General features: G+C 50.3%; 2 protein-coding genes across 6 annotated transcripts in view; both read left to right on the plus strand.

The window, feature by feature from the left end:
- LOC143827047 (dynein axonemal assembly factor 5-like) overlaps positions 1-7,090 on the plus strand; it is a 10,219-nt gene extending 3,129 nt beyond the window's left edge. Inside the window, exons 3-6 of the mRNA XM_077316221.1 lie at positions 24-174; positions 3,680-3,836; positions 4,342-4,530; positions 5,988-7,090. Coding sequence (XP_077172336.1) covers positions 24-174; positions 3,680-3,836; positions 4,342-4,530; positions 5,988-6,133 — 643 coding nt within the window. The 3' untranslated portion in view covers positions 6,134-7,090. The remainder of the gene's footprint in view (positions 1-23; positions 175-3,679; positions 3,837-4,341; positions 4,531-5,987) is intronic.
- A 3,055-nt stretch (positions 7,091-10,145) lies between these two features.
- On the plus strand, positions 10,146-42,643 carry LOC143826967 (SUN domain-containing protein 1-like). 5 transcript variants are annotated; one of them, XM_077316032.1, is made up of 19 exons: positions 10,146-14,868; positions 18,751-18,847; positions 21,203-21,364; positions 22,504-22,697; positions 24,655-24,681; positions 26,835-26,957; positions 28,437-28,520; positions 29,342-29,452; positions 34,553-34,646; positions 34,967-35,025; positions 35,691-35,836; positions 36,232-36,456; positions 37,119-37,196; positions 38,307-38,459; positions 39,402-39,486; positions 40,079-40,194; positions 40,674-40,841; positions 41,009-41,101; positions 41,902-42,643. In XM_077316032.1, the coding sequence occupies exons 2-19, from the start codon at positions 18,771-18,773 to the stop codon at positions 42,013-42,015; spliced, it is 2,109 nt and encodes a 702-aa protein (XP_077172147.1). In that variant the 5' UTR covers positions 10,146-14,868; positions 18,751-18,770; the 3' UTR covers positions 42,016-42,643. The 5 variants fall into 5 exon arrangements, with proteins under 5 accessions (XP_077172147.1, XP_077172144.1, XP_077172145.1 ...); XM_077316029.1 differs by lacking the exon at positions 10,146-14,868 and having other exon boundaries at positions 14,918-18,847; XM_077316030.1 differs by lacking the exons at positions 10,146-14,868; positions 29,342-29,452 and having other exon boundaries at positions 14,919-18,847.
- The last annotated feature ends 27,144 nt before the right edge of the window (positions 42,644-69,787 follow it).

Below are 69,787 nucleotides of genomic sequence, written 5' to 3' on the forward strand. Positions count from 1 at the left end.
TTTTCCTTTCTTTTTTGCTCCAGGCATTTCTGTAACTACCTCGAGATCATGATAAAAGACATCCTGGCTCCGAACCTTCAGTGGCAAGGGGGAAGAACAGCAGCTGCCATCCGCACCATGGCCGTCTCCTGCCTCTGGGCTCTGATTTACAGCGAGCTGCTCTCTCCGGAAGAGGTGCGTCTGCCCCCCTCCTGCCCGCCCCCCCTTCCCCTTCATCTGGACTTAAAACCCCAACCATAGAGCAGAGTTGTTCTCTCTTGCCCTGACCAGAACCAGTGGGATGAAATTAATTCAAAAGAAATTCTGTCTAAACCTTCGGAAGAAGTTCCTCACAGTCAGAGCGGTTCCTCAGTGGAACAGGCTTCCTCGGGAGGTGGTGGGTTCTCCATCTTTGGAGATTTTTAAGCAGAGGCTGGAGAGCCATCGGACAGAGAAGCTGATTCTGTGAAGGCTCAAGGGGGTGGCAGGTGACAGGGGATGAGCAAGAGGGCTGTGAGTGTCCTACACTGTGGGGGGGGGGTTGGACTAGATGACCCATGAGGTCCCTTCCAACTCTATGATTCTATGAAAGAGGGAGGTCTTTGCTTTGCTTTTAAGTACCAGCTCAAGCAGAAATACATGTCTAGGGAGACAGGGAACTTATAAATTGACAATAGATCAGACTTAATCGGCTTTTTTACCATTGAGAAACCCCCGAAATCTGAATCCAGCTTCGAGAAACCCCAGAAATGGCACCATCATGCAGAATACGGTTGGGAAGCATCGCTGTGGACACCCACCCAGGGCTCCTCCCCTTCCCACCCCTTCCAGGCCCATCACTGGCCATTTGGTGGGAGGGTTGATATGACCGTAGATGGTGACATCACCAATAAATGTTTAACATTTTTACATTTATATATATATATATATAAATCAATTAAAGAGCCTCTTGTGGCGCAGAGTGGCAAGGCAGTGACATGCTATCTGAAACTCTGCCCATGAGGCTGGGAGTTTGATCCCAGCAGCCAGCTCAAGGTTGACTCAGCCTTCCATCCTTCCGAGGTCGGTAAAATGAGGACCCAGCTTGCTGGGGGGTAAATGGTAATGACTGGGGAAGGGAATGGTATTGAGTCTGCCAAGAAAATGCTGGAGGGCGTCAACCCAAGGGTCAGACATGACCCGGTGCTTGCACAGGGGATACCTTTACCTTTACATCAATTAATTCCCACCTGTCCAAGAGACCCCAGGGTTTCATGAAACCCTGGCTGAGAAATCCTGCTGTAGGTAATCCTGCATTTGGACTGGGTGGTTCTTGGATGTGAAGAAGTCAAGTTCGGCAGATACACAAATCCAGTCCAAATGCCCTTCCTATCTACTGCAGGATTTCTCAACCAGGGTTTCATATTTGGTGCTGTGAAAATCAGATAAGGAACATCTGGAATCTCTTTTTCATTAGATCACAGTGCACTCCCGTAAGACAGCCGGAACATCAGCTCTTTCTGTGTTTTCACAAGAGCGGAAAGGTGCTGTTGGGTGTCCAGAAAGGAGTGGGCATTTTAGGCCAAGAGAAACGGCACGTTTGTAGCAGAGGAAACACCAGTGGGTCATTTCTGACCTGAGATCAGCTGCGGCAGCAACACCTATGTCATTCTCCTCCTTTTCTGTTGCCGGTGGTTTTGATGGGCTTTTATTTTTAACTCAAGGCAGTAGCTGCGGGGGGGGGGGGGAGAAGAGGAGAACAGGAAAGAAAACAGGAGAAAATCGGAGGACGGAAGAGGGGAGGAAGACAGTGGTGACAACAAAGGGTTAAAGCTGGGTTTCAGGCCTGAAAAGATTGGAGACTGACAAGATTCTAGTCCAATGGCACCTTATTCAAAAGACTTAATCAAATTTGGTTGTGCTACTTCAGACCAGCAGGTCTATCCACTTTAAGGTTGGAGATTGTTTGTCTAGGTAAGGGGCTTATATTTGAACATGAGCACCATCTTCTGGAATACTGAAGCAAAGCACGTTTTGCAGGGCAATTTTCATGTCAGGCGCTGAATTCAGAAATGTTTACCTCCTCCCTGCAGCAAAACCATGACCCGGAAACCGCCAGTTATCGGAAGGAGATCCATGTGCTCCAACGAGCGTCCAGTTTATATGGTCACAGATCAAAATGCAGATCATAGAATCATAGAAACACAAAGTTGGAAGGGATCTCCTGGGTCATCTAGTCCAACCCCCCGCACTATGCAGGACACTCACAACCCTCTCCCTCAGCCCCTGTAACCTGCCACCCCCTTGAACCTTCACAGAATCAGCCTCTCCGTCAGGAAGACCTCCCGAGAAAGCCTGTTCCACTGAGAAACCGCTCTGTCAGGAACTTCTTCCGGAGGTTTAGACATAATTTAGAATCTTAGAATAACAGAGTTGGAAGGGACCTCCTGGGTCATAGAGTCCAACCCCCCACACCATGCAGGACACTCCCAACCTCTCGCTCCTCCACTGTAACCTGCCACCCCATGAAGATAAATCTTTTAGACAATATAAAAAATTTAAATTTGCAGTAAAATTAGTTAAAAGGACATGGTGATGGCAGCTGTAAGCGCATGCACCATAATGCTTGTACCTTTTCATGGGAATGATTAAAGAAAAAGCAGATGTTCTCCTGTTTCCCAACCACTTTCTACACTTTTTTAAATCTCCAAAACCCAGCTGGGGTGGGGGGCATTTGAGGAAATGCAGGCGTTTGTCAAGAGCCATCCTCTGATTCCTGGCCAGTGAATCAACATACACATTTTCTTTCTTTCTTTACATTAGTTATTTCCATTTCTCACTGAAATCCAAGGCAGATTACACAGTGAGTCAGATACATATATGAGGCTGGGACATTCACTCAACTAGATATGGCCAAACTGTGGCTCTCCAGAGGTCCATGGACTACAATTCCCACGAGCCCCTGGGCCACCCCTGCACTAAAGAGTCACAGTGTTCAGATGGCAGAAAGCTGAAACTGGAGGCTTTAACATAGCACATTAAAAGGATGCAGGAATTACACAGGAGAATCATTCAGCAACAGACACTTGGTGCAGTTCCGTGGTCCACAATCTTAATTATTATCCACGTAAAATATTCCTCAGTCACCTTCATTTCCTTACAGCACAGCAGTCACGCCAAAGAGCTCTGGCCTGGATTCACCCCATCATCCGGAGGTCAACACAGAAGTAAACCCTTTAACGTTCGTTGGGACTTACACCCAGGAAAGGGTTGTTAGTTTTGCAGCCTGTGTGCCTCTTCTTGTGGGGCACACAGATGCTTTGGGCTGATCCTGTGTTGAGCAGGGGGTTGGACTAGATGGCCTGTATGGCCTCTTCCAACTCTATGATTCTATGATTCTCTGCAGCTCCTCCTCTCCCCTGGAGCCAACACCCCCCTCCTTCCACCTTAACCCACCCCCTCATTCCCCAACATGAATCTCAACCACCATCCTCCTCCAATTCTCCATCCCGAACTGCATCTAAAGGGAAATTGCAGCGAGAAAGAGCCCCAGAACTCACGCCCCGCTCCTGATTCCTCAACTCCCTCCCAGTGCCGAGCCCCATTTCGGACCTGCCCCAGGACTGGGCCTGGCTGCGTCCCGCTACCTTCTCGTTCAGCTGAGAGCGTGTCGGGGGGGGGGGGCTTCTCCTATGGCGGCCGTTCCTCTTCTTGCTTCCAGACCCTGAACGTGGAGCATCTGCTGCTGCCCGCGATCCTGGCCACGCTGGATGAGGATTGCAAAGTGACCCGCTCGCTCTCCTGCCAAATAATCACGGTTTTCCTGGAGACCAACGGGAAGCAGTTTCCGTCCAAGAAGCTTACCACCATTTATCCGGGTACGGCAGTGTGTCGCAGGCCCTCCTTATGGTCGTCAGGACCCTTTCGATTCTTTTCAACAACAACAACACCAACAATTGTTGTCGATTCTTTTCTTGTTTACTCCTCTGCCAGTGGAGGCTACATACTGGCCATTGGTGGCACAGGATGCTGTAAATATTTGCAGGTTTTTAAATAACTGTTTCTCAGTATTGTGTAGCTTAGAGTGGCCAGACTGTGGCTCTCTAGATGTCCATGGACTACAATTACCATGAGCCCCTGCCTGCTGGAGATTATCCAAGTTAACTGTTAATTCTAGGACACTTCCTACCCCTGCTTGGCATCCGAGATCTGCAGAGGGGTGACTAGCCTGGGCTTATCCGGGTTAGGGCAAAGAAAAACGGAGAGGTCTGCCATGTTTTTCCACTGCACGGAAATATTTTTGAGTGCCTCAGAGAGGGCAAGGAATGAATTGAATTGTCACATTCACAGGCGGCTGGTGTTGATCATGTTGTGTGTTTTCAGAGCTGCTGAAGTATTTGGACGATGCGTCTCACGACGTCCGCCTAGAAGCCGCGAAAGCCCTGGTCAGCTGGTTCCGGTGCGTCAACGATGACAAGAAGGCCTTGCTGAATGCCAACATCGAGTTCATCTACCAGGGGCTGCTGGTTGAGTTGGACGACCTCAACCAAAACATCCAGCTGGCCGTCTTTGGTATGCCTCGGCGGCTTCCGGAATTTGTTTCCACGAACCAGATCAATTGGCTGGTCTCTGGTTCCTCACAAGATGCCTCAACGAGAGTCAGAAAAGGCAGGATGTGCTGTAGGGCCTGCCAAACAGAGCTCTTCTGCTAGGCTTTCAGATGAGGCCAATGATGGGGACCGCCCTACAGCCGGCTCCCCTGCTGGGCAACCTTGACACTCAGCATGCCCCTATTATTGTTATCCCTTTTATACTGTTAACTAGTAATCAAGCCCGCTGCAACTAATACAGTGGGTGCTAGGTTAGGGAGCCCCCGGCAGTTGGGCGGAGCGCGACTGCCGGGGGCTCCCTGGGTCGGTGGCCTGACGCGTCGGTAGGCGCTTTGCGCCTCCCGATGCGTCAGGCTGCCGGCAAGGAAGCAACTGCGAGCCGCGCTCTGCGCGGCTCGCAGTTGCTTCCTTGTCAGAAGGGCGGGAATCGGCCGGGCCAATTGGAAGGCGCTTTGCGCCTGCCGATTGGCCCAGCTGATGGTCTGTCTGGAGGAAGGGGCCAATCAGGCCTCTTCCTCATCATGGACTAAGCCCGCCCTAACTCCTCCCACAAAGCGCTTAGCGCTTTATTTAGTCCGCGGCGCTTCTGGCGCCGCAGGCGTGTTAAGGATAGGGGCTAAGGGCGTTGCATTCAGGAATACAACGGGTGCTAGATGGGGGGGTGGGGTGGAAGAACTCTGTGGATGGCTCCCCGCCCTCCCCAAGTACCTGGAAAGTCTGCAGGCTGGAGGCCCCCAAGCAGGGAACTCACTAGCACGGGCAGCTCTCACACAGCAGGGATCTGCAGCCTCCGAGCCTCAGAGGAAAGTGGGAGGAGGAGGGAGTGCTCAGTTGTGGGGGGCGGAAGGCGATTGGCTGGCTGCTGGACAGACAGGCAAGCCGATTGGGGAAGGAGGCACTCAGGGACGGGACAGCCGCCCTGAGTGGGTAGTAAGCGCTGAGTGGCAGTTAAGCCATGAGACCAGCTCTTCCTCCAAGGCCTTACTAGAACTATTAAGTGGAACAGATGATTACCCAAATGTTGTTACTATAATGAGCTTTTGCTCGTTCATACCGCTCCAAATGTTTCTGTGGACCTTTCCACTCCCCACTGGTTCTATGTGCACCACCCCGACATAAATGCATAAATAAATTTACCTGGGCATCACCACATGGCAATCTCGGCCTAAGAGAGCATTGTAAAAGTATGCTTACAAGCACAGGTCACTGGTGGCTATTCCTGGACATCTATTAAAACATATATGACGAAATTGAGCAATGTCCCCAATTTTGTTTGGGACATTGGTGTCCTGGGTTTTCAGGAAAATTGCATGCCTTTTTGTGTCGTTTTGGAAATCGGGTGGGTTGTTTTTGGGAAATCAGCTGAAAGCAAAGCATCAACCAATTCCAGTCACTTCAAAACTTTCTCCTTGTTTGCAGATGTTTTGAAAGAAGGAGGAATTCTCTATCTAGACCTGCTGGCCAAGCAAATCAAAGCTGTCCTGCACAAACACCATTCGCCAACCTACCTAGACCAGTTGCTCTCACACACTGAATCTACTGGCTGGAGATACTCCAAATCCTAAATATTGCCTTAGAACCGTTGACCCTTCTGTAGATGGACCGTTTTAAGTTAGCAGTTATTTCTCAATAAGGACCTTGCAAGCACAAAACCAGCAAGCGCTTTTTTACAAGTGTTTGCAAGCAAGAATTCTCCGTTGGGTTTGTCCCACAATATTTATTGCTGCAGATTCCGAGTTAATAATATTTATGCCATAAAACTTAAGTGCCCAAGAGAACATGGCGGTCTGCTACCCAGCTGTGGTCCTTACAAATAACATAGAATCATAGAGTTGGAAGGGGCCATACAGGCCATCTAGTCTAACCCCCTGCTCAACGCCCTAAGCATCCTAAAGCACCCAAGAAAAGTGTGTATCCAACTTTTGCTTAAAGACTGCCAGTGAGGGGGAGCTCACCACCTCCTTAGGCAGCCTATTCCACTGCTGAACTACTCTGACTGTCAATTTTTTTTCCTGATATCTAGCCTATATCGTTGTACTTGTAGTTTAAACCCATTACTGCGTGTCCTCTCCTCTGCAGCCAACAGAAACAGCATCCTGCCCTCCTCCAAGTGACAACCTTTCACATACTTAAAGAGGGCTATCATGTCCCCTCTCAACCTCCTTTTCTCCAGGCTGGACATTCCCAAGTCCCTCAACCTATCTTCATAGGGCTTGGTCGCTTGGCCCCTGATCATCTTCGTCGCTCTCCTCTGTACCCTTTCAATTTTATCTACGTCCTTCTTGAAGTGAGGCCTCCAGAACTGCACACAGCACTCCAGGTGTGGTCTGACCAGTGCCGTATACAATGGGACTATGACATCTTGTGATTTTGATGTGACGCCTCTGTTGATACAGCCCAAAATGGCATTTGCCTTTTTTACCGCTGCATCACACTGCCTGTTCATGTTTAGTTTACAATCCACAAGTACCCCAAGGTCTCGTTCACACACAGTGCTACCTAGAAGCGTATCCCCCATCCAGTAGGCATGCTTTTCATTTTTCTGACCCAGATGCAGAACTTTACACTTATCTTTATTAAATTGCATCTTGTTCTCATTTGCCCATTTTTCCATTGTGTTCAGATCTCGTTGAACTCTGACTCTATCTTCCGGAGTATTTGTCACAACACAGCCGGACTTCCGGCACCTCACAGCAGCGATAACTCCAAAGGCACACTGAGAAAGAGAATATTTTGTCAACTTGGTAGACTCCTGGGCAAGCTATCAATTTTCTGATATAAAGACCTAATATCCTGACTGGGTATTACTTCAGATTGCAGGGGGTTGACTGGGCTCTTCACAGGCAACGTAGTTTGAGAAGCCTTCATCCAAAGGGATGGTGGCCGAGGAAGAATTGTTAGCAGTGCTTCTCTCTTTATACTGGACCTGATGATCTATGATATGATGCAATTGATAGTTTCAGTTGATCCAACATGGGGAATCTGTGCTGGAAATGAATGCTTTCCATGGAATGCAGCCACATCTTGCTTATCTTGATCCAGTTCAAGGTTCTGGTTTTGACCTTTAAGGCCATTTGCGGTCTGGGCCTAACGTATCTGAGGGGTTGTCCCTATACCGCAATGCAGAGCTCTTCGCTCTACAAATTCTATTATGTTGGTGGGCCCTAGCCTGTGGAAAGCTTGCCTGGCCAGGGCCTTTTTGGTCTTGGCCCCTACCTGGTGGAATGAGCTCCTGAAAGAGCTAAGGGCCCTGACAGAACAAACATGGTTCCGCAGGGTCTGCAAGATGGAGCTCTTCCACCATCTTGTAGGATCTTTAGCCCCTTCTCTAATATCCGCCAGGTAACACCTTTCTCTGGAAGCAATTCTGGATTGGGGGGGAGGGGGGGATGGGATTTGATGGTTATTACTGTTTGTTATGTTTTCAATATACTGCATTATTTTTATTGCTCACCACTGTGAGCTGGCCGGCTTAGGAGCCCTCAAAGACCCTCTGCCTATCGAAGTGGCTTGCACCCATCCTAGTCCGCTGCACCAAACAGCGGCCATGGGCGTTGGCAGGTGCGGCTACGCGGAGCAGGATTCGGAGGCAACTGGGCCGGCTGCCACGAGGGGAAAGACGCCCCAGACTCAGAACCGAGGGATGAGAGGGGATAGGGGCAGTCTCCACTGCACATCTGAACAGGAGGCAGCATGGTGGGCAGGTGGAAGACAGCAAGATCCCTTCTCCTCCTGTCACCTGTTCTCAGGAGCCCTCCCACTGTAGACTCACCAGCACCAAGAAGACAGCACCCTGGCCCTAGACACAGCTGCATCAATACCTTGGAGCTAAGAAGCACTGATAGACCCTGCCCCATAGGGTTCTCCAGGCCCCTCTTGAAGCCGGTTGTCCTTGCAGACGCCACCGCTTCCTGCAGCAAGGAATTCCACCCGTTAATGACTCTTTGGGGTGAGAAGGACTTCCTTTGATTGCTTCTAATGCTGAGGATGCCCCAAGAGCACCACCCCTTCTGAGCGATTGCATGCAGTGTGGCATGGGGAGGGTGCAGTGCCATGCCCCCTCCTCCTCCCCACGCCCCCTCCTCCTATTCCCTCACTGTGAAGATAAAAAGGCTGAGTTGGGAAGCCCCCTGGAGATTTGGGGGGCAGCGAAGACCTAGGGCTGAGCCAGGAAGAAGCATCAAGATACCGGCCTCCCTGCCGGAGAATCCACCCAGCAGCACGAGACCTTCCCAAGCGCAAATTATCACGGAGAGGCCGCTGGATCGTTCTTAATGCCGACTCTAAAATCTGTATGATTTTAAAGGTGGTTCTTACTTGCCCTGACCAGGGAAGGTCAAGATGGAAATAAAAAATGTAGTATATTATTTTAAAATGGGAGGGAAGGCAGGCTACAGTTTCAGAAACCTGTCACAGCAGCAGGCAAAGGTACAAGAAAACACACACACACACACACACACACACACACACACTATTATTGTGGTTGTTATAATAAAATGGAAGGGAAGGTGGGCTAAAACAAGCAAAAAAAGGCTCTGCCACAACAGCAGAGAAGGGTGCAAGGAAACACAACCCCCCCCCCGCACATCATCATCAGTATTATTATTATTATTATTATTAAAACTAAAATCCTAACAGATATTACCTCTGGAAAGCAGGGCCGTGAAAAGTGGCACTGAACAAGGTGGGGCGGGATAGATTATTTGTGTCTTGACCACTTGCTTGTTTTATTGTAAATTTGGTTTTTTTTAATGTTTTGTAATGCCTGGGAAATGCGGCGGTACATAAATCGAAGCCATAAATCAATAAATAAAACGCGGGAGGGAAGGTGGGCTAAAACAAGCACAAAAGACCAAAAAGGTGCAACACGCACTGATTCTTAATCATCCCCTTATTATACAATGGGAGGAAAAGTTGCAAAGCCACAATAATAACAACAACAACAATAATAATAATAATTATTATTAGCAGCCATCTAATTTGCGAAGGGCCAAAAGGTGCCTCTTCCCCCCCCCCCGCACACCTCGCCTCGCGACGAGGGGGCGTGGCCGCCCGCGCGGCCCGGCCACGCCCCCTCCTCGCCGCCGCCGGCCGTTTCCGCGTCTTAACCGCCGCGCGCCGCCCAACCGTCGTTCTGCCGACGGAGCTCCTTGGAGGTGGCGTCGCAGGACTCGCCGGGGAGAAAGAGAGCGAGCGAGCAGGGATTGGTGTGCGCCTGCGCCAGGTGAGGCCCCCGCCAGCCCGCCTCTCGCTCCTCCTTCGCCCTCTGCGCTTCCCGCCCAGGCTGGAGGAGGAGGCGCGAGGGAGGGAGGGAGGAGCCAAAGGGCAGCCCGCCTCTCGCCCTGTTTTGGGGGGGTTTGGCGCCTTGCAGCTCGCCCTTCCCTCGGGGCTCCAGGCGGGTAGCCCCAAGCAGGCATGCAAGCAGCCTTGGCAAGCCTGGGCGTCAAGTTCAGCCTGGGAGGAAGAAATTTGGGCTCCAGGGGCAACCTCCAGGCTGCCTGGGCTTCCTGCAGGGAGTGAGCTTCCCTGTGCAGGGGCACTCCTCCTGAGATGGAGATGGCCAGCGCAGCGGTAAACGGAAAGCCTGGGCGTGAAGTTCAGCCTGGGAGGAAGAAATTTGGGCTCCAGGGGCAACCTCCAGGCTGCCTGGGCTTCCTGCGAGGAGGCGTGAGCTTCCCTGTGCAGGGGCACTCCTCCTGAGATGGAGATGGCCAGCAGGACGGTGAAGCAGTGGTAAAAGGAGTCGATGGCGCCGTGAGAATCGCCAGCAAGAAATGGGCAGTGTGATAATGGGGTTGAGCCCGGTCCAGAGTCTTTGCTATGAGAGTGTCGGTCCTTTGGTTTGGGAAATATAGAGGAGGGGATAAAAACAGGAAGATTGGTGACTTGGGGGCTGATGCATTCCCGGTTGTTGAGCGGAGCGATTGCAGGGGAGCTGTTGCAAGCCCCGTCTGTCTCTGCTTGAGCGAGAAACCATGTCGACTTAGGTTCTCCTGTCTGATTCTCTGCCTAACCAGAGAATTGCATTCTAATATTCCTTTCTAAATTACAGGACAGACCTATTATTCACAGTAAAATGAAGAGGGGGTTGTGAGGAATGCAGATGTAAGAGCTGGATGTGGTGTGATGAGAAACCAATCTTCCTGTTGAGTCCTGGGTTTTTCCGTTGTGTTGAGCGTTGCAATAGTTTGCCACTCAGCAGTTTCCTTTTCCAGTTGGAAGGGGAGCATGGGAAGAAGCCTTTGATGATGATGTTGGGTTGTGTTGTTTGGTTGTGTTGTTTGGGTATATGTGACAGCAAAGTGGGCGTCTGGGTTTGTTGCAAGCTCTGGGACCAGTGCCCATGTTCAAATTAGATTGTTTTTGGCCTTAAAGGGGCTGACTCAAACTTTGTTTGGCTGCTGCAGACAACACGGCTACCCGCCTGAATCTTCTTAACTATAAAATATAATACAATCCAAAGCTAAATACCACTTAACTGGGTATTCAAAAAGAGGGATATTCAAAAAGGGATTTGTCATCAAGATCACTTGTTTGTAGCAATAACAGAACAGAGATTGCATCCAGTGGCACCTTTAAGACCGAGAGATTTAAATTCTGGGTAAAAGCTTTCATGGGCATGCGCACCTCGTCTTGTCATGATCATCAAATGGAGGGGGAGAAAGCATATGCTGCCTTTGTACCTCGCTCTTTCCAGCCTTGTAGGTTTGCTGGGAGCATAAAACAGTGGGGAAAGAACCTTTGAGCCTCAGCAGCTCTCAGCCTCCTGCTTACCTTGCAGGATTGCTGTGTGAATCAAATGGTAGAGAGAGAAACATGCCACCTACTGGCTCCCTTTGAGCTGCGTTGCTCTCTTTTAGCTGTGTCTACCTTGCAGGGTTGCTTGGAACATAACACAAGAGGGGGAGGAGAATTGTAAGCTTTACTTGTAAGGCTGGGCATGCTCCCTCAAGCTTGGAGGAAGAGTGGCTGCAGAAATATGGTCAATTAATAAATGTGTAGCTTTGCTCTAGCCTAGCTTCCCCCTTTTTATTGTCACTACAGCCCCACAAAGACAGATTAGACTGAGAGATAGATTCCCTACTGAGGGCTGGTCCAACTAGTGATTAGTATGTTGGACCAGGGTTCAAACCCCTGCTCTGATCTGGAAGCCTGCTGGGTGACTGTGGACTTGTCCCAGACCTGCAGATGAACCCACCTTATTAGGCTGTTGTTGGGGGATAGACTGGAATTAGGGACAGTGCTGCTTTTGGGTCTCAATTAGGGAGTAAAGTGGGGCATAAATGCAAAAGAAGCACAGAGGTTTAGGGCCGAGAGGAACTGCCTGGCAGATGAAACATGCATGCACACAAAAGCTGAAACCCCGAATGAAAGTTTGCCGTCCTTTGAGGAGCCCCTGGACTCCAACTTCCTGCTGTTGCTTGGCTTGCTCCCCACCTGAATCCGTTTTCTTACCTGCCCGCTTCTCGGCCGAAGCACGCCCCCTTCCAAATTGCTGTGTGAGATCGTAACCGGAAGCTGAGCAGTGTGTATAGCGTGGATTGTGTCCCGCCATTCAGGGAGTGTGAATAGAGTGTATCAACGGCCAGTAAAAACATCAGAAAAGCACCCCGTAGCCTCCTGGCTGGATGTGCTCCCCTTTCAGCCTGGGAGTGAATAGGCGCTTCAGAAAGCATTATTTACAGAGGCGTCTCCTTGCCCTTGTTGCCTCTTGTGGCGCAGAGTGGTAAGGCAGCCGCCTGAAAGCTTTGCTCATGAGGTTGGGAGTTCGATCCCAGCAGCCGGCTCAAGGTTGACTCAGCCTTCCATCCTTCCGAGGTGGGTAAAATGAGTACCCAGCTTGCTGCTGGGGGGTAAACGGTCATGACTGGGGAAGGCACTGGCAAACCACCCCGTATTGAGTCTGCCATGAAAACGCTAGAGGGCGTCACCCCAAGGGTCAGACATGACTCGGTGCTTGCACAGGGGATACCTTTACCTTTACCTTTACTCCTTGCCCAGGAATGTGTCACAGGCAGCCCCATAAGGATAATCCAAGCTCATCAGGATTTAATGAAGCTGTAGTTGGAACAGAGGCAGCTGCTGGTGCCGGCTGCCTCCTTGGCTGATGAATGCCCCGGCCACAAAGGAGCGACAAACAGCTCTCTGTGCCCACTCGGCTTCTGCCTTCTTGCGCCACAGGGGCCTGGGGTTTGCAATTGGCAGCTGGTCAACAAAGACCCATGCCCTTCAACTGGGCAGAAGTGCCTCTTGAATAAAGAGCCCCTTCTGGTAAAAACTGGCACCGTGGCCCAATGTTAACCTGGTGATGCAGGTGATTTCTTCTTTTAAGTCAAGAAGAATGGGTTTACAGGTTGTACAAGGAGCCTATGGTAACGTTTCCAATGCAGAATTCTGTGGTTGGCATCGTAACGCAGTTTGCAACAGTGGGGAGAAACCTGTAAGGATGAGTCAATGCGGTGTATTCCGGTCCCTTGTGCCAGTGGACATGCAGCTCCGAAATGGGTATCTTGCGTGGCCTCTGGAATTTGTGCTCCAGCACAGAGCTGTGAGCCATGTTGCAGATTGGGCCAAATAAATTATTGGTGCCTATAAAGAAGTGGGAAATGCAGAGCTGAGAAGGCTGTGAGGTGCCTTCAGGAACAAACAGAGCTCACCTGAGAAGGTTTTGACCATGCAGCTGTGGAGCTAGAGGGCAGCAATGTTGCATTACTGTCCCAGTGAGACAAGATTGGCCAATTTATTATGCTCCTCTCTCAGACTTGCCTCTGAACCTCAGTTAAGGCTCAAAGGAGAGCAAAGTCAACATTTAGACTCAAAGAGCTGCCTAAGAACCCGCTTCAGAAGCTGAAAAATATTTATAATTGTATGTATTAGATACCACCGGTTGACATGAAACAGGAATGATGCAAGTAACAATGACAGTAACATAGTAACAGACTTCTAGAATGGTGGGCTATTGTGCTAGAGCTCCGATTCCAGAGGCCGCGCATGATGCCCATTTTGGAATTGCATGTTCGCTGGCGCAAGGGACCGCATTGACTCATCCTTGCAGATCGAATTCTTTCCCCACTCGCAGTTCTCACTCTGATCCCCCAGCCTTCCCGTTACGGCCGCTCCCGGGCAGGTAGAGCTGCTCACGTGTGACTCGGAGGTCTGTCTTGCCACGGGCTCTGTTCCCGGCTCAGTGTGCATTTACCAGACAGCCCACAACAGAGGTTTGGTGGAGACTGTCGTTTGCGTTGCTGGGCAGGCAGCCTCCCAAGCAGCTGTCAAACTAGGCACGGATCCTGCTGCAGCTAGCAAATAGGGGGAAGGAGGAACGGCTTGCCAGAGCCCTACTGGCCTGTGGTGCCCATAAGATAAAACCTGGGACCAGGTGGGGTGGAGGAACTGGGCTTGCCAGGTGCCTGGCGCTCCAAGAATGTGAGCAAGGAGGGGCACCTGAGTCACCTATCAAAGGCCAGTTCCCACTTGCCGAGCGAACGGGTTTGATATTAAATTCGGGAGTCTTAAGTGGTGTTAAAAGGCTCCGCAGTACATTTGCATGGTCCGAGTTCTTCCGAGCTGTCGTTATTTCGCGTTCGGTGGGCAGCCTGCCTTGCTTGCCTTAGTTTTAAAAAACGAAGGCCACAGGGCTTGGGCAGAGCTGCAGGTCAAGGGTCTGGGAAGTGGAAGGGGGCAAGTGTGCATGAAGGAAAGCAGAGGGAAGCCCTGCCAATTCTTCCACTCCTTTACTTTTTCGGAAGGCGAGGCTTGCAGCTTGCCATGCTGCAGCGCCAAATGTAGCTCATCCTTACCGGAAAAGCTAATGAATAAGTTGAGAGTCCCAGTGCCATGGAAACCTGTAGCTATAAATAAAACCTTGGGAAGAAGGAGTGGGGTGTGTGTGTGTGTGTGTGGAGGAAGGTCTCAGCATGCTGTGCCTGTGTGGAGGGAAGGGGTTAAAAGTTGTGGGCTGGCGGAAGGAGCCGTGTCCAATAAATTCAAACTCTGCCTCTGAGTGACAATGGGAGCTTTGAGAGGCTGGATTACATTCGCCTGATCCTTCTGGCTTTGTTGAGGCCGGGAAGCCTTTTTGGGATTCCGCAGTGTGGGAGCAGGGGGAATGCGCTGTCAACTCTCAAACTTCTCCTGAATCGTCAGCCGGCGATCCCTGCCAGTCCTTAGGAGCGTGGTGCTGAAACGGAGGAGGGGGGCCTGCCACCCTTCTGTGCACGGCCAGCAGTGGGAGCTTTGGAAGAGATCCATCTTTGAAGGCGGACCCTCTGCTGCTGTTTGCTGATCTGCGGTGCATAAGGTCGGATGCTTTTTACCTGAACCGGTTTTGTGACCTGCAGTAAAGCCGGGGCATTGATTCTTGCTTCCCCCCCCCCTTTCTCTTCCCTTTAGAGAATCTTAGTTCGGAGAGTGTTTTTTGCAAACGGAGGGGGCTGATCCAAATTGTGCACACAGCAGGCTTGCTTCGAATTGCAAGCCTGTAGAGTGAAACAGGTCTTTCTGATCTGGAGCCTGCCTCGTAATGCTCAACTCCAGGGACGCAATTAACTGCGTTGTCCCTAGCTTTTTGTGCCGTGTTAAATGCAGGTTGAATTAGAAATGTTTAAATGCTTAGACAGCCCCCCCTGACCCCCGTAGCCGAGCCCTGTTATAATTAAAGTGTGTTCCGGATGCTATTTATATGTCAAAAAGCACGATTATTGTGTTTTGTATCTTGCTGTTGCAGAAGGTAATTATCGGCACGCTGCGGTGTGACTTATGTCCTACATTTTGTGTTTGCGTTGTTTTCTCCAAGCTCTTTGCTTATCGGCCTGTTCCAATGGGGACGTGTCGGACACTGCTGACGTTAGATACCCCTTACGAACTGACCCCAGTTGCACATTTTTGCAGGTACAAACTACTCAGCGGCTTTTAAAAAAATTAGCCTGGCTAACAAGACAGCTCTCGAAGCGGCCGTGAAGTTTTTTTAAAGTTAGCACACATTGGCCGTTCTGTCACTTGGATTTAGTTCAAGGAGGGGTGTGAGGGCAGAAATTACCCTGAAAAGTCATTTGGACAAGTAGGCCTTTAAAAAGCCACTTGGCAGTGTGGTTTTCTCAGGGCTGGGTTAGAGATAATTGTAATCCTAATTTGGAGGCTGGTTTTTTAAAACTCTGTCCTCCCTTCCGTGTCGCAGCATTCCTACACAGGGCGTTTCAGCTATGCCACTCTGAAAAGAATCTTGATTTTTTGTCACAGTCCAGAAGTTCCCCCCTCCCCACATGCCCCTTTACTTTCCCTTTAATCAAAAGTGAAAGTAAATTTGGGCTTTATCCTTTGGAGCGTATTCTTGGCCGCTGGCGCGGATGAGTGATTTCCCATTCTTTACGACAACCTGTGAACAGAGGGACACAAACGAAAAGGATGTCCATGGTTCTGAATTCATGTCAACTGTGGCCGGAAATGGGAGCATGACAAATTGGAGCTTTGCCACTTGGGCCTTGATAGGGGGGTGGGAGGATAACGTCATTCTGACCACTTCCACCTCAACACCCCCTCCCAGGAAATAAGAGGAAGGAAAAACAGAACTTGACCTTGGCACACGAGTTTTGGACAGTTTTCCACCCACGGGACGGCTGGTGATCGCCATGCAGGCATGAGCAATATGGAAAGGAAGTGTTTGTCCTGGGATTTTTCTCTTTAAAAAACACACACAGCTTTTTAGTCTCACTTGAATGGAAGGATAAGCAACTTTGAGACTCCTTCAGAAAGTCCAAAGCGGGGTATTAAAAAACCCAGCGCTTCCTCCCTAGATTTCCAACTGCAAGACTAGCTGGGCCGCTGCTAAAGACGCCTCCCCACTTTCTTGAGCCCACGAGCACTTCGGGAATTTGGAAACCAAGTGAATTGCTTGAATCCATTGGCCCCCATTTTGAGAGCTTGCAGGAAGAGAGAAGCCACGGGGCTTATTGAAGGCCTGCCTGTCCATAAAATCTTGTACTGGAGGTATTAGGTTGGATTCTATTTAAGTATTTCCGGTCACAGAGATCTTTCCCCTTAGTTTAATTCTATGCGTAGCAGGTGTGATTTCTCCTTTTAACTTAGCCCTCTCTTTGGCTTTTTGGGGTTTGACCCTCGGCAGCCCCAGGAAACGGCAGCTTCGAATTGCCTTCAGAACCTCTGAGTTTTCCACGCTTCCTTGATCATGCGTCCCCAAGAATTTGCCCTTTTCACAACAGGCACCGGTAAAATTAGCTCCCGGTGGGAGTTTTCGAGCCTGTTGTTCATTGCTTGACTGCGGCGGGGCCAGAATTGTCTTCAGAGGCAACAAATATATATATTTAGATTTCCATTGTTGGAATCTTGCCCGATGCACAACTGGGAGGCGAAAACTGCTCCTCTCCGGCTTGGGCAAAAGAGCGATGTGCCCAGTTGCAGCTTGTGTGTGTGCCTATTAAAGAACCTTTCCCTGGCAGGCTAGTGTTTCATGTGTGGGGGATCCGAGGGGTGATGACAGCTGTGGGGCAGCCAGATCAGAATTAGAGCTGTCAAGGCAACGTTGACGGCTGGGTCATGAGCGTCTCTTCGTCTGGGGGAAGAAACTGCGGGCCAATCCTGGCTTCTCCTTCAGCTGTACCCTGCAAAGGATTGTGCACATTGATAGCACTCTATAAATGAATAACGCTGCGGTGTTTCTGGAGATCTGTGGAAGTCGGTCTGCTGATTGGACTCAGAATTAATCCTTCCTGACTGCCAAATTGGTGACCCTTTTGGTGGTCCATCTTTTGACTTTGGAAATTTTTAAACAGAGGCTGGAGAGCCGTCTGACGGAGAGGCTGATTCTGTGAAGGCTCAAGGGGGTGGCAGGTGACAGTGGATGAGCGAGAGGGTTGTGAGTGTCCTGCACAGTGCAGGGGGTTGGACTAGATGACCCAGGAGGGACCTTCCAACTCTGATTTTATGATTCTATGATTGTGGAGGAGCCTCTTGGTCTGAGGAAAAGGGCTTGCACTCGAAAGCTCACGCCTTGAATAAATCTTTGTTGCTCTTAAAGGTGCTACCGGATCTGATTTTAAGAGTTCCTGCATATTTCTGCAGGACTGAGAAAAGCTAGAGTTGGATTTTTCTAAGCACATTATTTGTGGAAGGGTTGTGCAAGTCCAGTTCAAAAGGGCCTGCCTTTCGTCCACAGGCATGATGCTTTGAAGTGAGCTCTCTGCCCTGCCCATTCTCTCTGCCCATGAACCCAGGTGTTTTGGGGCGTTCCCCTACGTCAGCATCCTCTCTGTTTTTCTGCAGGCAATTGCCTAAGTATTTCACTCCGGGACCTGGGCTTTGCACTCGAGGGAGATTTACACGCTCTTTATGTACTCAGAGTGCCCTTAGCTTGCAGAACTGCCTCCTGTTTACCCAGGTCACATCGAGGAAGCTGCATTTCCCAATTAGCACCCTATGAGAAGGCTGGCCGGGTGGATGTTCCTTGTCCTCGCCATTGGGCCTTTCTGCTTTCCTTTGCACAGGGGTTGCACCCTTTCCCCTGCGAGGTGCTAACACTTTGCAATGACGGATGAGTCATGGTGCTTTTGGGATTGTCTTCTGGGGTGTGGACCGAAGGATCTCTTGCAGGCGATTGGGCGGCACCAATCCCACGGAAGGGGAACTGTTGCTTCGAAAACACATCCCGAGCCAAGCGCCCTCCCTTCCTCTCACACAAAGAGTCGCTCCAAAAAAACAAACACACAACTTGTCCTAACAAAAAAACCGCATCGCTTTTGAGGTGTCCGAGTTTGTGGCTGTCTTCTTGACACGCACAAGCATTTAAAAGCTCCGGATTCTGCTCCAGCGAACGGCTGGAGAGATTTGCTTGCGGGGATGGCGCGCTTTTTATAGTTTTTCGGCGCAGCGCCGTCTAACAGCAAAACATGCCGAATCGCTTGTAAAATACGGCAGGGCTTGGTCTTCTTAATAACGTTCCAGGGAACTGGGTGAATAGCAGACGCTGGATGCCGGAAGGCTCCCCGAAAGTCCTCTGCCGGAGGAAAGCTTTTGGTTTGTGAGACTCTTGATAAGGTGTATCTAATGGCAGCAGATACCGTCCCACCGAAGCTGCCGCTGCAGCGGACCCCCGGCCAGGCCAAAGCAAGCAAAGAGCTGTGGAGCATTTCCCGGATTGTCACCGTGCCTTATTTTCCCCTTCTTGCAGTATGGTTTGAGACGGTGAACATGGATTTTTCACACCTCCACACGTACGCTCCTCCCCAGTATGTGCCTGACAACACTGGCTATACTTACTCGCTCAGGTGAGCCTGTTTGTACCTGGCTGAGAGCTTGCCCGCGCTTGTTTGTGCCTTTGTGGTAGCTTTCCTGGCGAGTTGGGAAGCCAAGCAGGGGACTTTGGGCTGGCTTAATGTTTTTGGTCCGTTGCTTCCTGCATCTGCTTAAAGCCGGCAGGTGCTAAGCCAGGAAGGCAGGTGATTAAGACTGTGACTCATTAATCATCCTTCGCTGTAAATAAGACATTTCGGGGCCACGCCCAGATATGAATGTGTCAGGCTCTCTAGGGTGGGGGCACATGTGTAATTTCGCTAATCTTCCACGCTCTGCGGCATTGTGAGGAACGCTTGGTCATTTTTGTACCATTGCATACCTGTCTGCATACTATTTCGGCCTTCTTGTTGACTTCTGTGAGGGTGCAGTTGTTCTCGCAGTGTTTTGTTGGTCTCTGCAGGCAGTTCCTGGGGGGGAGAGATCTGCAACTGGGAACCATCCCCTCCCTCTTGCCCGGGGCATGTCATAGAGCGGAAAGTCCACGCTTCCAAACAGTGTGCATGCACAGAAATCGATGAATGGGCCCTGTAGATTGATTGTGGGTACCTGGAGTGTGGTGCCTTCTCCTCTTGTGCCTCCTTAGCGTCATCTTATGGCTTAAGCGCTTGAAAAGCATCCGCAGCTTCTCTGGACGGCTGGGGCTGGGTTGAAGAGGGAGGGGATTTGATTTGGAAGCTGCGGACGTCAGGCCCCGAGTGATTTTCACGGCGTCATATGATTGTGGCACTGTGAAGGCTGGAATGGGTGGAGCGCCAGTTCCCTGACAGTCTTCCCCAGGGCCCTGAGTCACCAGTCGGCCTGCCCTCGAGGAAACGGCCCCTCCTGCTTTTCATGAAGCCATCAGGAATGGACGGGCTTGCCCAGGCCTTGAACACATGTCACGAGGCAGCATGGCCCTCAGGCAAGCCCGGCAGGGAAGCTTTACCAAATTGGAAGAGGCCTGGTTGTTTTAGGCTCTTGATGTGCTGGACGTGGCTTAGGGAAAAGGTGTGCAGGTGGGCAGGCTGGTAAAAAATGGGCAGGCTTGTAAAGTTCTGAATGTCTTTGGCCTCTGAAGTGCGAGACCAAACTTTAATGCTGAACCAAGATCTCTTTGTAAGGCACCGAGGAGGGCTGGAGCTGCAAGGCCTCGTTCTGGCAGTGCCCATGCCATTCCCCTCTCTGGGTGTGCAGCCCTGGGATGTGATGCTGTGCCAAGCCGAAGGCAAATGCCCGGCGTCAGCTGTCCTTAGTGCCTGGCACTTGATTTGAATAGGCTGCTTGTCGGTATTACTGACGTATGGGAGGGGGTAAACAGCTGAACGATGGCAACTGTCAACCGTACATAAGGGAAGGCAGTATCCAAATAAATTATTGATGTCTGTGTCTCAAAAGGCAAGTAGTCTTGGCTTGGCTGGTGAAGAAGTCATTCCCGTAGAGCAGGGGTGGCCAGATGGTGACTCTCTATCCCCATGAGCACTTGCTGGCAGGGGCTTATGGGAATTGTAGTTTATGGACATCTGGACAGCCACGGTCTTGGCCATGCCTGCCAGGGTGCCCTGGTTGCTTCGCCCAGCTGACTGGGGCTGGAATTCAGCCTGCTCTGGGTGTGGGAGTGGTCCAATGGGAGGGACCATGAGTCTGTTTGCTAGAGCTTTTCAGACTCTTGGTGGAGGCTCAAAGGTCTGAATAGTTGCATCCATGTAGAAAGCTAGCATGTAAGGGAAGCTTGGGGCTCGTAAACTACGTTTCCAGAAGCTCTAAGCTTTGAAGCGTTTATTTGCGGCCTTTCGAGAGAGCTCCCAAGGAGGAATTGTTGTTATGTGCGAAGTCGTGTCCGACCCATCGCGACCCCATGGACAATGATCCTCCAGGCCTTCCTGTCCTCCACCATTCCCCGGAGTCCATTTAAGTTTGCACCCAAGGAGGAATACGAGCCATTAAATCTTGAAACGCAAAGTCCCACAGCTGTAAAATGTAATATTTTTACACATCCTGCAGACTAATTTGCTCTTGCGCAGAAGCGCAAATGATTAAAACGGATCTTTGCAGCAGTCCATGTCACAAACTTCGAGTTTCTCCCCTCGGAGGCGATGCTTGCCTCGGGCTGTCTGGAGCTCATTTCGGTGCTCGGGGCTCCCCCGGCAGCCGCTGAGTGACCTGGGAGAAGGGGGCTTGTGGGAGGGAAGTGTCCCTGCAGAGAGAAAGGACACGTGTGCAGGTCCAAGAGTGTGAAGCTGGGAAAGGTTACAGCCTGTGCCTTGAATGCGATTCCGAAGCCGAAAGGCGACCAGCTGCGTTCCTTCCCCGCCACACAAAATTTCCTTCCCTTTCTGTTCCAATTCTAGCTACTCCTCAGCTGCTCTGGATTTTGAGACGATCTACAATCTAGATCCGATTTTTGACTCTCCAAAGATGTCGCGCCGTAGCTTGCGCTTATCTGCTGCCGCGTACGGCTCACCGGAGGGTGGCTCGTATGCCAGGAAGATGCCGGAACCACAGTTGCCTAGGTATGTGCGCCTTCGGAGAGCCCCTTCATGGACATCCCCCACTGACCCGGTCCCAAGCCGTGCCAAGCCCATCCTAAGTTTCTCTCTGTGTTTTTGCATGTTGCGTGGAAAGAGGTCATGGTTTGAAAACTGTAGGAAAAGTATTTTCAGGCCCGAGAGAGAGACAGAGAGAGAGACAGAGAGAGAGGGCTCCTCTACCAGTCAAGGGCAGTTCACCCCAGCCGAGAAATACTTGCTGTTGCCCTTGGGGAAATGTTTAGACAGGCTTAACTCTCCCCATGAAGCCGGTGAAGCCCAAAATAACTGCCCTTTGGAGGGCTCTTGTCCTGATTTTCACGGGCTGTTTTCAAGTAAATCCAAATAAATTGGGCCGTTTAAACCTGGAGGGTTAGCATCTGCGGACCACCCTTCCCTTGAAAATTATAGTGCAGTGAGCCCTTCCGTTGTTTTGGGTCCTCTCCCAACAGCGGTGTAGAAAACAACCGTACGCCTTCCGGAGGGCATAATGTTTCACGTCAGTCGTTCACATCGGGCACAGGATTTGGAGAGGCTCGGAAGCGGCGAGAGATGCTTTGGGTGGGTGGGAGGGGGGGAAGGGGTCATATTCCCCACCGGGGGGGATCCTGAGGGCGAGTGATCCCCATCCATGCTTACTCCTGACATGAGAGCAGGGACTTCAGAGCAGGGACTTTGTACAATAAGAAACTGGTCAGCTGCCAGCTGGCCATATTCCCTTTTCTTCTGTGGGTACCTTCCTGGGTGCAGCCCATTACTTCTCCATGCATGCGCCACGCATTGATGACGCTTAAACCGCAGCCCGGCCCGTGGACAGAAAACCTGCTCCCTTTCTGTCACTGTCGCTAACTCTGAGCCGGCCCCCGCTGCCTCTACACCCTCCCCCGAATTTGAAATGAGTATCCGAGTTGGCCTGAAGGAGCACAATAAAATCAGAGTCCAGTAGCAGCTTTAAGACCAACCAAGATTTATTCCAGGCGGGAGCTTTCGAGTCTGAGGAAGGGTGCTTGCCCTCGAAAGCTCACGCCCTGAATAAATCCTTGCTGGCCTTCAAGGTGCCACCGGATGTCAGCGAATAAATCACACTCACTCCCTGCCTTTCCCCTTTGGTTTCCTTTCGAAAGAACTACTAGACAACGGAAAAACGTGGTCCAGCCATCGGAACCCTTGAGGCGGAGCCCAAGAAGGAGCAGTGCATCCAGCTCTTCGGTGTCCAGCCAAAGCAGCTTTAGCAGCCGCACCAGTAACACCTCGTATCTGACCGTTGTCTTGGACAAGACTTCGATTCAGGAGCAGACTGCTGTCAAGCACCTCTGGGGTAACGAACATGCTTTTCCTCCCCTGACCGTTCGGGATAGTTCCGCAGCTGCACAAATCTGGGTTTTAGTGGGAGGCGGTGCCATGCCTGATTTGGCAGAGCCCCAGAGCTGCCCTCGTGCCCCTGGGGGGGTCCGGCTGGGATCGAAAGAGCCGCTCGGGGCCCTGCAGTTTTTCAGTTCAATAGCCTCTCTAGTTCACGACGCAGCCGGATCTGGCCCATGCACCGGTTGGCAATCGCCAGGGCAGGAGGGAGGGAGGCCCCCAGACACCGCCCCGCCTTCAGGGGCTCTGCCAAACTGTTAGAGGCGCTCATAATACATGAGATGTGTCACCGGTCCTGCTGCAGAGCTCAAGAAGACTTTGTCGTCCTGCCCGCTTTGCCTTTTGCTGCCAATTGGACAGGTATTATCCAAAAAAGAGAGAGAGGGAGATTAGAGAGATTGTATATCCCAATCCAGTTCGTGGGCACGTGAGACACATGAAGATATGAAATACTAGGGAAATAAAGGCTTTAAAAAACACAGTCAGATGCCCGAGACATTAGAGAAGGGGGAGCAAACAGGCAAAGAAGATGGTTCTAAAGTTGCTAATATCTCCTCTCACAGGGGCAGGTGGGAGGGTGGGGCATGGCTGGAATTTGCTCTCTGGAAAGAGCTTTTGGGGAGGGGGAGCATCTGTAGCGTTCTGGACCCCAAAGGGTGGGGGGGAAGGGGGGAAATGTCTTGTCCTCGCTAAGCGACCATTTCTGGTTCACCTCTCACCATATTATTATTATTATTATTATTATTATTATTATTATTATTATTATTATTATTATTATTATTATTATTATTATTATTACGATTACGATTACGATTACGATTACTATTATTCGATTTATTGCCAGCCACTCCCTTGCGGCTCGTGACGGGTTACAACATCTTAAAACCCCATAAAATCCATTAAAACAACGCTATAGCTTCAACAATATTAGTTAGCTAACTATCATGGCAAGATTGGCTACTTCCCCTTCCTACTACTGTCAGGTGGAGAGGGGATCCAGATGGTACCAGTCTCAATCCCACTCCCAGATCCCGGGGGGCATAGATGTTAGCTTTGGCCTCAACCATAAACCTGGCGGAAGAGCTCCGTCTTGCAGGCCCTGCGGAACGATGGAAGATCCCGCAGGGCCCGCAGCTCTCCCGGGAGCTCATTCCACCAGGCAGGGGCCAGGACCGAAAAGGCCCTGGCCCTGGTCGAGGCCAGGCATGCTTCCCTGGGGCCGGGCTTATTCTTCCACTTATTCTGGGAGAAAGAAACACGGGACCGGCCCCTGCTGCAGGCATAGTTTTTAGCGGCTTAGCGACTTCCTTAGCTGGCTCATGGGACTCTCTTCCCCTCAGGGGGAAGGCAGTCATCCTAGGTTTTCGTTGAGCAGTTCAAGGGGTCACCTCTAACCGAGCAACAGGAATTCAGGGCTCGCCCACTACCTCTAGCCTCTAGCCTCCCCTCAGAAGCTATGTAGGAAAGGGGTTTTGTCCTGTGCATCAACCTTCTCCAAACAGTCCGGCCATTCGCTGCCTTGCTCAGATCTTGTAAACAGAGGGCCGTGGCCGTCTCCTGCTGAGTCTTCCCGTTTTCCTTCAACTTTCCCTAGCGTGGTCGTCTTTTCCAGCGACTCTCCTCTTAAGTAATCCCATTTCAGTCATTTGAGGCCCTAGGGAGCATTTGGGCTTCATTGGTTCTCAAAGCCAAATGCACAGGAGCCGTCAGACTGTCAGAGGCAAGTGATGCCTAACCAGGTAGAAGTTGGTGGCCCCCCAAAAAAGCAACTTCTCCACAGATTCAGAGCTGCCCATGTGCAGTCGACAGCTTCCGACTGTGCTTTCCGCTTGTGCTTCCGCCCTTTCTGGTCACTCAGCCTTCCACCCTTTGTATCTCTTACGAAGTCACATTGCGCATCCCTTTCCTTTTAGGTCTCGACGATGATGGGGATCTGAAAGGTAACTTGGACCCAGTGTGTTCTGTGTGTCTTGTAGCCCCCTCGGTTCCTTGAGCGGGAGGGTAACGTTTCAGACCCTTGCAACCCGACAGAAGGACAGACCACAGGCCAATGGGGACACGGCAGCTGCCCAGAGCCAATCGGCACTGAGCAACGGCTACACCGGGAATGACTCACCGCCTTCTCGGCAGCCCACATGCCGCCCACCAGAATTTACTCCAGGGACCGGAGCCAAAAACACAAGTACGGTAAGTAGAGGACTGTTCTGAGGGGGAAGTCTGAGAAGGAGGAATGGTCTGCAGACTCGCCATTGTTTCGGAAAAGATGTTTGACGGCTGCATGTTTGAAGATTGAATGTTTGAAGGCTGAATGTTTGATGGCTGCATGTTTGACGATTGAATGTTTGAAGGCTGGATCGTCTGTGAGAGATGCTGACCTGAACGTGTGGGGTTGTTTTGGTCCAGGAGCGTAGTCCACAAGGCTGGAGAGCCGAGACTTCCCCGTGTCCCTACGGCATTTTGATCCGTGACCGTCTCCTGCGCTGAAGGGGTTTGTGCGCACTGGCGGAGACAGAAGACCCTCTGCAGAAGCGGCAATTTCAACCTTTTTTTTTTAACCAGCCTTTTCCAACCTTTTGGAGCCCCTGAAATAATTTTTCAGACTTCAGAGAGCCCTGGAAGTGATGTCAGCTGGCCACGCCCCCAGAAGTGACAACACCACCCACGTCCTGAGCCTTCCTTTTGCTCCCTCCCCCCTGCTCTGCCTCGCAGAGGCTGGAAAGAAGAGGAGAAGCTGAGAAGCCAGCCTGGACCCCACCCCCAATACACCACACCACTTGAGGACTCCGGGGGTCCATGGACCCCTGGTTTGGAAGTCCGGCTCTGGACCTTAAAGCGAAGCATGAAGATTAGTTGCTTCTTCCAGATCTAGGTGCTTCGGACCACTTCTGTCACTGATCGCCTGGGGCTGTTCTCAGGCAGACCGCCGACCCTTAATCTGTTCCGAGAATTTTTGCAGCACCAGCTTGCTACATCCACAGGCCACTGAAACAAGGATTGCCTCAGAGTCGCACCAAAGAGAGCTACTAGGAGAAGTTTTTTTTCTCTTTGTAACTTAAGTACATAATGCGGAAGTTGGACCACAAGGAAGGCCGAGCGTCAAAGAATTGAGGATTTTGAACTCTGGTGCTGGAGAAGACTCTTGCGAGTCCCTTGGACTGCAAGGCGAACAAACCGGTTAGTCCTAGAGTATATCAGCCCTGCCTGCTCCTTAGAAGGCCACATCCTGAAGATGAAACTCAAATCCTTTGGCCACCTCAGGAGGAGGAAGGACTCCCTGGAGAAGAGCCTAATGCTGGGAGCGATCGAGGGCAAAAGAAGAAGGGGGCGACAGAGAATGAGGTGGATGGATGGTGCCACTGAAGCAGTAGGTGCAAACTTAAATGGACTCCGGGGAATGGTAGAGGACGGGAAGGCCTGGAGGATCATTGTCCATGGGGTCGCGATGGGTCAAACACGACTACGCAACTAACAACAACAACAACATAATGCAACTGGGCGATTCCAGAGCAGGTCTCGTCCAACGTGATATCCAGCACTTCTGCCACCTTGCCCAGTTCCAGTCCAATTCACTGAAGTTTCTTGTAGTTGATGGCAGACACCGTGAGAGTCATTTGACAAATGAACACTTTTTGGCCTTCCTGGGCCCTCTTCCAAGCCGCTGCATTGCCCACTGGTTTGCCGACGCTCTAAATGGGGTCCGGAACAAAACAAATTGGGAATCCGGCAGAGGCAGGGAGACAGACTCCGGTTCCCCCCTAACGGGATGTGAATGCTGGAGGAAGAGCTTGTTGGCAGGTGCTTGAGCCTTTTCACTAACCTCTAAGGAACGGACACTTTTTCCCTTGCAAAAGTCAGTTCTGCACCTGCTGGACAGTGGAGCAATTCCTCGTGCGGACTACGTAACGGGGCTCTTTTATAGCCAGTGATAAGGACTCTCCCCTGAACCGCGCAAGAGAATGTTTGTTGTTGTTTGGGTGAATGGTGATTCTCGTGTCCAGACTTGGACGACCACGACCGTCGAGGATGAAAATTGACTTCTTTCCTGGAACTCTGGCAGGGAAATGACGTTTGATCCCCGTGCCTTTTTTACTAGGGGGCCTCACTTTCTACACAAGTAAGATTCTGGAAGCGGCCAAGTCCTCCATGACGTCTGTCCCATCCCTTTTAGTGCAGCTCTTTCACGTGGTCTTGCTGCGGCTGGGCTATGAGTTGAAAGGTACTTCTCCTCTTAAGCAGCCACTCTCCCTCCATTGACGCCACACACCACCGCTGAAAGCTACAACCTGTGCCCTTGTGTGTCTGCGTGTGTGCGAGTGCGTGGGTGTGTGTGCACGGTCTCTCCCATCTTCCACTGAGCAGCTTGAGGGGGCCTTCCATTGCGACTTGGCTGGTTCCTTTCTCCCATTCACTTCTCCTCCATGGGCCACCTCTTTTCCCCCCATGGAAGCGCTTGGCATGCAGGAGCGAAGCTGCGGTGTGGGTCTCGTCCTTCCTGCCGTGGAATCCCAGCTTCACCGGGAGACTTCGGCCTTTCTGGCTTTCGCTTTTCATCTTTTCTCTGTTTCCTCCGTGTGCTACATGTGCCAGTGTTCCCTTTGCTTATGCTAGCCATTAAGAGTTCGTTGTAATTGGTTACAGCCTTGTGAATGCAGCTGGGTTGCCTGGGGGAAGAAGGAATGTGCATGTGTGCAAACTGTGCCACATTGCACAGGGGCAATGTATCTAAACTCAGGTGTCATCAGGAGGCCCACCAGTGGGGCCAGAAGCCCTCCCACTGCTGCCCCCCTCCCCAAGCACCAAGAAGGCAGAGCATCACTGCCCCAGACCTAAGAACATAAGAGAAGCCATGTTGCCTCAGGTAAATAGCCCATCCAGTCCAGCATTCTGAGTCACACAGTGGCCAAAACCCAGGGGCCATCAGGAGGTCCACCAGCAAGGACAGAACCCCACACAGACACTCTTTCCCACCCCCAAGCACACCCCAGAAGACAGCACACCACTGCCCTAGACCGATTGTTCCACCTATATAGCTGCTGGTGGACTTCCATTCTCTCTTTGTCTCCAGCAGGCCTCTGCTCCACAAGTAGCTTTTTGTATTGATTCATATCCTTCATAGTCTGCCTTTCTCAAGTGGGCTCAGGCAGATTACGCAGAGCGAGTCAACGAAATGGGAAGCATGCCCTGTATTCATGCTTGCCCTTCCCTTTCGGAGCCTTCTTGCTGGTCCCCATGGCCCGTCGCAAAGAAGAAAAGTCCCTGGGTCTTCCTAGCCTTTGGCTCGCGTAGAATGAAGTGTCAGAAGCGAAGGGGCAGAGCAGACATTAGAGCAGGCACATAATTCAAGAGCGGCCCTCTAGAAACGTAACAGAAAGAGTGGTGCCACTGCCCAAAGGCTTGGGAAGAGGCAGGGCACCCGTGCAGCTCATTAAAAACCTGTTTTCAGGTAAGTCTTCCACACCTGCCTTGCTTTTCGAGCACAACATTGTTCGTTCCACTCTCTGTTGTAGGCCAATGAGCTTTAGATGTGCACATTTCCCGGGGCTTCTGGGCTGCAGTCCATTGCTTCCCCCCCTCACTGTGGTGCTGTGTTCTTTCTCCTTCCCTGAGCTCTGCATAACAAGCGAAAGCAGCTCTCTGGGCTGGGCTTCCCGTCCTTCCCCCGGTGAAAACTTCTTTCTTCCTCCCCTTGCTACAGCTTCTTCCGATCCCTATGGAAGCACGGATGTCCAAGGAACCTTCAAGGAGGACTACCAGCTGGGCACAAATGGAGGGTACTTCTGTAAGTGTAGCTTGCTGGTTTTGGGTCGTTGTCATGGGAGGGGGGTGGACCGGCGTGTTCAGACTTCTGGGCGTTGCCGTGACAGTCTGTGGCTTTCTCGAGGCTGGAGGTGACATCTCGCAGTGGCGCGCGCATGCATCCCACTCCCGTCCTTACTCCTCCTGCCACAGAGAATCGGCCCTTTGCAAATTCAAATAAATTAGTCTGCGCTTGTTATACACCTAGCCCAGTTTCCAGAGAGTGCGATGACCTATAAATCAGTCTGCTGAAGTTTTCGGCTTATCGCACAACACAGGGCCAGTGAGGGCCACAGTGTGTCTTGCCTGTGGTCCAGTCCAGCACAGACTCCATCTCAGCCTTGCCCCACCGCCCCTCTGAGTTGCTGAGTGCTCCCTGGCTTGGTTGACAAGTGGCGAAGCCCCCCTCTCCTCCCACAGTAGGGAGACTGCTTCTGTAGCGCCCCAGTGAGGGGCTTCTTCCAAACTTTTAGCCCTGACCTGGCTCTCGGAAGCTAAGCAGGGCGGACCCTGGCTAATCTTTGTGATGAGAGATCTCCAAGGACTTGGGTGCTGGTTTCTCCAATGGCAAGCATCCCTTGTCTACCAGGCAAGCCTGGGCCCCCTGGCTGCAGTCAATAGATAACTATCCAGACTTTTAGCGGTTTTGTACCCCCGCCGACCTCACATGCTCATGGCCGCCACCTTTCTGAAATGATGCTTGGGCCACCCTTCTCCGGAACGTGCTCACAGTGCGTCTCTATCTGTTGCGGATCCGTGACAATGACTTGTCTTGGAATAAAGGATTGTTACCGTAACCAACAGGTGATGACTGTAAGGGGAAGAAACAGCTTGAGGTGCACACAGCAGCCAACATGCGCTCCTCACGGTCTAAAGGGGTCGCAAGGACCATTTGGCACATCTTTTCGTACACAGGTTGACATGTCCTCTCTCTCTCTCTCTCTCTCTCTCTCTCTCTCTCTCTATCTCTCTCTCTCTCTTGTGTGTGCGTTTTGATTTCTCTGATTTCCTGCACAAACCTCTCCCTCGTTGATCGCTCATATTTCCAGTTTTGCTTCCCAAGCTTCCTTGCAAAGGAGGTCAGGCTGAAATCGTCTCAGGACTTAGCACCTCTGCCCCCCCCCATCATTTGGCATCATTGCACATGGCACGCAAGGGTCCTCCAGGAGAGGCCATGGCTCAGTGGAAGAGCCTCACAGAAGGTTACAAGCAGGGATGCGCGCTTCGGCTCGGTTCGGCCAGCTTGGCGATCACCAAAGCCCAAGGCAGCCAGCAGTGCAGAGAGGAGGGGGGGTGGCGCACCAGATTGGTATCCTGCGTGCCGCTTCAGGCTTCGGCGATCGCCAAGGTGGCCGAACCGAGCCGAAGCGCACACCCCTACTCCCAAGTTCGATCCCCGGTCTCTCCAGTTTGAAAGGATCATAGAGGAGAGGATGCGGAAGACCCCTGGCCAAATCCGTGGAAAACTATGGCCAACATGAGTATCAATCAATCAAACTTTGTTGCAGTCGTTCCGACCAAGTTGTGTGAAGTTAATACACAAAAGAGCAAAAGAATGTGGTCTTTTAATATAACACAATTTGAAACTGACCATAAAACAGAACTTAAAATAATGCTGATCTGAGCAGAGCCTCCCGACCTTGTTGGCCTGACGGTTTGACTCAGCGGGAGGCACCTTCCCTCGTGTTTATGCGTGTTCAGATGACAGCAGCTGATGCAAAATGTAATTCACACAAATAGAGTCTTCCCGGGAAGCGTAGAACCGGCCCCTGCCATGGCAGCAGTAGATCTACATCCACCCCTCCTGTCTTCGGGAAGAGGCCAGAGGATTCTTTGTTGGCAGGGAGAGATGACAGTGGAGTGATGAAGATGCAGATCCGTTGCCAGGCAACGCTCCCCAAGCCATTCGGGACCGGGCTGGCGAGGGCTCTCCGGTGATCTAAACGGGGGAAGCACTTTAGGAATGGGCTGGGCTTGTCGGGGTGTCAAAGCTGCCGCGTTCCTGCATTTCCTGCAGTACAGGCTTTCCCTCAGAGGCATGCGCAGCACAGAGATGAAAAGCTGTGATTTAAGATGCCTCTAGATTCCTTGGCCATTGAGGGGCCCATGGCATCCCTCTCCCCACCTGTGTGATTTTCCAGTTAGGAAAACAAAAAGGCAGAGCATAGGTTGGATGGTCTTGGATGGTTCTCATCAGATCTCCAGCTAAGCTGGGTCGGCCCTTGGTATTGGGACAGGAGGTGGCCAAGGTAGTCCAGGGTGCTACCAGAGGGGACGGACATGCATTGGGGGTTTAGAAATGGGCAAGGATGCTCCCTTGAGGGTTGGGGTCATGCCTACAGCACTCTGCCGTGTATTCACTGGGTAGAAGCAGAGACACACCGTCAGCCGAAGAGGCATAGGCGGAAAGAAGCAGTTTTGAAGCTGGTGAGGGCGAAAACAATATAAGCAGGACAGATTCCAGAGTACAATCTCGTTTTCATATCTTCATGCAAACCCTTAGTATATAAAAATTATAAAATAAAATAATTATAACAATTTTAATATATATATATATATATATATATATATATATATATATATATATATATATATATATATATATATATATATATATATATATAAATTCTACCTTTATCAGTATTACGTTGTGTTTCTTTAAAGCGGATTTCTACAAAGATTGCTATCAAAAATAGTCTTCAGCAATCATCAACATACATATTTCACATCAAAATAGCAAATTATTACAGAACATATACCAAACATCTATCCCTTTGATTTAAGACATATATTCTTGAATCTCCAAATTCTCTTTTATATTTAGTATCTCTCAGAAATGGATCTAAATGGAAGAAAGATGTAAACACTTAACATCAAAACTTCCACGTTGGGTTTACAAATGATCTAAAGCCTTAAGGAAAGCATCCACAAGACTAATCATCCTGTTTTCGGTTTGTTCTGAACTTGACGTGAGCACGAGCCACTTCCGATCTTGCTGAAAGGAGCTTTGGTGAGATTCTACCCCCAAAGTGCCGCTTTTAGGGGCAGGGGGAGAGGAAAGGGGCGCGGATGCAGCCGAACTCCTCCGGAAGCGAAGTCAACCATAAACCCTGAACTCTAGATCTCTCCTCGGGCTCATTTCCCCTCTCCCGCCATCTCCACGATGCTGTCGCTTTGAGGTGGGCCTTAAAGCCCTTCTTGAAATAATTCTGTGGAGGGTCCTTGAGAAACTGACCTCAGATTTCCCGTCCTGGTGCGTCCGAGAAGGGGTGATCGCCGGGAGACGAGACGCTAGTTAGCGGTAGGGTTCCTCCGGCACTTGGCGTGTCCTCTCTGAACCCTTGGAAAAAATCATGTTAACAGACCTCTCCCGACTCCTGAGCCCTGCTGAATTGCGAAGTCCTTTCTCTGTAATATCCCCGCTTCTTCATTTCTTATTACGCCAGTGATCCGTGTGAATGTGCAGGTGCGGGAGAGAGAAAGAGAGCGAGAAATGCTTGTGAAATCCACATCTCGCTGGCTTTGATGGCCAGCCCTGCTGGCCGTGTTCGACGCCCTTCTTCCTTTGTGTCACCCTGGGTTCCTTTATGCTGTACGCCAGTGGTCCCCAACCTTTCCGAGGCTGGGGATCGGCAGGGCATTGGGCCGCGGCTGCACGGACCGGCCGCGCCCACGCATCGGGCTGCGCCCGCACGGGCCGCACATGCGCGATGCGCGGCCTGGCCCTGATTCCCTCTCCCCGCCCTCCCGCAGTAAGAAGCTTCCCGGGCCGCAAGCTTGCGGCCTGGGAAGTTTTTTACTGTGGGGGGGGCGAGGAGAGGGAGCCGTGGCCCGGCGCCATGGCCTTCGCGGCCCACAGGTTGGGGACCACTGCTGTACGCGTTGCAGAGCACGGGGACGGCAGGATGGCTTGCCTCCAAGAAGGTCCTGTCCCTCCTGTGGTTGGCTGTTGTGTCTCCAGGTTACTACTGACTCTGTCTCTGCCTGGTGCCGTTGGGTTTTTCTGCATGCCGTTTCTTGCTTCCGAGGGCAGATTGGCGTCTCCAGCCGCAGGGAGCCCTGGAGGAATATGAACAGGGAGCTCTGAGGATGCCGTTCATTCCCTGCACGGAAAGCACTCCCCGTGAAGGGCCGGTGGGACCCTTTGGCACAGCTGGCCAGGACAGTGGAGGGAAGGGGACAGTCGACTGCCAGGCCAATAGCAGGGGAAATATATATATCTTACCCTCCTTCCACAGAGCTCCTTTTTATGCTCGCTACAGTTGTGAGAAGAGAGAGAACCCGGTAGTTCTGTAAAAATTAACATTTGTGGTAGAGCGCGACCTTTTGTGCGTCACTGCTCACTTCTTCAGATGCAATTGTGAGAGGTGAAGCACGCTCCTGGACCGAGATCACACGGCAGGCATGTCTCCCCAATTCCACTGGGCAGACCACTCCTGTTAAGGGAATCAGATGGTTAGGGGGGATCCTCTGCCTTCCCCTTTCCTCCGGGCCGTCCCCAGCCCTTCCTGTTACTATTCCTCTGCTGGAACAGGAGAGGCACAGCCGCCTTCCTCCCAGTTCTCCTGCGGCAGGCTGATCCTGCCAGTCGGACGGCTCCTGACCGGTTAATCTTGCCTGCCTGGCCCTGCCAAGTCCTAAACGCTTGGCCACTTCCTCAAGAAGAAAGCCAAAAGCGTGAGAACGGGATGCACCACTTTCACCCGGCTCGGAAGTGCTTGTCGCGTGGGAAATGTGTTTCCGTTTGGAGCGACCTTCAGGCTCCCCCCCCTCCCCTGTTCATTAATTTGTGCTTCCTCCTCCTCCTTCTTTTGCTGAATGCTTAAAGTCTTGTGGGGATGTTTCTGCGTGTCAGACTCTCTAATAACACCGCGTACGTTATATAACTAGGCTCCTTCCGGTGTTTGAGGGGCAGGATTGCCTAGTGGCAAAAGCAAGGGGACAGCTCCCGGAGATTGGGAGGACTCCCTCCCCGTAATGCCATGTAAGCTTTGGGCCTCTTACTTTGTTCTCTCTCTGTCTCTCGTCGCTAGGGTTCCCATCAGCGCAATGCGTAACAGTTTGCGTGTGCCCCTTCAGAGCGCGTGATTCGTGTGCTGTTGTCAAATCCCCAGCTGCCGCTTTACTAAATTCCTTGCTGCATGATTTGTGTTTGTAGATTTATCTATCGATTTGCATGCCGCTAATCCGGAACAGCGCAACGTTATTACAACGTTATAGCGCAACATTATTACAAGCTGTTTTTTTTTTTTCATTTGCTCATTTCATTTTGTTTTGAGGCTGCATGTCTGTTGCCATTGGCCAGCATTCCTTCACAGACATGTGTCCTAAGGCGTTGCTTTGTGCTCGATCTGCCCCGTAAGCCAGTGGTTTTCAAACTTTGTTCCCAGAGAAGCTTGCCTTTTCCCTCCAGAGAAAAGCTCCAGAGCAGCAGATGAGCTTTCTTCAAAAACCCAGCCACCATTATGGATTGTTCCCTGCAGCAGTCTTAGCTGTGGCCTAGAGCAGTGGTCCCCAACCTTTCTGAGGGCTGCGCCCGTGGGCCGCGCCCGCGCATCGGGCCGCACCCGCATGGGCGCGGCCAGCCCTGATTCCCTCTCCCCGCCCTCCTGCAGTAAGAAGCTTCCCAGGCCGCAAGCTTGCGGCCTGGGACGTTTTTTACTGCGGGGGGGGGCGGGGAGAGGGAGCCGCGGCCCGGCGCCATGGCCTTCGCGGCCCGGTACCGGGCCGCAGCCCGCAGGTTGGGGACCACTGGCCTAGAGTGCCTTTTGGGAGCATGTGGGAGAAAATGAGGTCCAGCAGTCACGTGGGCATTCTTGAACGGTCCCCGGAATTGTCCGAGCTGCATTGAGTTTCCTTGGCAAGGATGGAGAGGTGGGAAAGTTCCCTTAGGGTCGAAAGTTTGAAAACGACTGTCCGAAGCAACTCTGCTTGAAGTCCCCAGTTGATTCCCTTGTCCGAAGCAACTCCGCTTGAAGTCCCCAGTTGATTCCCTTGTCTCCTTTCTTTTCCCAGGGAAGGCCATTTCTGGCATCATTTGGTGGCTTGGGACCGGCTGGTACCAACTTGTCACTGTGATCTCTTTGCTGAATGTATTTATTCTGACCAGGTTGGTAAACACTTGCTAGCAAGTATTTGATTCCCGCGCTCCGGAAGCCGGCTTGTAGGCCAGCCAGTCAATCACGGAGCACCCTTTAGAGCCCTGGGCTTCGGAAGCGGTCTGGTCCCACTAGCAAGCAGGGAGTCCACCGAGCCGGCTGCAGAGGGCCAGGCTCACTAGTACCTCCGTGGAAGCGTGATACACTTGGGAGGTGGATGGTGGCTGTAATGAGGCGTCTGGATCTCGCAGCGGGCAAACCATCTCCTTCTCCCGAGTAACCTGAGTGCTCTGGCTGGCTTTGGAGTGAAGGCCCTGCCTTTCTTTTCCAGATGCCTTCCAAAGCTGTTCAAGATGGTCTTGTACCTCATTCCTGTGTTCCTGCTGATAGGTAAGAGGAAACGCATCGTCAGCCTGGGCCGAGGGAGCTTCCTGGTTGAGGCGGCCTGTTTTATTCGGGTGAACGGCTGACCCAGGCCTCCTCCACTGCTGCCTGTGTTTACTGCCTCCAGGAAAGGGGCTTGTCTGGGGGGAGGACATCCCGTGAGGCCACTACGATGTGCGATGGGCACTTTTATAGGATTGTGCGTCTGAGCTGCAAATCTGGACTGTCAATCAGCTGTGCCTTTGATCTATACCTGCACGACCTCACATTTCACGGCTCATCCAGTGCTTCCGGCTGGCTCCGGAATTCGATTCCATGCTCAAAAATGGCATTCCTACAACCCCCACGACCTGACTAGTTCTGTTCGGCGCCCTTTGCCGTATCAGAGTCATCGGAAGGTTCCTCCAGTTTGGGGGACAGAGGTATTTTGATCAGCCCTGACCCCGACAAACCCATGTAGCTTCCCCGCAGCCCCGAAATTAAGACGGGAATTCTTAGATCTCATTTCCAAGGGGGCCAGCTGACTGTAACCCTCTTGGACACAGGTTCAGACTCAAGGGGCGACTAGATACAAACAAATGCTATTTGTTGAACTTAAGTTTTTAAAATACAGCTTTGGCCGAGATAATTTCTCCCCTCCCTGTTTTTCTTTTTTAATATTCTTGCTTCAGGTTTATGGTTTTGGGGCTCCGAAGCTTTCCTTTCATTCCTGCCTGTGCTCAATCTGTCAACAATCCTGAACTCTTGCCGCTGGGACTCTTCCGTGAAGTTCCCAGAACCAATTCAGAATTTGCCCAATGCTGCTCGTCTTGCCCAGGTAAGCTGCTTTTTGGGGTGTCCTTGCATAAAGGGGGGGGGGGAGTATTGCTTTCTATACCCCGCTTTTCACTGCCCAAAGGAGTCTCAAAGCATCTTACAATTGCCTCCTCTTCTTTTCCCCACAACAAACACCCTGGGAGGCAGGTGGAGCTGAGAGAGCTCTGCTAAGACTGTTCTGGGAGATCAGCCCTGTCAGGGCTGTGACTAGCCCAAGGTCACCCAGCTGGTTGCATGCGGAGGAGCGGGGAATCAAACCCAGCCCCCCAGGTTAGAAGCTATCGCTCTTAACCACAATGCCATACTGGCTACACAGAGAAGGCCTAGAGCCTACAGTGGCCATCTGGGAGTAACGGGGCTAAATCTGGGCCTTTCTTCCTTTCCCCACTGTCTTAGCCACCCACCGTACCCTTTGACTCAAATCGCATGGCCGATCTAGAGAAGAGAATGGCCCTCCTCACGGAGAAGTTTCAGAATCTCAACGGGGAATACGGCCGGATCCTCCACCGCCTTCAGAACTTTCAGGATCAGCTGAACGACAAAAACGAATTGGTGACAACGCTCCAGAACGTGGTGAACGAACTCCTGCGAGAACCCGTAAATCCCACACCCAGCGTGAAGGTGATTGGGAACTGCTGTTCGTCTCTGGGCAGTGGGCCGTGATCGTATCCTTGGGGAAGGGCCCTCTGTGTGGGCGGAAAGCGGAAAGCATTTCCCTCTTGCCGTGGGGGACTTGGCCAAGGATATTCTTTTGTCATCCGCGATCGAAACGATCCGTTACGGATCCGTTCGGCCAGCAGTGGGAGACGGCACATTAGAGCTGCACTCCTAACTAAAGGGATGGTGCATAGCCCCCCCCCCCAAGCCCAGCCCAGGTTCCTGTCAGGTGGTCTCTTTCTGTGCCCCCAGGACACCTCTCAGTGTCTCCCAAAAAAGCAGCCCCCCACTCTTGGAGCCCGGGCGGGGAGGGGTGTGGAGAGACCCTCCTTCCTCAAGCAACTCTTTTGGTCCCGCCAAATTCTGGCCACAGATGGGTTGTGCTGAAGGGGCAGGAGGTTCTCCTGAGAATGGGTTGGGGGAAACATCTTTGTCTTTTGTTGGGCTTGTCTCCAAACCAAAAGCCTCCTCTGGTCGAGAGAGGCTTCCCTGGGGTAGGGGAAGACTTGGGAGGGGGGGCATTTTAACATCGGTGTTGAAATGCAGAAGATGTCCAGGGAGGGGGGGGTCCACTCCAGCCTCAGGGTCAATGTAACGAAAATTGGCTTTTCCTCTTCCTTTCGAAGCCTGACTTTGAAGGTATTTTGGAGGATCACATGGACCGCATTCTGGCCATGGAGAACGCTCTCAGCCGGCTGACTGATGTAAGTGTGGCTGCGGCCCTCAGCATGCTCCAAAACCAGGGGTCCCTCAGTGAAAAAGGAGCATGACGGCTTTCTTCCCAGTGCCCGCCTGCCTCTTTAAAGCTTGCATTTGGCACACGGTGGCGCATGCAAAGGCATGCGCGCTTTAGGGGACATGATGCTGAGCTCCAAAAGCCAGGCCAGTGCTCTTTTGCTCCCCGGCATGATGCACCCTGGGAATCTTCTACCCAGTGCATGGCTTCTCTGCATGGCACTTACAGGTTCCTTGGAACAGGAGACATCTTGGAGCACTGGGAAGGCTTTTTCCTACTCCTTTGGCCGATTGAGGCAGTCACGTCATAGCGCCGACGGTTCTGCGTTTATGAACCCTTTCTCGGCTAGGAATTTCGCCAGGCGACCTTGGGGGTAACCTGGCCAGCCCCACAGGGCAGAGCCGGTCGCTTGGATGACATGGCCCCATGCTCAGCACCGCCGTTTTCAGGTTTGAAAAGCCCGAGCAGCTTTTCCGTGGCCTAGATCCCAGGTGGAAACATTCCGCTAACACACTGGACGCCAAAGGGAGGTGGATTGTACATAATCTGGGTTTCCTTCTGGCTTAACTGGCAAAGTCGGAAGAGGCCCCAGCGGAAATAAGATCCATTCCCATTGCAAGAGTCTTACTGGGGGACTCCGTATGTCCAGCGGAGAGGTTGCTCTGAATTACCTCCCCCCCCCACATAACCTTATGTTCCCTTAATTGTCCTTTGGCAAAGCCTGGATTATAATTAACAGCCACCAGGGAGGAGCTCAAGGAGGGCTCCCCCCCCCCCATTGGCATCCTGCCCCTGTTGTGCAGAGAGAGAAAGAGAGAGAGAATTCAAGCTCCCGTCAGGCACCAAACAGTCCCCACACAGGAGACTGAGGGTCGTCTCATTGTGTGGCAGGTCCAAATTTCTGTGGCTTGGCAATCTGGCATTTAGGCTGAGAGATTGTGTCACTGTGCCTTGGACTCTGTGTTGCTCCTCAATGCAAAGAGTTATTCCAGCAAAGGCAGAGCCTTCCAGGGGCTCACGGCCCCTGCGATGTTCTGTTTTGCGGCTTTGTTGGCTCACTAAATTCTCAATTCACTAGGAATTTGCCAGCAAGAGCACCGTGCAGATGCTGCTGCGCAACTTGGAGCAGAGAATCATGCGGAGAGTCAATTCCCACATAACCGAGATGAACACCCGGCCCCCGCCGGAGCTGGTGACGGTCATCATGAACGAGGCCGGAGTGACCGAGGAGGTACATGGAGAGGATCGGCGGTTTCTTGCTCGGGGGGAGGGGGGAGTCACTGTTGGCCTTACAAGAGCGCGAGCGTAATGTTTAATGTTGGCGCTCGGCTAATCATAAGACAAGGGACGGCTGTGCTAACCATTCCTCCCGAAAAAGCCGGCCCTGAAGGCTGAGATGCCTGCTAAGGATTGGCCGAAGCAAGCTTGGGTCGGGGGCCAGAACGATTGTGGAAAAGCCCCCTGCAGGGCCCTTTGCTGTATGGGCGATTTCAGCCTTGGCCCCTGCCTGGTAGAACGATCTCCCGGAAGAGTTAAGGGCCCTGACGGAGCTGTCTAAGTTCCGCAGGGCCTGCAAGACGGACCTCTTCCGCCGGGCATCTGGCTGAGGGCAGGAGGGGGTTGACTAGAGTTTGATCAGGGGTCCCACCTTGGCTGAGCATCTCTGTAATACAGCACAACCAATGCTGATAGTAAATTATGTGGGGTGACAGTTAGTTCCGCCACCTGGTGGGTTTCTGTGTGTATTGCTGGGGTTTTAAGGGGGGGGGGGTTATGGGGAAATAGTTGTGGTTTTAATTGTTAGCTGCCTCGAGGCGACAAAAGTCGTGAGAGGCTGGATATAAATCCAAGAAATGGGTGGGTGGGTGGATGGAGGGATGGAGGGATGGTTGAATGGGGTGGAAGGAAGGAAGGGAGGGAGGGAGGGAGGGAGGGAGGGGGAGGGAGGGAAGGAAGGAAGGAAGGAAGGAAGGAAGGAAGGAAGGAAGGAAGGAAGGAAGGAAGGAAGGAAGGAAGGAAGGAAGGAAGGAAGGAAGGAAGGATGGAAGAGATATGGGGGCAGCTGGCAGTCCGTGGACCCCGTAGGAGTCTCAGCCCACTTGGGAAAGGAAAGGCGAACGAGTCCCTCCGGCTTCTCCAGCTCCTGGTTTCTTCCCTCCCCCCCCCTTTGCAGCAAGCACACACGATTGTGGACAATGCCCTGAAGCTTAATTCAGAGGACAAGATCGGGATGGCAGACTTTGCACTGGAGTCTGCAGGTGAGAACTGCCGTGGGGAGGGGGGAGAGCTTTTCTCAGAGGCTCAATGCTTCAAAACCTAACCAACACGAACGTTTTAATGTCTGGCTGGGCTAGCCGGAGTAGCTCTCGGGTTCTCACGCCTCGGAGAAATAAGAGAGCAGGTGCCGCCAAATTCGGGAGCTGCAGGGCCATAAGGGATTGTTGCGCTAAGCCAGGCCTCCCCTCGGGCACCAATAATGTGGGCGGGTCTCTGGTTCAAGTGGGGAGGTGCTGAGCTTTGGCGTGCAGAAAGCCACACGCTCAGATCTCGGTTAGGAGTTGGCCAACGCGCTTCCATCTCTCCCTGTGGCAGGATCAGAGCATTGGCCCCCAAAACTGCACTGTTCCTCCTAGGCAGGGCAGCTCCGTGAAGGACGCCACAAGAGGGTGACCGGGCATGCTTGTCTGAACAATCCCCGAAAATGCAGGCGGGACCCGGGGGTGGTTTCCAGTAGCCGAGTCCGTGTAATGTAGGGCTCAGCAGCTTCTGGCAGGCTGAATCACCCAAAGGGTTTCTGGTGATGTGTCCTGTGAGTGGCGTGGGACGTGACCCCTGCCTTGTCTCCCCCAGGTGGTAGCATTCTCAGCACCCGCTGCTCTGAGACCTACAATACCCAAACAGCAGTCATCAGCCTTTTCGGGTTCCCCCTTTGGTACTTCTCCCAGTCTCCTCGTGCGGTGATTCAGGTAATTCAAGCGGAAGCCGCCGTATTGATCGCTGGGTTCGATTTGCGGGCCGACCCTCTCTCTGGCAGGCTCGGCAGGGAAAGGCAGCCGTTGGGTGGGCGTCCCAAGGAACAAGGGCCAGAAGGGCCGCTCAGAACCGCTCTAGAGGGGGCCGGTTTCCGCAGATGGGCCAGGACTGGACCAGGCAATTTCCATCCCTCTCAAGTCCCAGAGAGGAGAAAAAAAATATTCTGGGTGATGATGCCATTGCCAGTCGCTCTGCTTGAGGCTGCTTTTGAATCACCACCTCACACGTCTTGAACGATTTGTTCCCAAAAGGCCACCGTATGCCGGCAGGTCCTTCGTAGCCAAAGCGTTAGTTTTCACAGGGCAAAATGCTGTCAGGTGTGCCATTACCCCACCTGTGTGCCTGACCCAGAGCTTTCTCTGTTACTGAGCGTCCGACAGCAGTATTAACCCCCCTCTCCCCATCCATTCAGCCTGAGGTCTACCCGGGAAACTGCTGGGCGTTTAAAGGATCGGAGGGGCATTTGGCGATCCGGCTCTCCATGGATGTCCTTCCGATGGTTTTCACACTGGAGCATATTCCGAAATCGCTTTCGCCCAAAGGAAACATTGACAGTGCGCCAAAAGAATTTGCCGTATACGTGAGTGTCACCAGCAGCCAAGAGAGATGCTTTTGCTCAGGTTGAATGGCAGCTAACGGTGATTCAGAGGGTTTTGGTTCGTTCAGCCAGCTTGGTGCTGCGGTTAGGAGCACAGGCTTCTAATCCGGGAATCCGGGCTTGATTCCCCGCTCCTCCTCGCCATGCAGGGCCTTGCGGATGAATACGACGAAGAAGGCGTCCTGCTAGGACAGTACGTGTATGATCAGGATGAAGAAGCATTACAGATGTTCCCAGTTATGGTAGGTCGACCTCGCTAGGAAATGCAGTTGCCAGAGGCACTTGGGTTCTCTCTCAGTCTCCGTTTTGTCTTTGTGGTCTCGCTCTTTCCGCACCCGTGTGCATAAAGATCACAATGTGTCCCAGTGGAGAAGGCCATCTCAGTGTCACAAAACAATTGAACATGCTGCTTATTCTGGCTATGCAAATATGATTTAAATTTAAATTTCCATTGGATTCTCCCGTCGAGATGGGTTTTCAGCACATTGCAAGGGTATGCAGTGTACCTGAGGGACTGCCTCCCTGCTTATGCCCCTCAAAGAGCTTTACGCTCCACCACCACCAACCGGCTAATGGTCCCTGGCCCTAAAGAAGCCCGCCTGGCCTCAACCAGGGCCAGAGCTTTCTCTGTCCTGGCCCCCACCTGCTGGAATGAGCTCCCGGAGGAGATCAGGGCCCTGACGGATCTAAAACCCTTCCGCAGGGCCTGCAAAAGGGAGCTGTTCCGCCAGGCATTTGGTTGAGACCAGGCATAACCAACAGCGAATGAAGGGCCCCTGCTTTCTCCCTCCCTCCCAGAACTCCATCAGTGCACTCTGGACCTGTTTGCACTATTACACTGTTTTTGCATTGTTTGCAATTATCAGTTATTAGCATTAATGTTATGGTGATTTACATGTTCTGGATCATTTCTACGTTTCATGCAAACCGCCCTGAGCCTCCGGGGAGGGTGGCATATAAATATAATAAATAAATACATCTGTGGCCAACAACCTTAACATTTCCAAAAGTAAGCGAGGCTGTGCCTTTTCCTGTCTTGTAGGAGGTGGTGGACAAGGCGTTCCGGATTGTCGAATTAAAAGTGCTTTCCAACTGGGGAAATCCAGAATTCACCTGCCTGTACCGTTTCCGTGTGCACGGGAGGCTTCCCGAGTAAATGCGGCTACGTTTTACCTGCTAGGACAATCCCCCCCCCCCCCCCGTTATATATGTATATAAGTATAGAAAATCCCAACTTAAATTATATCCCTGTGGCTAATGGGGCTATATGGTTTGCCGAGATAGACAAAAAGCCCTCAAATATTTATTTATTTTTTAAAAAGTTACCTCTGGAGTTAAGCTAGAGATTTATTGAGTTAAGGTTAAGCTAGAGATAGAGCCAACGGCCTGTGGAGGATTTGCTAAATATGTACAGGCGTTTCATATACTGTAGGTTAAAGATATAAAATATATAAATATACTGATAGGTCTGTAGAAATCTAAATTGGGGAGCTGAGAGGGTGGGGGCTATTTTGAATAACTCTAACTTCATTGACTAACTTATTTTTAAAGAGCAAAAAAAAAAAAAGGAGGGAGGGAGGGAGGGGGGAAATAGGACTTTGTGCAATGTATTTTTGTAAGTGCTTTTTCCAGAATATTTGTCTCTGTTATCCTTTGCGGCCTTTCCAATTTGCTGCCTTTCCTATTAAAAATGTTTTAAGAGTTTTGATTCCCCACCCCCCTCTGCCCTATAAGTGCATGTAGTATTTCAAAGTAAGTAATAAAGTTTCTTTATTTGTTTGGAACGTGTGGTGAATGGTTCAAAATCTCTCAGGGAACGAGCGCTCCTCGAGAACCAGTCGGATCGCAAACACCCTTGCGTAGCCACAAATGTTTGCGTGTGGCACCAACTCCCCTTAGAATTTGTGATCGCCTCACAGCAGGCAGTTCACTGGGAAAGCAACACACAAAAATTTGAGCAACAACCTGGTTGACGTTCAGAAAGATTAGCCAACTTGTCATTGCTAACTCTGTCTCTGTCTCTGTGTCTCTTTCTCTCTCTGTTTGTCTCTGTCTCTGTGTCCCCCTGTCTCTGTCTCTCTGTCTCTCTCTTTGTCTCTCTCTCTGGCTGTTAGCTGCAATGGCAAAATAGGATCCTGGGCTGGCATGAAACTGGTTGGATATTAGGCATGTAGTTATTTGTGGAGAAGGATGGAACACCTGGTGTGGGCGGTTTTGGGGTAGGGTCACCAGTCCCAGGCTGAGAAACTCATGGAGATTTGTAGAGGGTGGAGCTTGCAGAGGACAGAGACCTCCAGCGCTCTCCAGGCCACACTCCGGAGCAGCCATTCTCTCCGGGGGAACAGATCTTTGTAGTCTGGATGTGTAATTCGGGGAGTTCTCCAGGTCGATCTATGGTGTGCCCTGTGGTGTCCCTATGTGTCATGAAGATTGGCTAGGGAGCCCCATAGATGAGGGAGGTATGTCTGTGAATGGGGTGGGAATTAGAACTGGAGGCAATTAGGGCTCGATGCCTGGCTAATCTTTGTCTCGGCTGGGGTTGGGAAGACCGTCCACCCACTTCAGCCTTGGTGCAGAGCTGGGGGAGGACGGGCTCAAATCTCCTTTTTTCAAGTGTGGTGTAATCACTAGCCATACTGGGCATCTGTCTCACTGGAGGAGGGTTTGGGGTGCCCAGTGGAGTAAGTTGTGAGGGTGAAGTGAAGGAAGGGCGATCCACGAGGGAAAGGTTGCAGTACGATGTACTAAAGCAAGCTGGGGATTGGAGCAGTGTTGGTCAACCTTTTGACCTTGGAAGAACCCCTGAACTCTTTTTCAGGCTTCAGGGAACCCTAGAAGTAGGGACACGCCCCTTCAGAGAAGGAGGCACGGAAGTAAAATGCAGGAGCCATCTGATCGATTGAGCAATTGATCATTTATCATTTCCACTGTGGCCTGTAGAGCAACAGGGGAAATGCGCTCCAGTGACATCTATGGATGTCAGTGGCCATACCAACTTCTGGGAAAGGTCGTGTAACTCTGCTGAAGCTCTTGTGTGACCCCAAGATTCCCCGGCACCCTGGTTGGTAATCCCCGGACTGGAAAGTAAAATTAAGCAGAAATATATACATATTTTAATTTGCTTCTGTTTTAATGATTGCCTGACTTCCAATCTCCCCTAGAAGAGAACCACATAGAGTGCCACCACAAATAAACTCACGCTGAAATAAAAGTTGTCAATCTCTCACAGGCCCCGAGCTGTTGTGTGGTGGTGTGTGATAGTCGCCCAAGAGCACTGGTTGCAAACTCTAGGTAGGGAGATTCCCTGAGATTTGGTGGGGGCCATGAACAGAGGCTGGATAGCCCTCTGACAGAGAGGCTGATTCTGTGAAGGCTCAAGGGGGCAGCAGGTGACAGTGGACCACCAGGAAACCCAACAAAACCCAGTTATCCAAAAGGGGAAAAAATCTCTATTTTGCTACACGGGAGTGTAAAGATACAGTCACTGAAGAGCAAGAACAGTAATCTGTTGGGGATTTTGAAAAACGCCCTTGCAAAGGAGGGATTGTATTTTTTTAAATCACTCTTAAAAAGTATTGATCAATTTGTACAATGCCCCTCTTGGACCTCAGTGTCTAAGCCTCCAACTGCTTTGCAGCTAACCCTTAGCTGAGAAAAACAGAACCTTTCCAAGCCAATTGGTACAATAAATTTTATATGTCAATAATTCTTTTAAGGAACAACCAAAACGGTTTCTAGATATACTCTGTTTTCACAATTTTTCTTCAGTGGTTGATTCCTTATACTCTTACCAAGCAATTTTTATATATATAAATAGGCCACTGGCTCTGTAAAGTATTGTGGGGAATGTCAAGTCAAAAAACATTCCATCAGCTCTCATTGACAAGCTATTAGGGAGAGGCTGAACCTGGCCTGTCCATCACCCCTGCATTTGGGGGGAAGCCCCCAAGGACACACTTTCGGCTCTGCAACGGAGTCACCTGCAAAACATCAAAATAGAACTTGGGGAATTTCAGCACAGCCACCAGAGTTGTACTCCTCTGGAGAAGGGTGGCCGCTGCTTAAGTGATCAGCACATCCTTGTGGGTCTGGATCCTTTTCGAATTACAGCAGCACTCTTAAGACTCCTGTTGGGAAAAAGTTCTTCAAACTGATAACATGCAAAAATACATTACACTCATGTATTACACAATGGAGTGCCGTGTCTTCCACAAGAGTCTTCAATGTGTTTTTTTAAGTTCTTTCTGGAGGAATGCCTTATTTTGTTCCATTAAAGATCAGCTGGAGATGATACTATCTATTTTCTTAACTTTTTATACCGCCCTTCCATACGGCTCAGGGTGGTTTACATATAACGTTTTGGGGTAATACATGGAATGGCCATTAGTCTAATGGACTGTTGACTAGTGTTTGATAAGTATATATAGTAGAAAAGAGCAAAAGTTCAGTAGTGAAAGTGTTGAATCTGACAGAAGTTGTCAGGTTACAAGCTTTTGGGAGTCACTGTAAACTACTTCAGATACAGCTAGAACATGAGTCTATCAGTCCTCAATACTGGACAGCAGATGAATGATAGAATTAGGTGTGATACACATTAGGGTAAGAGGCAGGGAGAATCAGCAGTGGTAATGAGACAAGAAACCTAGATCCCGGTTCACTCCAGGAGGCGGCTTTGTCTTCGGCTTCATTCTCAGCACTCAATCAATCAAACTTTATTACAATCCTTCAGACCAAGTTGTATGAAGTCAATACATAAAAGTCCAAAATAATACGGTCATTCAATGTAATACAATTTAAAACAGATCACAAAATAGAACTTAAAATTATACTACTTGAGAGCGGCACCAAACGTAGCCAGCTTCATTCTCTAGTCTTTAAAGATCGCCTCAAAAGCCAGTAAGATTTTTTTTCCTGTCAATGCAACACAGGTGAGCTCTTTGTGATGTTATCTCAGTATGTCTCCAGTGTCTCTCTGTAGTTTGGCCCCTTTACTGACTCCTAGACTGTTTAAGGATCGCCTCAAAAGACAGTAAGAGTTTTTTTTCTTCTCAATTAAACACAGGTGAGGTCTTTGTGATGTCATGTCAGTAGGCATCCAGTGTCTCTGGCCCTTTTATGACTCCTAGACTGTTTAAGTATCGCCTCAAAAGCCAGTAAGCATTTTTTTCTTTTCTATTAAACACAGGTGAGCTCTTTGTGATGTCATGTCAGTAGGTCTCTAGTGTCTCTCTGGAGTTTGGCCCCCTTTCTGACTCCTAGACTGTTTAAGGATCGCCTCAAAGCCAGTAAGAGGTTTTTTCCTTGACAATTAAACACAGGTGAGGTCTTTGTGATGTCACTGAGAGCCAGTTTGGTGTAGTGGTTAGGAGTGCGGACTTCTAATCTGGCATGCCAGGTTCGATTCTGCGCTCCCCCACATGAAACCAGCGGGGTGACCTTGGGCTCGCCACGGCACTGATAAAACTACTCTGACCGGGCAGCAATATCAGGGCTCTCTCAGCCTCACCCTCCCCACAGGATGTCAGTTTGGGGAGAGGAATGGGAAGGAGACTGTAAGCTGCTTTGGGCTTCCTTCGGGTAGGGAAAAGCGGCATATAAGAACCAACTCTTCTTCTTCTTGTTCTTGTCAGTAGGTATCCAGTGTCTCTGGCCCTTTTACGAATTTTAGACTGTTTAAAGATCGCCCCAAAAGCCAGTAAGAGGTTTTTGTCTTCTCAGTTATACAGAGGTGAGCTCTTTGTGATGTCATGTCAGTAGGTCTCCAGTGTCTCTCTGGAGTTTGGCCCTCTTTTTGACTCCTAGGCTGTTCAAGGATCCCCCCAAAAGCCAGTAAGAAGTTTTTTTTACTGTCAAGGCAACACAGGTGTGAGCTCTTTGTGATGTCATGTCAGTAGGTCTCCAGTGTCTCTCTGGAGTTTGGCCCCTTTTCTTACTTTTAGTCTGTTAAAGATAGCCACAAAACCCAGTAAGAGGTTGTTTTCTTGTCAAGGCAACACAGATGAGAACTTTGTGATGTCATCTCAGGAGGTCCCTAGTGTCTTTCTGCAGTTTGGCCCCTTTTCTTACTTTTAGTCTGTTGAAGATCGCCCCGAAAGCCAGTAAGAGCTTTTTTTCTTCTCAATTAAACACAGGTGACAGAGTCTTTGTTATGTTGCTAGGTGTCCAGTGTCTCTGGCCCTTTTCTGACTTTTAGTCTGTTTAAAGATCCCCCCAAAAGCCAGTAAGAGTTTTTTATCTTCTCAGTAAAACACAGGTGAGGTCGTTGTGATGTCATGTCAATAGGTATCCAGTGTCTCTGGCCCTTTTCTTACTTTGAGTCTGTTTAAAGATCGCCCCAAAATCCAGTAAGAGGTTTTTTTCTTCTCAATTAAACACAGATGAGGTCTTTGTGATATCATGTCAGTAGGCATCCAGTGTCTCTGACCCTTTTATGAATTTTAGACTGTTTAAAGATCGCCCCAAAAGCCAATAATACTTTTTTTCCTGTCAAGGCAACACAGGTAAGCTCTTTGTGATGTCATCTCAGAAGTTCTCCAGTTTCTCTCTGTAGTTTGGCCCCTTTTCTGACTCCTAGACTGTTTAAGGATCGCCTCAAAAGACAGCAAGAGGTTTTTTTCTTCTCAATTAAACACAGGTGAGGTCTTTGTGATGTCATGTCAGTAGGTATCTAGTGTCTCTGGCCCTTTTCTTACTTTTAGTCCGTTTAAAGATCGCCTCAAAAGACAGTAAGAGGTTTTTTTCTTCTCAATTAAACACAGGTGAGGTCTTTGTGATGTCATGTCAGCAGGTCTCCAGTGTCTTTCTGGAGTTTTGCCCATTTTCTGACAGTTTGTTTAGAGATCACCCCGAAAGCCAGTAAGGGTTTTTTCTTCTTCTGTCACTCTGGAGTTTGGCCCGTTTTCTTAATTTTAGTCTGTTAAAGATCGCCCCATAAGCCAGTAAGAGGTTTTTTTCTTCTCAATTATAGACAGGTGAGGTCTTTGTGATGTCATGTCAATAGGCATCCAGTGTCTCTGTCCCTTTTCTAACTTTTAGTCTGTTTAAAGATCGCCCCAAAAGTCAGTAAGAGGTTTTTGTCTTCTCAATTAAACACAGATGAGGTCTTTGTGATGTCATGTCAGTAGGCATCCAGTGTCTTTGGCCCTTTTATGAATTTTAGACTGTTTAAAGATCGCCCCAAAAGCCAATAATACTTTTTTTCCTGTCAAGGCAACACAGGTAAGCTCTTTGTGATGTCATCTCAGAAGTTCTCCAGTTTCTCTCTGTAGTTTGGCCCCTTTTCTGACTCCTAGACTGTTTAAGGATCGCCTCAAAAGACAGCAAGAGGTTTTTTTCTTCTCAATTAAACACAGGTGAGGTCTTTGTGATGTCATGTCAGTAGGTATCTAGTGTCTCTGGCCCTTTTCTTACTTTTAGTCCGTTTAAAGATCGCCTCAAAAGACAGTAAGAGGTTTTTTTCTTCTCAATTAAACACAGGTGAGGTCTTTGTGATGTCATGTCAGCAGGTCTCCAGTGTCTTTCTGGAGTTTTGCCCATTTTCTGACAGTTTGTTTAGAGATCACCCCGAAAGCTAGTAAGGGTTTTTTCTTCTTCTGTCACTCTGGAGTTTGGCCCGTTTTCTTAATTTTAGAGGTTTTTTTCTTCTCAATTAAACACAGGTGAGCTCTTTGCGATGTCATGTCAGGAGGTCTCTAGTGTCTCTCTGGAGTTTGGTCCCGTTTCTGACTCCTAGACTGTTTAAATATCGCCTCAAAAGCCAGTAAGAGGTTTTTATCTTCTCAATTAAACACAGATGAGGTCTTTGTGATGTCATCTCAGTAGGTCTTCTGTGTCTCTCTGGAGTTTGGCCCCTTTTCTTACTTTTAGTCTGTTAAAGATCGCTCCATAAGCCAATAAGAGGTTTGTTTCTTCTCAATTAAACACAGATGAGGTATTTGTGATGTCATGTAAGAAGGCATCCAGTGTCTCTGGCCCTTTTATGAATTTTATACTGTTTAAAGATCGCCCCAAAAGACAGTAAGAGGTTTTTTTCTTATCAAGGGAACACAGGTGAGCTCTTTGTGATGTCATCTTACAAGTTCTCCAGTTTCTCTCTGTAGTTTGTTCCCTTTTCTGTCTCCTAGACTGTTTAAGGATTGCCTCAAAAGACAGTAAGAGGTTTTTTTCTTCTCAGTTAAACACAGATGAGGTCTTTGTGATGTCATCTTGCTAGGTCTCCAGCGTCTCTGGCCCTTGTCTGTCTTTTAGTCTGTTTAAAGACCGCCCCAAAAGCCAGTAAGAGGTTTTTATCTTCTCAATGAAACACAGGTGAGGTCGTTGTGCTGTCATGTCAGTAGGTATCCAGTGTCTGTGGTCGTTTTCTTACTTTTAGTCTGTTTAAAGATCGCCCCAAAAGCCAATAAGAGGTTTTTTTCTTCTCAATTAAACACAGGTGAGGTCTTTGTTATGTCATGTCAGTAGATATGCAGTGTCTCTGGCCCTTTTCTGACGTTTAGTCTGTTTAAGGATCTCCCTAAAAGCCAGTAAGAGGTTTTTTTCTTCTCAATTAATCACAGATGAGGTATTTGTGATGTCATGTCAGGAGGTCTCTAGTGTCTCTTTGGAGTTTGGCCCCTTTTCTGACTAGTCTGTTTCTGACTCCAAGCCCTCTGAGCAGAGAGCAGCAGGAAGACATTTCCCTAGAGGAAGGCATGGGAAGGGAGGGGAAGCAGAACAGGATTGCATATCAAAAGGCAAGACTCTTCAGAGGGAAAGAGGGAGGAGGAAGGTGGGAAGAAAAGGGGGGAAAATCCGGCTCAAAACGGGAGGCGTGAGGGGAGGAAAGGAGAAAAAGCCACTACAGAAACACCACTCTCGGCTTATATGCGAGTCAATAAATTTTCATTTTTGGGGGGGATATTCGGTGTCTCGGGTTATATGCGTGTCGGCTTATATGCGAGTATATACGGTAACTATATCCCTGGTGGAAAGTATCCAGAGCTTTTTTATTTGAGAGTAGCATTTTCTTGGCATGAAGAAGGGCCCAGGTTCCCTCTTGGACCTCTCCAGTTCTTGTATCGGGCAACGGGGGATGGGAAAGGCCTCAGCCTGAAACTCTGGACAACCACTGCCCATCGGAGGCGACACCCCCGCCCTGCCCTGAGGGAGACTGATGGTCTGGTCTGGTCCCTGGCAAATGGTCCCTATTTCTGAGTAAAGGGCTCCTGTGCTGGGAGGTCCCTGTCGGAGCCCCTCCATGCAGGTGGGGAATATCAGGGTATCGCTGAATGTTTCCAGCTTGCCTCCCCACCCCCGCCCCCAGGGCTTTTGGGTGGCTGGGTGCAAGCCCCACCCCTTCCTCCGCTCAAACCTGACCTAGATTCAAAGAGAGGCTGAAAGGGATTTGCCCAATTTGTAGCAAATTCTAAGGACCTTTCGTTTTCTTAATTTTAGAGGTTTTTTTCTTCTCAATTAAACACAGGTGAGCTCTTTGCGATGTCATGTCAGGAGGTCTCTAGTGTCTCTCTGGAGTTTGGTCCCGTTTCTGACTCCTAGACTGTTTAAATATCGCCTCAAAAGCCAGTAAGAGGTTTTTATCTTCTCAATTAAACACAGATGAGGTCTTTGTGATGTCATCTCAGTAGGTCTTCTGTGTCTCTCTGGAGTTTGGCCCCTTTTCTTACTTTTAGTCTGTTAAAGATCGCTCCATAAGCCAATAAGAGGTTTGTTTCTTCTCAATTAAACACAGATGAGGTATTTGTGATGTCATGTAAGAAGGCATCCAGTGTCTCTGGCCCTTTTATGAATTTTATACTGTTTAAAGATCGCCCCAAAAGACAGTAAGAGGTTTTTTTCTTATCAAGGGAACACAGGTGAGCTCTTTGTGATGTCATCTTACAAGTTCTCCAGTTTCTCTCTGTAGTTTGTTCCCTTTTCTGTCTCCTAGACTGTTTAAGGATTGCCTCAAAAGACAGTAAGAGGTTTTTTTCTTCTCAGTTAAACACAGATGAGGTCTTTGTGATGTCATCTTGCTAGGTCTCCAGCGTCTCTGGCCCTTGTCTGTCTTTTAGTCTGTTTAAAGACCGCCCCAAAAGCCAGTAAGAGGTTTTTATCTTCTCAATGAAACACAGGTGAGGTCGTTGTGCTGTCATGTCAGTAGGTATCCAGTGTCTGTGGTCGTTTTCTTACTTTTAGTCTGTTTAAAGATCGCCCCAAAAGCCAATAAGAGGTTTTTTTCTTCTCAATTAAACACAGGTGAGGTCTTTGTTATGTCATGTCAGTAGATATGCAGTGTCTCTGGCCCTTTTCTGACGTTTAGTCTGTTTAAGGATCTCCCTAAAAGCCAGTAAGAGGTTTTTTTCTTCTCAATTAATCACAGATGAGGTATTTGTGATGTCATGTCAGGAGGTCTCTAGTGTCTCTTTGGAGTTTGGCCCCTTTTCTGACTAGTCTGTTTCTGACTCCAAGCCCTCTGAGCAGAGAGCAGCAGGAAGACATTTCCCTAGAGGAAGGCATGGGAAGGGAGGGGAAGCAGAACAGGATTGCATATCAAAAGGCAAGACTCTTCAGAGGGAAAGAGGGAGGAGGAAGGTGGGAAGAAAAGGGGGGAAAATCCGGCTCAAAACGGGAGGCGTGAGGGGAGGAAAGGAGAAAAAGCCACTACAGAAACACCACTCTCGGCTTATATGCGAGTCAATAAATTTTCATTTTTGGGGGGGATATTCGGTGTCTCGGGTTATATGCGTGTCGGCTTATATGCGAGTATATACGGTAACTATATCCCTGGTGGAAAGTATCCAGAGCTTTTTTATTTGAGAGTAGCATTTTCTTGGCATGAAGAAGGGCCCAGGTTCCCTCTTGGACCTCTCCAGTTCTTGTATCGGGCAACGGGGGATGGGAAAGGCCTCAGCCTGAAACTCTGGACAACCACTGCCCATCGGAGGCGACACCCCCGCCCTGCCCTGAGGGAGACTGATGGTCTGGTCTGGTCCCTGGCAAATGGTCCCTATTTCTGAGTAAAGGGCTCCTGTGCTGGGAGGTCCCTGTCGGAGCCCCTCCATGCAGGTGGGGAATATCAGGGTATCGCTGAATGTTTCCAGCTTGCCTCCCCACCCCCGCCCCCAGGGCTTTTGGGTGGCTGGGTGCAAGCCCCACCCCTTCCTCCGCTCAAACCTGACCTAGATTCAAAGAGAGGCTGAAAGGGATTTGCCCAATTTGTAGCAAATTCTAAGGACCTTTCAGTGTGGGGCCTCTGGTTTGTGTTGGTGGTGAGATGGTCTCTGAAGGCCAGTCCCCACATTCCTCTCGCCTCCTCCTCCAAGGGCTGGGTGATGAGTTCTTTGGAAATCGTTAAGGTCCATTTAATGCAGTTGAAAATAGGCATGAGATAAATTTGGTCAAATAAGCAGGTTTTGCCACCACCCCCACCCCAAGATCCTTGCTAAAGAGGCCCTGTTGTTACATTGCCTGGTTCTGATGCCCTGGTTTGTTAAGGGCACTTTTGGGTTTTACTTTGAATGCCTTTATTGATTTTTATTTATTAATTTAACTTCTGTGCCGCCCTCCCAGCAAGCTCGCTCAGGGAGATGTACACCAATATTCCATAGCATATAATAAGTTAAAACAATTAATTAAAAGTTAAAAATGAAAAGCAATTAAGACAAAATGAGCAAGAATACCTGCAACCAGCAGTCCCAGTCATAGAGGGCATTTAGTTTTTCTGTAGCTAGAATACAGTCTGGGGCGTCTTACAAATATGGAGGGATCCCATGGGTGGTCATGATTTCACTGGTCCCAACCAAAAGCCTGGCGGAAGAGTTCCCGTTTTCAGGCCCCCGAGGAACTGTTTTGGCTCTGCCAGGGCCAGGATCTGTTCCAGGGGCTCATCCCACCATTTTGAACAGCTCAGACCGTGGCCATGTCAGGGCAGGGCTGCCTAGGGCGACGCAGGGAGGTACAGGATCCCTGCCAGCTTCCCCCCCCCCCCGAAAAGGCCCTTTGGGGAGCCGCGGGGAGGGGGGCTCAGCTGTCCTGCCCAGGGCAGGGAAGGGGGGCTAGTGCCCACTGCATTCCTGGCTGCAACAGGCTTTGCCCCTAGTTTGTTAATATTAGTGACCAGGAACAAAGCATTCAGTGTTGTTTGATTTTTATTCATTTATTTTACCCTGTTTTGTTATTTTTATCCTATTTTATTATTCTGTTACTTATTATTTTATCCTTTTAAATTCAAAATTCAAGTGACACATTTCTGTACCAGCTGCCATTTGATTTTGAAGTGGTTGTCGTCAATACAGTATTCAGCATTCAATTTATTGAACGGCCATAGGCCATTTCAGTCCAATGTAAAATGCACCCAATCAAGATTTGAAGATAAAACACAGGGAATCATAAGGAGGATAGAGGTGTAAGCATTGTCTAATACATTCCGACATGGGCCAATACAGTGTTTAATCTGATGTGAAACATCTCCTCTTTGTGGTAAGAAGTAATCTGTTTACTTTGCTGAGGAAATTTAGCTGAGGATTCCAGGGCAATTTCCACACATCAGCAAAAATAGCGTTAGGCCAGCTGTATGGCAAAGCGCTAAATTTTATCATACCTCCCAGCCCCTCTTCAACTGTCTCACACTTGTCTGCCTTCTTTTCACATGTCTTACCCTCCGCATCTGGAAATGGCGAAGAGAGCAATGCGCCTTATATGCGTCACGCTTCTGCCTGTCAATTAATCCAGGCAACGAAATCCTCTCTCCATGTTTTAAAGGTCCCGCGATACCCGCTAATTTTTTTTTTTAATCATACTTCTCCGTTGCAATGCCTGTGCGAAAAATCATAGATGCACAATGCTTTCTGAACGCCAACCCTTATGGGATCATGAGTCTTTTAAAAATTAATCTTGTTTCTGACTTTGGTGGAGGAGGGATTTTGGAGAGGCATGCTTTGTGTTACAACTTCGGGGAAATATTCTTTTATTCTGACCATGCCGAGGATTAAGGATTTTTCTAAGGAGTCTGATCGCACGATGTGTCCAAAGTAAGTGAGCTTTAGCCGTGATATCTTGCCTTCTGATGACAAAGTTGTTTTGCTCCTCTCTAAAACTATCTTGTTGGTAACTTTGGCTGTCCATCAGTTGTTGTGATTCCCAAACTCGCACTTTAAAACAGAGGATGGAGTGAGCCGGTCTCTGCCCAGATGCTGGATGTGGGTGACGTCACATGGAGGGGCCGGAATATCGCGACTTCTGTTGGCAAACATTCAATGGGTGTGGAAATGTCCTAGTTAGTCTATTTAATACTCTGGCGTTAGGATTTTCTCATTGTTTCCCCCTATGCCTTTAGGTGGCACTACTGGCGAAAGCATTTCAGGTGAGTCGCTGTATTAGTCTGTAGCAGCTGCACAACATTTGGGTGCTGTGGCTTTGAACATGATAGCTTATGGGTGGCTCTGTAAGGTGCTGCTGCACTTGAATGTTGTTCTTATGAACATAATTGTTACCCAGGTTGCCTGAATAAGACTGGCTGTAGAATATGGGGGCAGCAGGGCTCAGCCCCATTTCCCTCCCTCCTGGTATGTCTGGTGGGGTGAATGCTCCTCCTTGGGCTGTGCAGGAGCATCTGGGAAGTGCTCAGGCTGTCAGATTCACAACTGTGGTTTGTCTTTGTAGCCATTTAACAAGTTCCTAAGAGGAGCTGGGCTGGTGTTTGTTGGTTTGGAGTCAAGATGAGAGGCAGAGGAGATCTTCGGTGGAGACTACCATCTGTGAGGAGACAACACAGAGAGCAGGGGAGAGAGAAGGGAAAGCTCAACCCAATTAGCAGTCAGAAGGCCTCAGTGGTGAAACTGGAGAATACATGTCCTGAGGCTTGCAGCACAAACTTTGAAGCATGCACAACTAGATTCAAATCTATCTTAGGGACAAACATGATTCTTGGGTGTAAGGTTTCGGGAGTTATAGCCCTATTAATTGGTATCTGATTCTCAAAATTGGACACCCGCCAAATAGTGTTAGTCTTGGAGGTTCTCCAGGACATGCATCCAGCTTTTTTTTTTTTTTTGCATCCAGCTGTAGGCCGGTAGGACTGCCCTCTGAAACCATCTGATGTAAGTAATGGACCAAGAGAATTATGGGTTGTTTTCACTGATGGGATCCTAATATTGGTATTTTCACCTTGTCCTGGGCTGGTAACCCTGCCTTAGAGAAAGAAAGGTTTATGGTTGAGGCCGGGGCCGATAATATAGATCTAGCCCCCCCCGGGGACTCGGGATTCGGACCCGAAGTAAACATCATCAGGACCTCCTCTCCACCCGCTAGTAGTGGGAGGGGGGGAAGTTGAGTTGCCGTTTTCTGCCATGCCGGTAATATTGGTAATGCTATTATTTTTAATGGGGTTTTAATGGGGATTCTGTGACCCGCCACAAGCCGCAAGGGAGTGGTGGGAAATAAATATAATAAATATAATAAATATAATAAATATAATAATAATAATAATAATAAAAAGGTTCTGCCAGTGTGACTTCTAATCTGGCAAGCAATTCACTGCTCCTCCACGTGCAGCCACCTGAGTGCCCTTGGTCACAGTTCTCTTAGAGTTGATCTTGAAGAGCAGTTCTCTCAGAGTTCTCTCAGCCCCACCTCACAGGGTGTCTGTTGTGGGGAGAGGAAGGGAAGGCAATTGTAAGCTTCTTTGAGACTTCAGTGAAAAGTGGAGTATAAAAAACGACTCTTAGCTTTGTGGGTGAGGGAGTATTATGAAGGACCCCCCTCCTGCTCAGGTGTGCCCTGCCTGCTCCTGGCTGCATTTGCCTTGGCTGCTGTGTCAGGAGCCTTGCTTTGGAGAGAGTGTGGTCACTCTCCCTCCAGGCTATGCCCCTAAGTGGCCAAAACCTTGGTTAGGGGACAGATTTGCTGATGGGACATAGGCCTGCCTACACCTGGCCACGGGGGTTAGCAGAACCAACCACCAACCAGCTTTCCCCTTTTCTTTGTTCTTTTTTTTAAGTTTGGGGAGACCCAGGTTCAAATCCCCACGTAGCCGTATTGTGATGTGGGCAGTCACCTCTCCCCCGCAGACTGGCACACCTGAGCCAAGTCTAGGGTTGTGCGATTCAGCCGCCAAAGCAGCCAGCACTGGGGGGGGGGGGGGCGAGGCGCAGAATCCGGCATGCAGGTTGACACACACACACACACAGGCGCACTGCAAGCGGGTTGGGGAAGCCTAGCTCCAAGTCCTGCTTGAGAGCAAGAAGTGGGTTTTAGTGGCTCTCCCATGATGCAAGGCTCTTCACACCTCCCACTCTAGTTACCTCACAGTTCAAACCCACCTATCAGGTACTCATAATATCAGAGACCAATCATCAGTCACGTACCTCCTAGTGGGCAGTCCCTGGGGGTGGCCCAGGAATTTCAAACACTATATCAAGCCTTGCACACACCCCAGTGTGTGTGTGTTGTTGTTGTCCACATCCGGCATCCTGTCCACCCCCTGATGTCGTCAATCCTGTGTCTGGGCTGCTTGGATCCAAGAAAGGTGCAGTATATTGTCCCCCTGTAGAACTTAGTGGAACTTGCCCCCCCTGTAGAACTTAGTGTATGCATGTTTTTGCTTATGTGTGTGTTTTGAATGTACACTGATATTTTCCCCAAATAAATCCCCTGAGTGTAAGCTTAATTGTCTTCTTCATTTAAGAAAGGTTTCTTCCAGGGAAATTGGTAGTAAAGATCCTGCGTTACCCAGCCTCTTGCTATATTCATAATTCCCCAGCAATCTGGGTAACAGCACAGTGAGGTGAATGGGCCAGAGGGAAGGAGGGAAGACTCCAAGGAAAAGGCCCTCCGGGGGGCAGCCAGACCTTGCTGGGCTCCAGAGAGGGCTGGCTGAGAACTGAGACAAAACAGAAGTGGCCAAGGACAATGTGGAGGAACACCCAGGAACACAGCGGTCCTTTTCCGAGGAAGTGGAGGTCCTAGGAACAAATGTCACAGGGAATCCTTGCGGAAGAGCAGGGGCAGATCATCCCAAGCGCAGGATGGCCGAAAGGGCAAACTGGCTGCCGGGAGGAGCCCCCATAGACCTCTGCCCCATGCGCTGTCAGAGTGCGCAATCCTGTAGTCTCCTCTCCTCTGGCTGGCAGCAGCTTGCTGGGGTCTGGGTCGGAGGGTCTTTTGGGGGAGGTCACCTGAACGGAAGCTTCTGTGCCCCACCAGTGAATGAGGGGACCTCCCCGAAATCCATTGTGCTTTTTAGAGTCACGTGCCTGGCCTGACTCTTAGCTTTAGCTGAGCATCATGTCAATTCACTGTAGCTGTTCACTGCTTCATTGGATTTCTTGAGGTGGAGATTGAGCTGGGGGCCTTCGGCATGCAAGTCGCACCCGACCGGCCACCAAATACCCACTGCAGAACCAGATTAGCCTCTGGGATTGCTTCTGCACAGTCAGACCAGTTCCTGCCATTGGTTCTCCTGGGTCACGGAAAGAGAAACGTTTCTCCCAAGAACAGAGATCCTTGAAAGCAGAGAGGCCAGGGACGGAATCGGGGACCTTCTGCATAGCCTCCTGGTGCTGAACCCAGCCCAGCCCTCAGACACCCCTCCTGTCAGTGGCCGCAAGGAGGCCGAGAGGGTCAGGAATCCGCTCCCCAGCTTCTTTTCCTCCCTTTAGCCCTCCAGAAGATCGGCCGTCCACCAAGTCCTCCAATCCCCAGGCCACGTGATGACCAAGAGTGGTGGACCCACCTCCCCCAGTCCCAGAAGGGCGGCCCGTTTGGCCTCCAGCTTAAATCTGGGCTTTGAGATAATGTCCCGGAGGGTGCTTGTCCTGCGTGGGATGGGCAAAATCTTCCCGTCTTCCCGTCTGTCGGAGAGTTCCTCGTCCTCAGGGCCGGAGTCACCTTGGAGCGCTTGCCTGACCTTGCCTGGACCGTCCGTCCGCAAACAGGGGGCCCGTTCCTTTGGCCCTGGCTGGATGAACCGTGTCCACCTGGGAGGGGATTGGCCTGGAGATGGGCAGAGCTGCTGTGTTCCCTTCGGGGCCCTGCCTATAACTCCGGGCTCCCCACTGCCCAAAGGAGCCCTCAGAGCAGGGGAATGATCAGGAAGGACCAGCCCAAAATGGCAGATGCTGGACTCCTCCGGAGGAGAGAAGGCAAAAGCGTTTGGGGCTTTTTGTGGAGAGAAAAAGAGGCCTTCAGAGGCAGGGGAAGTCGGCCTGCCAAGCCGCTGGTTGGGTGCACAGTCTCCCAGGGATCCCCCTGCTCGGGAAAGAGACACAAGATCCAAAGGGATCCGAAACCCGCAGCAACCGCTTCCCCTCGCTTCCCGAAGATCCTGCTGCTCCAAGGAGCATATTCATTGGCCCTTGAGGGAATCCCGCCCTTTTCCCAGCTGGCTGTGCAAATGCTATGCCTGGAGGTCGGGAAAAACCTAAGGCCTGAACAGCTTGGAGACACCAGGGGTTGCCAACCTCCAGCCAGAGCAAAGAGGCAAAGAATACAAACAGGGTTTTTTCCTTCTAAAATGCCTTTCAGCTGGGATGGGGGGAGGGGGACATATGGTCACATTATTCCAGAGCCATATCTTCAGATATGTGAACGGAAAATCAGACTGGAGACTCTTCTTAGGGGGAGATTACATGGCAGCCAATTCCTCCCTGTTCTGCCTTCAACATAATTTCCCTTCTTGTCTGAATTAGGCCACAGACACCGAAATATCCTCCTGCCCTAATCCACATGGACTAGTCACAGTACATAGGTGTCTGCCCTGCTCCTTCTATCTCCATTTTTTTAAAAGAAGAAGAGTTCGTTCTTATATGCCATTTTTTAAAATTTGATTTCTATACCGCCCTTGCATATGGCTCAGGGTGGTTTCCATACAACATCATAGGGGATACATGGAACGAGTCAACATACAACATAGTCAATATACAACAATAACAACCCAACAGAGGTTCTAAACAACAACTTCAGCGATCCCAACAATAACAACATAACAAGCTAAACTCCCTAGAGAGGTCAGGCTGCTTCAGGCCGTGGAGGGAAAGTCAGAGGTGGGGGGGTCTGGTGGTCGGTCTCAGGCAAATGCCTGGTGGAGGAGCTCCCTTTTGCAGGCCCTGCGGGGCTGCGGGAGTTCAGGCAGGGCCCCGGTCTCTTCAGGGAGCTCATGCCACCAGGTGGGGGCCAGGATGGAACAAGCTCTGGCCCTCGTTGAGGACCGACATGCTTGTTTGGGGCCAGGGATCACCAGCCAGTTGGCAGTGGCGGAGCATAATGCTCTTTTGGGGGTGTAGGCGGAGAGACTCTCTCAGGTACACTGGGCCCAGACCGCGTATGGCTTTGAAAGTAAGAACCAAAACCTTAAGCCTGATCCGGAATTCAATTGGGAGCCAATTGAGTTGTTGAAGTTTTCCCTACCCAAAGGAGGCTCAAAGTGGCTTACAGTCACCTTCCCTTTCCTCTCCCCACAACAGACACCCTGTGAGGGAGGGAGGTGAGCCGGAGAGAGCCCTGATATCACTGCTTGGTCAGAACAGCTTTATCAGTGCCGTGGCGAGCCCAAGGTCACCCAGCTGGTTGCATGTGGGGAATGCAAAATCAAGCCCGGCTCGCCAGATTAGAAGTCTGCACTCCTAACCACTAAAGCAAACTGGCTCTCCTAGGCACTGTCAGAGGACCCACTTGGAGGGATGTGGAGATCCACGACCTCACGGCCATCTTCTGGGAGGAGAGGATCTAAGGCGCCTTTAAATCCTCCCACCGAAACAGGGAGGTATTTGAAGAGGTGGCCATGTGGAGGCGAGCCCTTGTCCACCACAGCACTGGCCTGGAGTGCCGGTCCAGGACAAAAGCTCTGTGTGCCAAATGCAATCGGTGTGTTTCCCAGAACAAGCCGTCTGGTGCTGCTCAAGTCACCTGCCCTTATTTTGAGGTGCAGCGTGCAATGTATGGGGAAGGAGACGGCGACCAGAGGCCAAAACAGGTTGGAAGCAGCCATGAGGTGGTGAGGCAGAAGGCCCTGTCACAAGCCCCACGGTCACGGCTGCAGGATCCAGAGGAGGGACCCTCGTCTGACCATGCAAGTGTGGATGAGGAGGTCCTATATACAATTTATCATATGACTGGGACAAAAATTCCTCAGGTGGATCCTATTTGCATTACCTTGAAGGCAAACAATAGGAAGGTGTCCTTTGAACTGGACGCAGGTTGCAGGGCACCGAAAACACCACCCCTTGTGGAGCCACCAGTACATCGTTCTCCACATCGGAGATGTGCTCCCCCTCACCAAAGGGATTATGCTGCATAAAGTTGTCCATGTTCTGTGCACTCATCTAGGGTCCCTGTATTTTGGCTTGGGAGTTCGGTGGAAACTCAAGAGGGGAGAATGTTGTAATGTCTACAGGTAGCCTCTAGGGGGCCACGTGGCTGCTTTGCAGGTCTCAGAGTTTTGGCCCTGCCAGGCTCCTGTAAGCGAAGTTTGGAGCAGAGTAAGATATGATGAAAGGCCGACTGCAAAAGGCTCAGCCAGAGAGCTCAATAAAACCTTTTGTGAGGCTGCAGCAGAGCTGAGGTGTCCCATGTTCACAATACAAATATATAAGGTAAAGGTATCCCCTGTGCAAGCACCGGGTCATGTGTGACCCTTGGGGTGACGCCCTCCAGCGTTTTCCTGGCAGACTCAATACGGGGTGGTTTGCCAGTGCCTTCCCCAGTCATCACCATTTACCCCCCAGCAGCAAGCTGGGGACTCCTTTTACCGACCTCGGAAGGAAGGAAGGCTGAGTCAGCCTTGAGCCGGCTGCTGGGATTGAACTCCCAGCCTCATGGGCAGAGCTTCAGACAGCATGACTGCTGCTTTAACACTCTGTGCCACAGGAGGCTCTACAGATATATATAGAAGACCCGAGTTCAAATGGATCTGAATTGAGCTTTCCCATGCAGGCCGAGCTCCATGCGACATCCTCTCCCGGCGTCTACAGATCTTGCCTGACTGATATTTGTGTTGTGCCTTCTGTAGAAAGAGAGCCCTCTGGCCCAGAGGCCCAAGTCTCCCCGCTGGAATCAAGGGTGGTGGGGGGAGACAGGGACAGGGACTCCTGTGGGCCCACACAGATCGGTGGGTGGTTCTCTGCTGGTGTTTGAAGGGGGGATGTTTGCTGTGTGTTTCCTCATTTGTCCAGAAGGACGTGACAACACAGGAAGACAGTAGGCTTGGAGACCTGGTGGAGAGAGCAGTCGTGATCCTGGAGGCACGAGAGTCCCGGGAAAGTGCCAGTCCTCCCTATTTTCCCATCCTGCAGAGCCCACCACCACCAAAGCCCACCCCCCTCATTCCTTCCACCAGTCAGGCAACAGGGACCAGGCGGAGACCGGTCCAAGGAAAGAGGAAGGTGAGGCTGCTCCCAGGCCTGGGCTCAAGGCATTTGAGCCCCTCAAACACACCAGCTAAAACAGGCACATCCTACAGCTGTTTTGGCTTCTCTGCAAAAGTCTTGTCAGCGCCGTGAAACACTTTAAATGATGGTGCTTTCATTTATTAATAAGGACAGTGCAATTATTAATTTATTGGTAATCTATTATTTATTGGATTTATAGATGTCAACTAGTCAATAAGCCCGCTGTACTCGAAATACAGCGGGCGCTAGCGGGGCTCAGGAGTCTCATGGGCCGGCTGTCCAGGTGTGGTGGGCCAGGGGCCGGACCCGAGGGTGAGCGTGGGGTGGCGTGTGAGCCAGAGTTGGCTCGTGCTGTGCTCCCCCTGAGCGGCGCGGCTTACCTGGGCCTGTGGCGTCGAGGTGGTCGGCGGTGGCGCAGCCTGCGGCGGGCGGGCTGCCGGGCGACGTGGGGTGGCGGCCGAGCAGGTCTGTGCACGAACGGTGCGGGCGGTGCTGCTGCCGCCGCGGCCGCCGCGGCCATGTTCTCTAGCAGTGGGTTGCATGGCGGCCCACTGCCGGCTGCGCGGGCCAGGGGCGAGGTGTTAAGCAGGCGGCTGGAGGCGGCGTCAGCACCACAGCCGGTGCCACTGGCCCGTCCTGGGCACGCTGCGAGGCGGTGATCTGTTCTCTCTGAGGCGAGGCAGGTATTGCTGGCGGGCAGCTGCATGCAGCCAAACAGGGGACCCATTGCCGCCGGACTGACAATCGGAGGGCCCAATCGGCAGGCGCGAAGCCCTCCGATTGTCAGTTTGGGGGAAGGGGCCTGTCAGCACCCTTCTTCATCCCGGACAGAGCCCGCCCTCGGGGCCCTTACTGCTTTATTTAATCCGCTCCGCTAGGAGCGGTTAAAGATAATGAAGCATGGCCTTGTTGCCGAGCACCATCACCTGATAATGATCCTGCTAGCTTGCTCACAAGTTGGGCAAGATTGAGAATCATAGAATCATAGACCAACTCTTAGAATCATAGACCATAGATCTTCCATCAGCCTAAAGCATCCATGAAAAATACCTGCCCAGCCGCTACTGGAAGACCACCTCCTTAGGCAGCCCATTCCATGGCTGAACATTCCCAAGTCCCTCAGCCTTTCCTCAGAAGACTTGGTCCCAAGGCCCCGGATCATCCTCAACACTCTCCTCTGAACCCTCTCTATTTTGTCCATGGACTTTGTGTTTTCTCCTCTTGGTCCAGCTCTCCCCTTTGGCTGAAGTCTAAGGTTGATTTCTGAGGGATGGCTGTGTCCACCTGACCTCAGAGCATGTGTGGAAGACCAAATACGCCCACCTTGCTGAAGCTACTCAGGCTTCTTTGGTGCCTTGGCCTGGGAGAGGCCAGTCCCTCTCAGCTGAAGCTATCTTGCAGGATTGTTCTGAGGATACAAGGTGGAAAGGAAAGCGAAATGCATGCTATTGAATATGGCACCAGATGGTATTAAAATGTAGGGAGAGTTAAGTATATGGCAACAGCTGCTAGAATCGTGTGCAACAAGGTGGAAAAAAGAATCATAGAATCATAGAGTTGGAAGGGGCCATAGAGGCCATCTAGTCCAACCCCCTGCTCAACGCAGGATCAGCCCTAAGCATCCTGAAGCATCCAAGAACAGTGTGTATCCAGCCTTTGCTTGAAGACTGCCAGTGATGGGGAGCTCACCACCTCCTTAGGCAGCCTATTCCACTGCTGAACTACTCTGACTGTGAAAATGTTTTTCCTGACATCTAGCCTATATCGTTGTACTTGAAGTTTAAACCCATTACAATAAAGAATCTTCACCTGCTCTTATGAACTGGCCAAACAAATTGATAGGATATGGAACAGAGGCAAAACTCCTATATCTGTGGTACAGCAAATCACTATCAGGCTTCAGAAGGAAATTGAGTCCAATAGTAAATCATATTGATTAGAAAAACTGAGGTACAAAGAAATAGAAAAAGAGTTGATTTTTATACCCCACTTTTCACTACCTGAAGGAGTCTCAAAGTGGCTTACAGCTGCCTTCCCTTCCTCTACCCACAGCAGGCACCCTGTGAGGGAGGTAGGGCTGAGAGAGCTCTGACTGAACTGTTATGTGACAACCGCTGTGGCAAGCCAAAGGTCACCCTGTCGGCTGCATGTGGAGGAGCGGGGAATCAAACTCAGCTCTCCGGATTAGAAGCCAACACTCTTAACCACAACATGAAACTGGTGGGGGGAAAATGTAAACTTTAGAAAAAGTGCAGCACGTGGAGTGTGATAGGATGATGTAAATGAACAAGATATGTATTTTAAAATGTTAATTTTTTTACAACAGCTGTTCTGTAATAGGATTCAAGAATCTTTCTGAAGAAAGAAAAATTATTCTTTTAAAGTAAAAGGAAGAAAGCGAGAGCTGCAGGTCCCTCCCTGATCTCCTTTCCTTGCAGGAAGGCTGGAATAGAAATGTCTCTGCTCCCTCGATGGTCTCGGGGCTTCCCACACAGAGATAACCAAACCCACTTACAGAGCTGCTGTCAGAATTACAGCAAACGGATGGCTACAGAGTGTTGTGGCAAAAATGCTGCTGTTTTCACGGTTTATCTGCCAAGCGGCTTCTTAATGCCATCCTCCTCTTCAGCTGACAGATATCATTTAAAAGGAGTGAGAGAAATCAACACAGAGTGTGTGCACTGATCTTGCAAAGAGCTTTTCTTTCTTTCTTTCTTTCTTTCTTTCTTTCTTTCTTTCTTTCTTTCTTTCTTTCTTTCTTTCTTTCTTTCTTTCTTTCTTTCTTTCTTTCTTTCGAAACTCTCCCCAGGAACGAACCACTTTAAATTCCCGGGGGACAAAGAACACCCTAGTGCGCACCTGTAAGTACTGCGGATTCGGGAATCTGTTTAAATGCCAGCTGGGCCGAGAAAGGAAAACCACGTGCCAACCGTAGCACGATGAGCACAGAAATGAAGACACTTCCAGGCCAATGCATGGTGTTCCAGAGGCGGCTGGCAGGAGTCAATCAATATGAAAACCAGTTTGCATAGGGAGGTTGTGCTGATTTAGGGTTGAAGGGAAAACACGCTGCCCGTGATCAGGGGTATCCTTTCCTCTATTATCTATTGTTCATGGTGGAATCCAGCCCTTGAAAACAGGTCCTGGTGTTGAGCAGAGATGCCCTCCATGCCGACTGGCTTCAGCTTAGCGGCTCCAGCATTTTTTCCTCCCCTTCATTGTGCTCACGAGGGCGACAGAGAAGTTTGACAAAAACGATTGAAAGTTAGAGTTCTGGAGGCAACTTTGCCCAAACTGTTGGATTCCATGTGGCAGTTCTTCTTTTTCTTCACTGATATCGGGCGGATCTTCAGGCTCCCTCCCTAAAGGTTGGGTTTTGTGGAAGCAGAATGACATCCCCCCGTCATGGTTTTCCTAATTGGACCCTTTGAGAATTAAATCTGGATCAGAAACTCTCCCTGTGGGTTTTGAAAGGGTGGGATGAGTCTGGCCAGAGGCTGGGGCTCTGGAAGGGCTGGGGAGAAAGCCCACCAAGGCAAGATAATTTTTCATGGCCCATTAAGGGGAGGGGAATCCACAATCTAAGCCAGGCTTTCTCAACCCGTGTTTTATGAAACCCTGGAGTTTCTTGATGGCCCTGGAAGGGTTTCCCAAATGGGTGGATGTTAATTCATGTTTAATATATTTTAAAAATCTGTTACTCTTTGGTTGATATGACTACATATGGAAGGGGCCATACAGGCCATCTAGTCCAACCCATGCAGGATCAGCCCAAAGCATCCATGAGAAGTATCTGTTCAGGTATTGCTTGAAGACCATCACTAAGGGGGAGCTCACCACTTCCTTAGCGGCCAATCTGCTGATCTATGACTGGAAATCCCCCTCCACACCAATATCTACTACATCCGATCCTCTACTGCCAACAGAAACTGGTCCTTGCCCTCCTCTATGTGAGAACCTTTCAAGTACTTCGAGAGCCATCCTGTCCTTCCCTCTTCTCCAGGCTTGGTCCCCAGATCATCCTCATGGCTCTCCTCTTCAACCCTCTCCATTTTATCCATGACCTAGAATCATAGAATCATAGAGTTGGAAGGGGCCATACAGGCCGTCTAGTCCAACCCCCTGCTCAACGCAGGATTAGCCCTAAGCATCCTAAAGCATCCAAGAAAAGTGTGTATCCAACCTTTGCTTGAAGACTGCCAGTGAGGGGGAGCTCACCACCTCCTTAGGCAGCCTATTCCACTGCTGAACTACTCTGACTGTGAAAAACCTTTTCCTGATATCTAGCCTATATCGTTGTACTTGAAGTTTAAACCCATTACTGCGTGTCCTCTCCTCTGCAGCCAGCAGAAACAGCATCCTGCCCTCCTCCAAGTGACAACCTTTCAAATATTTAAAGAGGGCTATCATGTCCCCTCTCAACCTCCTTTTCTCCACTCTTTGAGTGCGGTTCTCTAACGAATTCCCTATCCACCTATCTGAAAATCCAGATTGCAGTCCTTCAACTTATCCATCAGAATATCATGGGGAACCTTGTCAAAAGATTTACTAAAATCCAAGTAAATGACATCAACCAAATTTCCCCGATCCAGCAAACCTATTACTTGGTCAAAAAAGGAAACTAGGTTGGTTTGGCAGGACCTGTTGGAGACAAATCCATGCTGACTTCCTTGGATCACCAAATTGTCCTCCAGATGTTTGTAGATCGCTCCCTTTAATATCTGCTCCATTATCTTCCCCACAACAGAGGTCAGACTCACTGGTCTGTAGTTTCCTGGGTCATCCTTCCTCCCTTTTTTGAAGATCGGAATAACGTTTGCTCTTTTCCAGTCCTCCGGGACATCTCCAGTCCTTAAAGAGGTTCCAAAGATGATGGACAAGGGCTGTGCAAGTTCTCTTGAAAGTTCTTTGAGTACTCTCGGGTGCATTTCATCCGGACCAGGGGATTTGAACTCATCCAGTGCAGCTAAATGCCTCTCGACAACCTCTCTATCCATGTTAACCTGCCACCCAGACACTATCCTTTGGCTACGGCCATCTCTAGATGTACCTAAACACTTTGACCTGTGGGAAAAAACAGATGTAAAATAGGCACTAAGCCTTTCTGCTTTCTCTGCATCTTCCGTTAAGAGTTTGTCCATCCGCACCCAACAGTGGGCCTATTGCCTCCTTTACTTTACGTTTGCTCCTCACATAACTGAAAAATCTTTTCTTGTTACAATGGGCTTCCCTGGCCAATCTTAGCTCACTCTCAGCTTTGGCCTTTCTGATGATTGATCTACAGTGCCTAGTAACCTGTAGGTACTCTTGTTTAGAGCTCTGTCCTTCCCTCCATTTCCTGAACATTTTCCTTTTCTTTCTTAGTTCCTCTTGAAGTTCTCTGTTCATCCAAATAGGCTTCTTAGAGCTCCTGCAGTGTTTTTGTCTTTCTGGGATAGTCATTGATTGAGCATGCAATAGCTCTTGTTTGAGTAGCGCCCACCCTTCACATGCTCCCTTCCCTTCCAGCATTCTCATCCATGGTATGACACTCATCATGTCTCTGAGTTTATTAAAGTTTGCCCTACGAAAATCCAACATCCGCGTCTGGCTACAAGCTTCCTTGGCTCCCCATCTCAAAAGGCATTCTATGAGGACATGGTCACTTCCCCCTAGGGTCCCCACCTCCTTCACCTCATCCACCAACTCTTGCCTGTTGGTCAGTGTTAAGTCCAGTATGGCTGAACCTCTTGTGGGTTCATCTACCATTTGATAAATGAAATTGTCAGCCAGGCAGGTCAGAAAGTTGCATGACTGAGGACGCTTCGCAGAGTTTGTTTCCCAGCACACATCTGGGAAATTGAAGTCACCCATGATGACAAGGTCCTGCCGCTTGGATATTTTCTCAAGCTGCTCACAAAGTGCAGCATCCACATCCTCTCGTTGGTCAGGCGGTCGGTAGCAGACACCAACCACCACACTGTTTGTTTTCCCCTCGTTTATTTTCACCCAGATGCTTTCCACTGTAGATATGCTCTCCTTCACTAGAATTTCCTGACAGGTAAGCCCTTTCCTCACATACAGTGCCACTCCTCCACCTCTTCGATCTATTCTGTTTTTTCTGAACAGTTCATATCCATCCACCATTACATTCCAGTCATGAGAATCATTCCACCAAGTTTCTGTGATGCCTACTAGATCATACCTTTCCATCAGCATGAGAAGTTCCAGCTCTTCCTTTTTATTGCCCATGCTTCGGGCGTTAGTATAAAGACATCTGAATCCTTTTACTTTTGGTTCCCTATGAGCTGGCCTTGCCGGTTGGGCTGCCTCCGATCGTTTTCCTTCCATACACTCCCTATGTTGATCGTCTCCTTCCCCTTGTGGCTTTAGTTTAAAGCTCTCCTGATGAATCTCCCCAGGTTCCTGCCAAACACATTCTTCCCCAGTTTCGATAAGTGCAGTCCATCAGGTGCTAGTAGGCCTTCCTCAAGAAAGCCTATCCCATGGTCCCAGAAACCAAATCTCTCCTGCCAGCACCAACTACGCAGCCAGTGATTCACCTCCATTATCTTCCTCTCCCGACGCATTCCTCTTCCCTTGACAGGCAAGATTGAAGAGAATACCACTTGTGCCCCCATTTGCTTGAGCTTCCTCCCCAGATCTTGATAGTCTTTTTTAATAGGAGCAATGGTATTCAGGGACATGTCATTCGTTCCCACATGGACCATCACAAATGGGTAGCGATCCGTAGATTTGAGGAGTTTGGGCAGCCGTCCTGAAACATCTTTAATTTTCGCCCCTGGTAAGCAACACACCTCTCGGGTTAAGGGGTCGGGCCCAGCCACATGGCGATCCATTCCTCTTAGCAGGGAGTCTCCAATTACCAGTACTCTCCTTTTTTTTCTCTTCTCAACTCCATTTCCTTCTGTCCCCGTGGCCTCTTCCCTTTGTCTTAGAGTTTGTTTTGGGACCTCTTCCCTTGCTGACCCTTGCACCTCCTCTGCAAGGGCCTGAAATCTATTCTGGAGCTCCAAAGGCCCTGAGAACTGTCTCGCCCTTCGCCGTTCAGACTTTTTCCGAACTGCCTGCAGAGGCTCCCTATTGTGGTCAATCTCCTTATCCTCTTCAGGACTGGTTGTATTCTCTTTATTCCAAGTTGCAGAGCTCTGGACTATGAACTCCTCCCCTTTCATACTTTGGGTCAGAGTAATAATTCTGTTTTCTAATCCCCTAATCTTTTCCTCCAAAAGTCTTACCAGCTTACACTTGGGGCAGCTGTAGTCCATCTTGTCTTCTGGGAGGAAGGCAATCATGTCACACTCACTGTAGAGTGAGTGTGAAGTTTTTTTTTTTTTTTAAGTGAAGTCTCTCAAACTGCACACAGGACTCCAGGTACGGTCTGACCTATACGTTATATAGCAGACCAACATGGCTACTCATTTGAATCTATCGTTATATAGCAGGACTATGACATCTTGTGATTTTGATGTGAGGCCTCTGTCGGTACATCCCAGGACTGCATTAGCCTTCTTTAGCGCCATGTCACACTTTCTGCTCCAAGGTAAATCTCCACATCAGCCTCTAGACAGAGAGGTGGACAGTGGCTCAGTGGCAGAGAACCTGCAGTGCAGGCAGAGGGAACAACTGCAGGCCTGGAGAGGCCCTGCCGGCAACAGCTGGGAATTTTAGTGCAGCTTTCACACAGTGTGGTCAGCAACTCAAGGCTGTGCAGGGGCTGGCATGAATTTTGGCAAGATTTCCCTCCCCATTTGCCACTCCTAATTGTGTTTCTCATCAGGGAGCAACCAGAGGCAAGCCCGTGAGGAGGTAGAAGAAGAAGAAAAAGAAGAAGAGCTGGTTCTTCTATGCCGCTTTTCTCTACCCGAAGGAGGCTCAAAGCGGCTTACAGTCGCCTTCCCATTCCTCTCCCCACAACAGACACCCTGTGAGGTGGGTGAGGCTGAGAGAGCCCTGATATTCCTGCTCAGTCAGAACAGCTTTCTCAGTGCCGTGGCGAGCCCAAGGTCACCCAGCTGGCTGCATGTGGGGGAGCACAGATTCGAACCTGGCATGCCAGATTAGAAGTCCGCACTCCTAACCACTACACCAAACTGGCTCTCACTTGCAGCCGCTTCCCCATCCCCGTTTCTGGCCTGGAACCTGTTTTTTTTTTTAAGTGTGCCGTACATGTTGCTGCGCATACATAAACCTGTGTCCTTGTGAACGTGTGAAAAAAGAATACATGTTCATCTTTGTGGTTTCTGTGCAGTCCCACATAGGTTCTGCGGAATCGCAGGCCTGCCACGGAGAGGAACTCGCAAGCTTTATACATATAAAATTCCAGAAGCTCCCAAGAGTGCTCCCCCCTCCCCTACAGAGGGTGACTTTCCCGCCCAAAGTCCCAAGATACGGGAGGGGTCAGCACTCTCCCCTCAGTTCTTTTTCTGCCGCCTCTGACTGTTCAGCCAGCTGAAGAGAAATTTCACCTCAGATTCAGAAGGGAGGCGAATGACTCAGAATTCTGATATTATGGGCCACTGTTTTAAATATCAGGGGCCTTGTTTAAATAAGTAATTAAAATAAATA

Source organism: Paroedura picta, chromosome 17 (genome assembly GCF_049243985.1).
Source record: "Paroedura picta isolate Pp20150507F chromosome 17, Ppicta_v3.0, whole genome shotgun sequence".
Lineage (NCBI taxonomy): Eukaryota > Metazoa > Chordata > Lepidosauria > Squamata > Gekkonidae > Paroedura > Paroedura picta.

Coding starts and splice junctions, on each gene's coding strand:
- LOC143826967 (XM_077316029.1), top strand. CDS start 18,627: ATGGCAGCAGATACCGTCCCACCGAAGCTGCCGCTGCAGCGGACCCCC. Junction 37,197..38,306: donor CTCTCAGCCGGCTGACTGAT/GTAAGTGTGGCT, acceptor TCAATTCACTAG/GAATTTGCCAGCAAGAGCAC. Junction 39,487..40,078: donor CTTTGCACTGGAGTCTGCAG/GTGAGAACTGCC, acceptor TGTCTCCCCCAG/GTGGTAGCATTCTCAGCACC.